The 67,164-nt window shown below is 31.0% G+C and overlaps 1 protein-coding gene, 1 long non-coding RNA gene and 1 pseudogene across 2 annotated transcripts; 2 read left to right on the forward strand and 1 right to left on the reverse strand.

Moving 5' to 3' along the window:
* Positions 1-17,511: 17,511 nt before the first annotated feature.
* LOC142318070 (uncharacterized) lies at positions 17,512-36,397 on the forward strand. Its single transcript, XR_012754806.1, has 3 exons — positions 17,512-17,592; positions 31,690-31,779; positions 36,262-36,397. It is a non-coding gene; the product is annotated as an uncharacterized LOC142318070 (long non-coding RNA).
* LOC142318615 (U6 spliceosomal RNA) lies at positions 23,586-23,656 on the reverse strand (annotated as a pseudogene).
* A 1,978-nt stretch (positions 36,398-38,375) lies between the features above and the next one.
* Positions 38,376-52,605, forward strand: LOC142317457 (serine protease 27-like). Its single transcript, XM_075354024.1, has 6 exons — positions 38,376-38,412; positions 38,609-38,787; positions 41,491-41,716; positions 42,772-42,936; positions 46,820-47,020; positions 52,376-52,605. The coding sequence occupies exons 1-6, from the start codon at positions 38,376-38,378 to the stop codon at positions 52,504-52,506; spliced, it is 939 nt and encodes a 312-aa protein (XP_075210139.1). The 3' UTR covers positions 52,507-52,605.
* The last annotated feature ends 14,559 nt before the right edge of the window (positions 52,606-67,164 follow it).

Raw genomic sequence — 67,164 nt, forward strand, 5'->3', positions numbered from 1 at the left:
CATTCATTCCATTAGCTCATGCTGTCGACATGAAGAAACGTATGAAACTATTGCGTTAATATTAGAAGGAATAAAATACAAAGAGCATATGTGGTAAGTTTGCAGTAATCTGAAAGTTGTTTTGGTACTTCTTAGATTACAAGGGGAGTTTACGAAATACTGTTCTTTTCTTTGCCTTCGGGATAGTCGTGATACGTAAACTCATTACCAATTAAAGAACTGGCCATTGCGGCAGAACTTTGTGACTGGTGGAAAAATGTAAAGCATTTATCATTAATCGAGTGACAAAATCATACTGCCTTCACTTCACATAAAACTCATGAAAAATTTTGTAAAGGCACTAGACAAAGATGTACCAGGATTTAATAATTTAAAGATAAGTTTTCCTAAATTGAATGATGGTAAGCTAAAAAAGGTATATTTTTCGGTCCGTTTATCAAGAAACTGCTTAAGGGCTCTACTTTTGACGACAAACTTAGCAAATGTGAACTAGCTTAAAAAGTCCCCCAAACACTTAGTTAGTTGGTTTTTAAGTAACAGAAAAGATGAAAATTATGGCTTTTTTAAGCTGTTAGAACACTACAAACGTTTAGGATGTAGGATGTCATTAAAAATTCATTTCCTACACTCCCACCTAGACTTTTTTACCGAAAATTTGAGCTCTGTCAGCGATGAGCAAGGAGAGCGTTTCCATCAGGATATTCTGACCATGGAGTATCGGCACCAAGGAAGAGATGGGATCCTGGAATGGGTGACCATTGTTGATTTTTGTTTAGAGAAACAGATCAAATATCGTACAATCGAAAAGATTTGTCAACATATTTTAAAAATTAAACGTAAGGCAATACCTATGATTAAAACATTTAAAAACTGTTATTTTAAAGACATTTCTAATGATTTAGAAGATTAAAAATCACAATAGAAGAATATACACAGGGAACAAACCAAGTGATACTGCAAGGTATCAGATAGATTATATCATGGTAAAGCAAAGATTTAGAAATCAACTCGTCGACTGCAAAACTTACCCTGGAGCAGACATTGATAGCGACCATAATTTGGTGATAATGAAATGTAGATTGGGGGTTTAAAAACCTGAGGAAAAGGTGTCAGATGAATCGGTGGAATTTAGAGAAGCTTGAAGAAGAGGATGTAAAGAAAAGTTTTGAGGAGGACATCACAGGAGGTCTGAGTGAAAAAAATAAGGTAGAAAATGTAGAAGAAGAATGGGAGAATGTTAAAAAGGAGGAAATTCTTAAATCAGCAGAACCGAACTTAGACGGAACAAAGAGAACTGGTAGAAAACCTTGGATTTCAGAAGAATATATTGCAGCTGATGGATGAACGTAGAAAATATAATAATGCTAATGATAAAGAAAGTAAAGGGAACTATCGACAGTTAAGAAATACTATAAACAGGAAGTGCAAATTAGCGAAACAAGATTGGATTAAAGAAAAGTGTTCAGAAGTGGAAAGAGAAATGATCATTGGTAAAATAGACGAAGCGTACAGGAAAACTTTAGGGTACATAAATTAAAATCTAATAATGTGTTAAACAAAGATGGTACACCGACATATAATATGAAAGGCAAAGTCGATAGGTGGGTGAAATACATTGAAGAGTTATACGGAGAAAATGAATTAGAAAATGGTGTTATAGAGGAAGAAGAGGAAGTCGAAGAGAATGAAAGTAAAGAAACAGTAGTGAGATCTGAATTTAAGAGAGCATTAAAAGATTTGAGAGCATTAAAAGTGTTATAGAGGAAGAAGAGGAAGTCGAAGAGAATGAAAGTAAAGAAACAGTAGTGAGATCTGAATTTAAGAGAGCATTAAAAGATTTGAATGGTAGAAACGCTCCTGGAATAGACGGAATACCTTTACAATTACTGCGCAGTGCTGGTGAGGAAGTAATAGGTAGATTATACAAACTGGTATGTAGTATTTACGAAAAAGGGGAAGTTCCGTCAGACTTCAAAAAGAGTGTCATAGTCATTATACCAAAGAAAGCAAGAGCAGATAAATGTGAAGAATACAGATCAATTAGCTGAACTAGTCGTGCATCAAAAATCTTAACCAAAATTCTGTACAGAAGAATTGAGAGTGGAAGAAGTGTTAGGAGAAGACCAATTTGGTTTCAGGGAAACTATAGGGACAAGGGAAGCAATTTTAGCGCTCAGATTAACAGTAAAAGGATGATTAAAGAAAAACAAACCAACACACTTGGCATTTATAGACCTAGAAAAGGCATTCGGCAATGTAGATTGGAATAAAATGTTCAACATTTAAAACAAAAATTAGGGTTCAAATACAGAGATAGAACGATAGCAAACATTTACAGGAGCCAAACAGCAACAGTAATAATTGAAGAACATAAGAAAGAAGCCGTAATAAGAAAGGGAGTCCGACAAGGATGTTCCCTATCCTCGTTACTTTTTTATCTTTACATAGAACTAGCAGTTAATGATGTTAAAGAGCAATTTAGATCCGGAGTAACAGTACAAGGTGAAAAGATAAAGATGCTACGATTTGATGATGATATAGTAATTCTAGCTAAAAGTAAAAAATATTTAGAAGAAACAATGAACGGCATGGATGAAGTTCTAAGCAAGAACTACCGCTTGAAAATAAACAAGAACAAAACGAAAGTAATGAATTGTAGTAGAAATAATATAAATGAACCACTGAATATAAAAATAGGACGAGAAAAGATTACGGAGGTAGAAGAATTTTTTTATTTGGGAAGTAGAATTACTAAAGATGGACGAAGTAGAAGTGATATAGAATGCCGAATAGCACAGGCGAAATGAGATTTCAGTCAGAAATATAATTTGTTTTACATCAAAAATTAATTTAAACGTCAGGAAAAGATTTTTGAAAGTATATGTTTGGGGTGTCGCTTTATATGCTAGTGAAACTAGGACGATCGGAGTACCTGAAAAGAAAAAATTAGAAGCTTTTGAAATGTGGTACTATAGGAGAATGTTAAAAATCAGATGGGTGGATAAAGTGACAAATGAAGAAGTGTTGCGGTAAATTGACGCAGAAAGAAGCATTTGGAAAAATATAGTTAAAAGAAGAGACAGCCTTATAGGACACATACTAAGGCATCCTGGAATAGTCGCTTTAATATTGGAAGGGCAGATAGAAGGGAAAAATTGTGCAGGCAGGCAACGTTCGGAATATGTAAAACAGATTTTTAGGGATGTAGGATGTAGGGGGTATACTGAAATGAAACGACTGGCACTAGATAGGGAATCTTGGAGAGTTGCATCAAACCAGTCAAATGATTGAAGATAAAAAAAAATGATTTAGACTTTCTATGGCAAAATAAATTGTTTATATCGTAAAACAACGTGACGTATTACACAAGTTCTGATAAGTTTTGAATTCAGCACCCAAAAATTAGTTTAAATCACCATATACGATTCCGCATACACGGAAAAAGTTTTTTTTGTTGACTAGTACTTGGAAACAGTTGGATTACATATTATACGCGCTGGTAATAGAACATATAATGAATGCTTGTAAATTTCAACCAAAAAAAAAACTCTTTAAAGTATGATCTACCTTCGGGAAGAATCATAATTAGTACAATAATTTTTTTTATAACCGATCCTAGTTGTAAAATTGTTTTATGAACATCCTGTATTTTCATTAGGAAGTCATTTTCATGCGAAATAAATTGCCAGTAGGAATACAAAATATCACTTTTCCGTAATAGTGGTTGTTTAATTGCCACTTATATTTTTTCTTCATCTCACGAAATACGTATTAGTGTTTTTTTTTAATTTTTATTTTTTTTAAAAGATTATTAATTACTTAAATAGTTATTGCTTGGAAATGGTAATTACCTTATATCCACTGATCCCAAAGTCTAATTGAGTAAGGACGATGAAAAATATAATTTTTATACATTTTATGTTTATTATAATTTTGGGTTTCACAGGAACGTCGAGTTAAGTAAAACACTTATTAACGGGGGATTTTATTAAGTTTTCCCCTAGTTTTAAAACTGCTTAAAAAAAGAGGAGGTTCAAAAGCCGCAAGGTGAATTCATATCGTTTTTTATTTTATAAAAAAAAACTGTATGAAATCGATCGTGATTCCGTAAGTTTACTTACAGTTGAATTTTTTACAGATGACTTAATGGGAATTTTTTTAAATGTAAAATTACATTGTCTACATAGATGACTTGGAATTGCGAGCTGTTCTTAATAACACGAATAGTATATCACTATTATAAAGTAAAGAGAAAGAGTATGTGTTGTGATAAGGAGATAGAAGACTGTAAAATTTTATTGATGAAAGTTGTGACAACTTTAAATAGGATGAAGAGATCATAAAACAAATCATTAATCATTTATTGACAACCAGGCCGAGAAAGTAAGAAACATTGCCGAAGTATTTGCAACAATAAACAGTCAGTGACAGATTTACATATCGTGCTTATTGTATTTTTGTCGCGTGATATATTTAAGAGTACGAACGAAAGTGATATTTATTCTGTAATAAACTTTTCTTAATTTTTTTTAGGTGGAGACACATACGTTGTGATTTTTAAAAATAATACGACGTAAGCGTATAATGAGAAAGAATAATATATGAAATCTAGCGAGGAGTTTTTATTTTATTTAATTTCTTATCTATTTTTTTGTAAACAGAATATCGCATACGTTTCGTTTTCATACAGGTAAGAATAAATAAATAATTACAGTAGAGCGAGCTTATCAAAAGGTATCTTATGTATGGCTGAACCACAAATTATGTATTTGAAGAGTTCGTCACCTCGTTGAGAGAGATGTTATATGAAGTGTCTTAATTTTATAGCAGAAGTTATAAAATTCTCTTTAGAAAAATAAACGGTCTTCCGATAGAGGTAAATTTTAAAAGCTGTCCAATATTTTATCTGAGTATCCTCAACAACGAGACTATATCGTGTTCTTTTTTTTGTTGTTCAAAAAATCCATTTCATAATTTAAAGGCTTCATTACAAGATATCCTCTTAAAATAGAGGTTTTAATGCAAGGTAACGGGAACAAGAAAACGGATTAGTCATTTTGCTTCAATAAGTCATTGAAATATAAATCTTACTGTACCTTTCTGTTGAGGTTTCTTTTTTTAACAGCCACAAAGGTCATTATCCAAGTCTCAAAGAGCAGATCTAATTTGAAATATTCTAATTTATACACTGAATTGAATAACGTCCCCGGTTTTAATATTGTGCATATATGGATAATAGGCTAATATGCCCTTATGCTCTCTTCTCAGTGGTAATTGCAATTGGTTAAGTCGACTTCAAGAGAAAGGTATTGTTAAACTGACTTCTTAGCGCCTCAAAGATTTCCCACCTGAAGCTCCAAACAGAAATTCATCCATTCAGCATGTTATCAAGAATTTACTTAACAATATCTGATTCGGTTTCGCTCTGCTAACAGTTATGAGAGAGTATCTATGTGGGTGTTGACTATATTTTTATTGCTTTGAGATCCACATTGAAATGGTGAATTTTTTTCTCGTCTTATTTTTTATTTTTTTGATATTGTTATTGTTCAAATTAAATCTTTACCATTTTGTTTTTTAATAACTTTACTAAAACCATTAATTAAGAAGAAAACAAAAGTTTCACTCTGGGTTAGGAATTGCTGCCACATATTTTGCGTTTGGGAACGATGCACCCGATGATAATGTTAGACTCGCATTGTAGCGAATTATTGTCTGTTATCAAAATCTGTGCGTTAAGTACAGATTAAGCGTACATTTCATGTCCGTAACGAAAGGCTCGATCTTTTCAATCTACAGGATTGTTTTTCCTTTCTAATTTACAATATTATTAAAATTTTACAGTGGTATTGACGTTTAAACTGATTAATAATAACGTGACTGCCATGCTTTATTATAAAACCCAGTAACAAACCTTTAAAATTGAAAAATGTTCATTTTATACAATGTACGCAGTTGCCAAGGTTATTATGTTTGCCATGAAATAGTAGCCGGGATTATCGCCAATTAATTTTCCAAACTATAACATGCAATTTATTTATGAGTATGCCGTTTTACCGGTTTCATTTTCTGATTATATTTAAGAATTTTCTCGTAACCTCTATTATGCGGGTTGTGAAATGGATTTGTTTTAGTTCGTTTTTCTTTCAGAAAAATAATTTTATTTAGCGATGTTTTTATCCTAAATAAGAGCAGTAGATTCTTGAAGATATTTATTATTTATTACTAAAGATAACACAAATTATTTTTCATGCATTAAAATGCGTACCGACGTTATGCAATATCAATACTTATAATACCTTGAAGGAGCCGCATAGAGAAATTCATCGTTCCTGTTTAATTAGAACCGGCATTCTAATATATGCGTCAGTTGATCATAGTCAACAATATTTTTATTTTTCATAAAGGGTAAATTTTTCTAAAAACTGGTGATAACCTGAAATATTAAGAAAGTTTGAGTCCCCCATTAAAACAACCATAATGAACTGGATGAAGCAACATTTCTGATTAAAAAAGCAATATCGGTTAAAAAGACGAGAATATTGTTAACCGCGTTAAAATTTCAGCTACTACGTGGATAATTTTCTTGCGAGAGTAGGTGTATATCATTCGGTCTAGGGTGATGTATTTAATTTAGCACTAATTTTAAAATACTTTTTGCAAGTAGCATTTTAAACCCGTTTTATTACCTTTTATTACTTCCACATTCCCTTACACAGCTTGTTTGGACAAGCTGTGTAAGGGAGTTTATAGGAGTTATAGGGAGTACTTTCCAGTTTATTTAATTTTTCAACGCCATTCTAAACTGAAATAGATAATTCTTTTTAATTATTGTTAACTGGAAAATTATTGGTTCAAAAATCTCCAATTTGGACAAAAAGAATAATAAAATATTGGCTATAAAACTATTCAAAAAGCATATTTTTCAGTTCTTTTTTGCTTGTTTCATTCGACCTGAAAGACGAATAAAATAAAATAAGATAAAAAAGTATTAAAAAATTCTGTAATTTCGTTTAAGAGTAATTTCACAGTAATGAAATGAAATTAAGTAATTAAATGGAAAAATTATTGGGAGGTACGAGTAAATTAAGATCGCTCTCCACATTTTATTTTTATTATGAAACGAGTTAAGATTCAAGCCAATCGCAAGAAACATTGAGCCAAGTAACATGCGATTTGTTTTGAAAGAGTTTACTATGTATTCTATTTCAGTAGGTATCAGAGTTATGAATGAAAAAAAATAGTTCAAATTATTTATAAAGTTGCATCGGCGAATTGATAATTCAAACAACAATAAGTTGATACAAAAGTCGGCGTCAAGGATATACTGAATAGAGAGAGTACTATTCCCTGCAAAAAATACGGATTCGCGCTTACGTACGTATTCGTCGGTTGAGAGAAGAACTATTTTATTGTATGTATTAGAAAATTTAAGTTGAAAGAGAAAAGAATACTAGTTGTATTGTGTTCAAGAAAGGAGGAAGGGAGAACTGTAGCTGTATAAAGAAATGCAATAAGCCTTCCATGTAATTGAGCAAGTTGTTATCATATGACTGATAACCTCAGACGAAGGTTACAGAAAATATCCTGGTGTATCCATTTCCTGTTTAACTTCCAGAGGAGTAATAAATTGCGACGACAGTCTTGTAGATTTTGTTAACAAAGTATCCCGTGCTAGATCGTTGCAGTTATCGAAAGTTTTCTCTAAGAACGCTACTGTAATTCGAATCATGAGTATTTCCATGTTTGTGAGATATCTATTATTTTCTTAATCTCTGCCAAAAGGGAAAAGTATATTCCCTGAATGAGGATTTTCTCTGATGACTCAAGCGGATAACTAAACTTTTATATTGCAATAGTATTTTTAAAATAAAATTCATTTAATTATTAAGATTTAATATTACTTGAAATGGTTTAGGATTTTTTAAGTTTGGTTTTAGCAAAATGTTTTTAAGTCGGTTTGACTTTCTATCAAATTTGAGTTACTTCATCTAAAAATCCCGACTTCTTAATATCTTCTTAAAAAATTAAATTGTATTTTTAAAGTTTTTATTCGTTTGATTGGTTTAATGCAGGTCTTCGTTAAATTTTCTGATTTGTTAAATTTCAAGGCCTGAGACATACCTATCTCTTTTACGTATTTTCTAATACTACTTCATTTATCTATTAATGCATTATGATGTTTGTTTTATTTAACTGTTTTTAACCAATAATTTTTAATTGTTTTTAACCGATAGACTTCTTTGAACAGCCAAATGAATTAACATTGGGTTCCTATGTGGCCTACAAAATTTGTCCTTTTTACAAGGATTCTACTACAAATTTCTTTTTTCAGCTCATTTCGAAACCTTTTATATTTCGTACTTTATCAATCTACTGCTTGTTTTTCTGGTTCTCCTTTTTCCATTTTTCGCTGCCTTAAGGTATTAAACTCCACACAAATATTTTTTTAAGATTTCTTTTTTAAATTTCTTTAGGATTCCTAAATTTATTTTTGTTAATAGTAGTTCTGTAAACAATTTTTCTTAGCTTGTATCAGTCGCTTTTAATCTCCTTTACTTCATTTATCCTTACAAATTTTCTACCTAAATGTTTCTACCTTACAACCATTTCTACAGATTTTTATATGTTTTTCCAATTTATAAATTTAAATTCTCATTACCTTTGTTTTACTTTTATTTACTTAAATAAAGAAGTTAAATAGAGGTTAAATTTAAATTTGGTAGAAGTTATTAAGTTAGTAGAAGTTAAATTTCTACCCCAACAATGGATTTACACAAAAGGACAGGCTAACTTGTCCTTCTTCCAGAAGTGCAGTTTGCCCTTTCTCATTTCTTTTTTTTAAGCTACCTTCTTCCTGTTCTAATATAGTTTATAAATAAATAACTCTTCTTTATCTAATTTAGTGCCATTTTACTTCAAATCTTTCAGTAATAAAAGTTTCAAAAATTTCATTCTACATTATCAGACGATTTAGAAATGTGATGTAAAAAGTTTTATTTTTCTTTAACTACCTTCTTAAATTAATCTGAAGGCTAAAACTGAATCTCGTGTTCTATGCTTTTAATTATTAGTATATATGAGATTTAAAGCACACCGTGATTGATAATACATTTTAATTATTGAATGAAGTACGTTTTGTAATGAAAATTTCATCAGCTAAAAGTTATGAAACATTGTACTAGTAAGGTTGAATGTTCGTAGTTAAATAAATTCTTGCCTCAGGCAGATTTATAAAAAACAAACACAAACTCTGGAAGAACACGTGTAAAGTGCAGTAAAATGTGTATAGTAGTTTGAATTTATGGGAGCGCATTCTTTTTTCACTTTGGTAAATACGTCTGGTACTGGTTATTCGTATTGCGACAAACTCTGTAAGAATTTTAGTTAAAACGTTTATAAATTTACTACCTAGTAAATCTTACAACTTATTTAATGAAATTACTTTCTTATACAAGTATCTGATTACGTAATAAAAATTTCAGTTCAAGATACCAGTTTTAAGTAAACATTCAATAGGTCATGAGGTCAGAAAAATGCGCATATATGTAAGATTACAGGTAAGTTGAAACAAGTCGTACACGTAATTGAATTGTGGACCACTTGATTTCGATTTATAACATATTTGGTGCAATTATGCGATTTTTTTTGGCTAAAAAATTATAATCTTAACGCGTGTCAGAATTTATGAGAATTATTATATACAATCTGACAATATATTTGGATTTTTATAGTAACGACTGTTATATGATTTTTATAGTAACGACGGCATTTTTCATAATATAATGTTTTCTTCCATAATAAGATTAGATAGCAATTATAAAAATAAATAATAATTTTTTTATGGTAAATATATGCCGAATTTTTTTTTTATAAAAAATATTTTTTAATCTATGAAACAAATAAATAATTTGTATTTATTAATATGATTTTTCTCTTGTTTGATGTTTCATTTTTTAGATTGATAATTCCATAATAATGGAATCTTCATTTCATTTTAATTTATACATTTCTTATCTTTTTTTGGCGAGTAATATTTATATATATATAAAATTTTTTTTTTATTTTTCAGTAAAACAAATTTGTTTTATAATTACAGTAAACAAATTTTATTCCTTTTCTGTATTTGCCAATATTTTAAAACTGTAATTGTGAAAAGTAATATTGTAATAATGTTTAAAATAAATGTTAAGAAAACGTAGAATAAAGCAAACTACATCATATAATAAAGCTGCAATAAAATATATTGCAACTATACTTTGCAACATTAAATTTCATAATTCACAGATTACGATTTTTTAATTTATTTGTTGGTGTCTTAATTTAAATTATTATTAAATACACTTGGGTATTTTGAAATCAATAAATTAGAGTTACTTTCCATTTAAAAGAAGAATATATATATATATCTTACAGTTAACGATTTTGATGTAATTAAAATAGTTATTTTATTATTATCTTTGGTTGACATGAGCGTATTGGTTATTCGGTTGTTTCTTTACTTATCAATTCATTATTAATTTAACTTTAAATGAACAGTGACGGTTATTTTTACTACGAACAACAGACGCACATTCGTATTACGCAGATAACTCTGAGGGAAAGTTTACGAAACATCAATACTAACTGGCTGGAAGTCAAAATTTACTGATTTCCGATGGGAAATCTTTAAATTGTAAGAAGTGGATTGATGTCAGTAATTGATGTAAGAAGTGGATGCACTTCTTAAAGACTGTAAGAATTATTCTAAATTCTAAAAGATTCATAAGCGCAATAGGTTGGAACGAGGAAGTTCATACGACTGTTAAATTTCAGCTATATATCTTTTGCTTGATCAGCACTTGGATTGGCCTTGAGATGGCCCCTGAAAAGACGGAGATTGTACTTGTCACCTCTAAGAAAAGACGTCATACACTGTCGTTGGAACTGGCAGGAAGGAGGGTTGATTCCAGAATGGCCATTAAATAACTTGGTATCTGGATTGATGCCCGATTGAGGTACGGAGTCCATGTTATGGAAAGTTGTGAGAGCGGAGAGGACAATGCGTGCGGTTGCCATCTTACTTCCGAACATCAGGGGACCTGGAGAACTCAGGAGGAGGTTATTAAAAAGTGTGGTGTATTCTTCCCTCTTATATGGGACAGAGATCTGGGCAGATGTTCTGAGGTATAAAAGGTATATGGGAATACTTGGTGCACTGCATAGGAGATGCTGCCTCCGGATTTTGGCAACTTATGGTACAATCTCAAGAGAGGCTGCAGAGGTGCTGGCTGGTGTTATGCCGATTGACCTGTTAATAGCTCACAGAAGGAAGCGTAGAGAATTAAGGATGCTTCTTTCTTCGAAGAAGATGAGATTGATTGTGGCCAATTTACAACAGTTGATGAATACTTGGCAAGAACGGTAGGATGCGGGAGAGAAAGGTCGGTGGACTTACTGTCTGATTGGGAATGTAAGGAGTTGGTACAGTAAGACTCACGGATCATGATTATAGTCTTACGCAATCCTGGCCGGGCATGGTGTTAACAGATCGTATCTGTTTAGGTTCGCTCTTAACCATTCAGACCACTGACCGGCGTGCGATGTGGAGGAAACTCTGTACCATGTCTTTTTCTGTTGTACGAGATTGTACAGGGCATGCTGGATGCCCTGGGTCGAGTAGACATATTCAGACCTGAGGATTTTCAGCAGATAATGCTTCAGGGTGTAAAACAGTGGACTACTATTGCAAATTATAATAGAAAAGTTTTAGAAGAACTTACTAAAACAGAAAAAACTCATAGGAGACGGCGAGCATTGGCGCGGCCTGCAAGGGAATGAGGCATCGGAGGGTGCCGGGTTGGAAAAGTCTACGGCTGAGTGCCTTGACCCTCTTGAGCATGAAGGGGTCTCTTTGGTGCAGTGAGGCTGTGGACACTCCGCTACCGGTGCCTGAGGGCGTTGCTCACGTTCTTAATGATTATGGCTGACGGTCGTGTGGGTAAGTGATAAGTTGGTAAGTAGTTGTGTGTGTGTGTGTGTGTGTGTGTGTGTGTTAGTTGGTGGGTGTGTGTTTTGTGTACTCTGGGTGAGATTGTGGAAATTTAACTAACTTTTTAATGTACTTTGGTGGGTAAGTTATATCTTGTGGCCATGTCTTCTTGATTGTTGTGCGCTTGTATTGTGTTGGCTTGATTGTATGAATGTATAAATGTGTGTGGTACGTCTTAGTACCTGTTAGCTGTACTATTTTTTCAGAATGTTTTCTTCTTTAGGTATTTGTGGTGTGCAGTGTGTGCGTCTAGTGGTCTGGTATGGATGATTTTTGCTTGTGGAGACCGAATGTTGTGTGGACGCTTACCTCCCTCCTGAAGTAATGCTTTATTAGCGGTTTCCCAGGAGGTGGGATCGCCAAGGGTGGAGGTCTAGTCGGTAGTGCGCAGCAATACATACGCATTTTCTATAACAGCTTGTGACTCTTGTTAGCGAGTCCGACACTGCTTCGGCGTCCGTAAACGGGGTTCCTCCACCTCAAAAAAAAAGATCTCTTTTGCTTTAACACATAAAACAACTTTGAGTAATTTAAATAAAAGCAAAACGATTGTCTAAAGTTCTACCTATATTATATTATCAAATATAAAACATTTTAATCTGCACACTAGTTTAAACAATATGAAGTGCTTAGAATACCATAATGAGGACTACACATCTGTATGCATTAATTATAATGTCCGTTTATGTTTGTATGCGCTTGTACGTACCGACGTTCATGTAAAATTCAAGAAGCGCTGGGCCGGCCTAAATGATTATTTTATAAATTTATTTATTGAATTTTAAGGAGGTGGAATTTATCCAGGTGGATGAGAATTAAGGTTTAAATCAACAGCATATTATATTTTAATATTTTTCGTACCGTAACATTTAGTTGACTAAATTATTCTCTTCTTTTAAAAGATAATTCTTGTCCCGTAAATTAAATTTAGGTGTTAGGCTGAACGCCACCGGATCAGTGACGAGTTCACCACAGACTGACCCCACTGGGTCGGTCTGTTTATCACAAATAAACTGATTTCGAAGTTGAGAGTTCTAAGGTTCAAATCCCGGTAAAGACAGTTAGTTTTATACGTATTTGAATACTATATCGTGGATATCAGTGTTCTTTGGTGGGTTTTTTTAATTTTAATACCTTCTCCCCCGGGTCGGATCCTGCAGTTAAGTATTACACAGCCCAGGGGAGTGTCCTTACTCTAACGGACCTCCACGCCTCGGCGCGTCGGTCGGATCTTACTTTGCGCCCGCGTCAAACCCCCAGAGTAGGATCCACCAGGCCCGGCTATGTCGACCGTGGGTTCCCCCACTCCCCACGGGAGCCAGGACTCGGTTTTTATGCCAACGCCTCTAACGGGGACACCCCGAGCGGAGCATCCCCACCGGGACTCGGTCTTCTTTGCTCGGGGGTGCGAAAGTCCCCCTGCGTTCTTTGGTGGTTGGGTTGTTAACCACACATCTCAGGAATGGTCGATCTGAGACTGTACAAGACTACACTTCATTTACATTCATACATATAATCCTCGTTCATCCTCTAAAGTACCATCTTACAGTGTTTCCGGAGGCTAAACAGAAATAAAAGAGGTGTTAGGCTGAACATTATTTTGGTACTTTTCTTTTATCAAAATCATATTTCTTGGCCTTCAGATATCTATGAGTTAATAAAGAATTTTACTGTCTCAGAAATTTTGTAGTAAGCGAAGGCGTAATTTTTCGTAATGAAATTAAGGTATTAAATCAAACAATTTATACCTAATTGTAAAATATATTTCTTAATGTGGAAAGTATATGTTAAATAACAATTTTTTTTTTCAATTATCTCGATGAAAGTTTACAAAATATTTAATTTTTGTGGGTAGGCGAATGACGTAATTTTTGTTAGAAATACTATATTAATATTTCCTGTTATGTATATAATTAAAGTTTCGGCACTAAATAGCTGCACAAACATTTTGACAGACCATTTCATACCATGTTTTGGGTATGAAAAAGCTTACCGTGTTTGTTAACAGAATACCAAAAACTCATTTGAGTTGACCTGAACACTTCTCAAGGGTGTTTAGACTTATTTAAAAATGATGATGAATTTATTCGATGTTTTATAACAATAAATGAAAAATATATTCACTACTACATGCCAGAGGCCAAACAGCAGTCTAAACAGTGGGTGGGTACAGGCGAAATTGTACGAAAGAAAACGAAAACGGTTCCACCTACTGGCTACAGTTTTTCTGGGAATTCTCGCGGTATAGTGCTCATAGAATATCCGGAAATAGGCAGGACCATCACTGGGGAGTAATATGCTTCATTACTGGATCAACTGAAGGGGGGTACTATTCAGGCTAAATGACTATACTGGGCCAAAAAAAAAGCTCTTTTATCACGATAATTTTCCTGCACCGGCGGGTTATTGCTGTAACGTATTTACCGGATTTGGCTCCCAGCGACTACTTTCTCTTTCCAAATCTGAAGAAATGGTTCGCTGGAAGAAGATTCACTTCAAATGATGAGATAAAATCTGAGGCAATCGCTTATTTTGCAGAGTTGAACAAATCACATAATACTGAGGTCAATACAAAGTTGAAAACTTGTTGGTCTAATTAATCGAATTACAAGTTCAAAAAACCTCTAGTAAAAAAAAAACTTCTAATAGTAAACTATCAAACTTCTAGTAGTAAAAAAACTTTCCGAACGACCCACGTAGCTGACAATGAATTTTAGTATAAAATCTTAAACGTTTAAAATTAAAGAAAATAATGTTATACTCTCACACAATCTTTTTTCTTTTTAATTTAAACGCGGTTCCTTCCCTTACCTTGTGAGAGAAAAACAGTTCACGATTTAATGTTTCAATCCTCGTTTGTCTTGGTTTCTCTTAGCCAAGGATATCGAAATTGTAAATTGGCTTAAGAGATTTAGAAAACGAAACTTTTTCTAAGTTTTGAATCTTTTTAAAAAACCCAGTTGTTTAGTTTAATGATGTTCCCTATTCCTTTCTGTTCTGCACTAATCGTTTAACTTCAACACACTTCTTTATCTTACATCCTCAGTTATTCGTTTTATATATTAAAATTTGCTTTCCTAAAGATTTATCTACTACATGTTTTTCCATCACCAAATAAACTAAACTTGGATGCCTTAAAATATCACCCACCTACCCGTTACTTACAAGACTCTATCATTAAATTCTCTCCTTTACTTAACATTCTTCATTCGAATTTTATCTCCCAGCATAATTTTCAGCATCCTCCTGTACATCACATTTCAAAGTCCTCTATTCTTTTAATTTTTCTTTTTTCTATTGTCCGTGTTTCACTGTCATAAGGCGCTACACTACGTATAATTATTTTTAAGAATTATTATTTTTATATTTCTATTTGATGCGAACAGACTTAGTTTTGCATGAAAGTTATTCTTACTTTGGTGCAAATCATTTACCTATTTTTCTTTTTTCTCCTTCAACCTACAGAATGAGGATGACGAGTTTAATATCTTATGAAAATTCTTATTTTTAAAATATTCCAGTCAATTTTTTTTTTCTTCAGTCATTTGACTGGTTTGATGCAGCTCTCCAAGATTCCCTATCTAGTGCTAGTCGTTTCATTTCAGTATACCCTCTACATCCTACATACCTAACAATTTGTTTTACATATTCCAAACGTGGCCTGCCTACACAATTTTTCCCTTCTACCTGTCCTTCTAATATTAAAGCGACTATTCCAGGATGCCTTAGTATGTGGCCTATAAGTCTGTCTCTTCTTTTAACTATATTTTTCCAGATGCTTCTTTCTTCATCTATTTGCCGCAATACCTCTTCATTTGTCACTTTATCCACCCATCTGATTTTTAACATTCTCCTATAGCACCGCATTTCAAAAGCTTCTAATCTTTTCTTCTCAGATACTCCGATTGTCCAAGTTTCACTTCCATATAAAGCGACACTCCAAACATACACTTTCAAAAATCTTTTCCTTACATTTAAATTAATTTTTGATGTAAACAAATTATATTTCTTACTGAAGGCTCGTTTAGCTTGTGCTATTCGGCATTTTATATCGCTCCTGCTTCGTCCATCTTTAGTAATTCTACTTCCCAAATAACAAAATTCTTCTACCTCCATAAAAATATGTCTATAAAACTGTAAGCGACGTTTCCTAATTATGTTTGAAATCTTTTCTATTCTGGAATGTATTTCTTCGTTTGATTTATTTTTTGCTTCAAAGTTCTCATTTAGTTTAGGGAAAACTAAATATATCTTTCAATCAAATCTAGCATATAGATATATATTTTTCAAATATATCTTTCTAGCAATTTTTCATCCTATCTTGTCCAATCTTTCTACTAACCCTGTTTTGTTACAATTAAGTGTTTCTGATGCGTATAAAGCTTCTGGAAGGATCACTGTTTGGTAATATAACTTCTTACTGTTCCAAAATAACGATTTCTTATTATAGGTATTCTTAGTTAGATGGAAGGCTAGATTCATCTTTTCGATTCTTGTGTTATTTGCTTTTTCTTTATTTAGGTTATCAGAGATCAATTCCCCTAGGTATTTACAGTGCTGAAATTTTGCAATTACCTTTTTTATATTTATTTATTATATTATATTTGTATTTATATCATTTTGACTTTTCGAGTTTTAAAGTAAATGGTGTGCATAATTTTTAATTACTATGAACTCAATGTCGCTTGCGGGATTCATACAAATCATTTAAGATATATTTCATGAAAACCGGTAAGGCCATTCTGGACTTAAAAGAACACAAGTATATGGATCTCTCAAACAAATTCTACGTTCCCCTAAAGAATTCGGATAAACTAATAAAATATTAGTGGCCATTTATTTGTTGAAATATTCAAGATATGTTAATATTGTTATTAAGTTATTATTATTTTTTTTTCATTATTATAATTATTATTATTATTAAGTGAAAATAAAATTAATAATTATTATTAGTAATATTACTGAAAAAAACACATTACATTACCTGAAATGTAACGAAAATTTAATTTAAATGAAAAAAATTAACTAACTTTATTACTTTTGTAAATAATATGCATTATAATTTATTATATTATATTTTTCGTGTAGTATTTGTAATATTATACACTAATAATTGTACAGTACATTATTAATAAAGGAGATTTTATGGAACGAAATGTATAATATTTTATGAAAATAGCTTATTTTAGCGCAAATAATTTTTTAGTCCTCGTTACCTTACAAAAAATTAGGGCAAGGCCAAATCTCATGGTTAGGAGGACTCCTGATGATCAACCCCCATATACCGTGTTGGCGTCACCACGCTGATGAAAGATTCAGGGGCAATTACGTGATGAGTAGTGTCGTAATAACTAGCAGGAGGGGAAATGCGCGGGAAGCTACAGGTGGGGTATTGTTTATGTAGGCCAAACAGTGTGGAGCCCAGTATAAAAAGGTTTTACTTTCAGTACCGGTCGGGCAAGGCACGTGCGGTTGTGTTATGTGCGATCATTGGTCCAGTTATTGTGATAAAAGCTGCGACGCTGCCGCTGCCGCTGCTGCCGCCGCTCCTGGAACACGTGGTTAGTAGTTATGAATGAACGTTTTTTGTTTTGAATGATTAGTAATTAATTTGGTACAATTTATTATTATATTTTTTAAAACCTTTTGTTAAATATTTACATAACTGACACTGAACTTGAAACAAGAAGAATTAATCAGCATTATTTCTAAGATTCGTATTTCTAATCGTAAGTGAACAGTGCATCTTTCAAATTACAAAAGGTATCGTTAAAAAATATTATTACATTAAAAGATTATTTATAAAAAATTCGGCTTGCAACTGCAATTATAAAATTCAGTACATTAATTTTCTACTATTCAAAAAAAATTATTTCACTTCTTGTGAACTTCTGTTAATTCTATAAACGGATCAATGTCCATGCTACTATAAATATGACATAATTAAATAAATAGGGGGTTAGATTTTAAATATTTTTTAATACGATCGATAAATAAATGAATGGATAGGAAATTAATCTTAATATTTTAGTTTATTTTCATGGCTGAAAGAAATAATAGATATATGTTATTCATTACAGTGCTGTAAAATTCACTCAATGAAATAGTTTAGAAAATATTCTTTTTTTTATAGATCGGAGTGCTTCTTCGTTTTATTAACACTAATTTAAAGTAGTACTAGTACCGTTAAGTCACCAGGATCCGGTTGTCAGATTTAATTCTAGAGAGTATCTGGAAATAATACGAAGAATGCTAAGTATTATTTGAAATTTAAAGGTGGATTTGAAACTTTTATACAGATTTGAATACTAGATCGTGGATACCGGTGTATTTTGGTGGCTGGGTTTCAATTAACCACATATCTCAGGAATGGTCGACCTGAGACTGTACAAGACTACACTTTATTTACATCCATACATATCATCCTCTGAAGTAATACCTTACGGTATTTCCGGAGGCTAAACAGAAAAAAAATATAATACAAAAAATTGAAATTTGAAATTAATTCATTCATTAAAATTAAGTTCCTCACATTTTGTTCATAAAAATAAAATTTTGGTATTGAAAGAACAAAGATTTTTTTCTCCAGAAAAACTTTACCTTCTGAGGTAGTATAAGATTCTTAAAGGTAAAAAGATAATACGTGTTGAATAATGTTATTATTTTTTTATAAGTTTATCTAATAAAAACGTCAACCGACAAAAAGAAACTAATTTCGTTTTAGTAATTGACCTTATGTAAAGGTAATTTTCAATTCAACCAGTAAATTTTTTATCCGCTTTTACTTTTGTTTACACATAACTCTAAAATAACTGAAGATTTTGAATTTACTGGACCTTTGTAAAATATATTTTTTTCGGGTTGATTGATTCTCAACTTTTACTAAATCGCTGATTATTTTGTTCTAATCTGTCTTTCAACGAAAATTTCCACTGAATTTATAATACATTTAAAGAGAAAACTTGTAAAAATTATTAATGAAATAATAATAATAATAATAAATCTTCCTTTTTATCACGTATTTATGTCATGAAAGTGCGAAAAATTAGGGAGAAACGAGTTTTTGGTAGCCCCCAATTCAGATGATCCAGGTTTGAAGAGTCAACATTTTTGCCTATTTTTTAAAATTAGTTATTTATCTCCCGAATGAGAACTTTTAATTTCTAGTACGAAATACCTCTTATCAGCTTTCATAATATATTATCCTGTGTAGTCCTAACTGTCCGTTTAAATTCGAGTGATTAAAATTTTAAGTAAAACTTAGTTTACGTTATATAATTTTAATTTTTACCGTAATTTTTTTTGTTGTAACAATAACGAAGCAAAAAGCGTTACGAAGCAGAAAGAAAATTAAACATATTCATAATGTAAACTTTACTTTAAAAAAGGATGAAATAAAATAGTGCTGCATGCTTTTGAAAATAAAGACACTGAAACAAATTTCCTGGAAATGAAAATTCATTAGCTACTATACCTAACTAGATAGACAGGCAGTATTAATTTTATTGTGTCTAATAAAGAATGAAACGTGACATACAACACTCGCAAACATTCTTCCTGATAAATCTATCATAATTCTAATTAAGCTTATCTATTAAATTTAAGCATATCTATCAACGGATAAGTTAATACATCTAATCTAAAATGTTTTTTAAGACAGTAAATCAATTTTTTCCTTCAGAATTCAAAATCGTTTTCTGAAATATTAGTTTCCTTCAGTTTGTCAGCACAGTTTTCATTGTTTTAAAAATAATAAACCTTTTGCATTGATTAAAATTGTTAAGTTTCATTATAGAGTTCAGGATAACTGCTGCATTTTCATTTTTTCTGCAATTTTCTTGAAGAAATTGTTTCAATTTATCCTGATGGGATAAAAAAGTTAAACCTTGTCGTAAATATGAAATTTCAATGTGCGATTTTGTTTATATATATTATATTTATATTGGCAATGAATTTAATATTTCGTTTAATTTTTTTCATATTCTCGACAAATTGTTCATAAATATTTTTATCAACCAAATGATCGGTTTAAACCACATTCGTGTGATAATCAGTCTCATCATATTAATTATACAGCCACTTCATTCAATTGAAACTCGACAACCAAAAAGTAAATTTGTTAATTATTAATTAAATTCATTTAGACTCAATCTTGTGCGTAGAGAATATATGTTAAAATGTATAATGTGTTAAAAATATCAATCGCAATCCGGAATCGAACCTAAAAATGTCGGATGAAAGGAAGGATGGGAATTGTTCTTAGAAATCAGTAATAGAGGAATGTTTACTTTATAACCACTTTCATGAGTTTATATGTTAATATGTTAATATTGTACTCGTGTACTATAGGTATAGTATGTGTTCACCATTTTTTAGTTAATTTTTTTTTTTTAATTTCAATACATTTATTTCACTACCGATGTTAATACATAAAATTAAGTGGTGCGATTCATAAATTATTTTTAAAATATCAGATAAGATTTATAAGCAACTTTCAGAAAAAATTGTTCTTACAAAAATTCTATGGGCAATTGTACTCATTTACACTTCGCAATAATTAAAAGATAAATCTGCATCAAATGATAGTTTTAAGCTTAAAATACTTATAATTTAAGAAAAAATTTTAATATATAAAGAGTACAATTTTTAAATACAAATATTACTTTCAATGTTAAGCTCAACTTTAATAATTTTTTTAAAAGTTCATTTTATTTAAATTTTTTTAGATTTTATTAAAAATATTAGATTTTATATTTTTTTTAAAGAAATAAACCTTTATGGAAGAGACAATACTCGAGAAATACAAAAAATGAGAAACTGTTCACGGTAAAAGTAAAATACAATGCATTGAAACCAAGTAAATAGACTTATAGTGAACTTTTTTTGAAATACAAAAATATGTATTTTACTTTTGTAGCTTAAGCTTTCCTACCAGTTATTCTGCTGAAGTTTCTCGTGTAAATATTTTTAATATCAGTTTATTTTTAACGTAATAGAATGTTTTAATATCAGGTTATTAATAATTATATTACAATCCAGTACTACATAACTATGACGAAAAACAAATAAAATATATTATGTACGTAACCATATAATTTTTCAGTTTAAAAAGGTTTCCCGGGGTAGTTTTATAAAACAACTTCAAGACCCAAGACCGCAATAGTAGTTTCTTTTACAAAGTAAGAAAATAATCATCGAAATCGGTGCATTTGAAGGTGTACATGAAATAAAGTACATACGGGTCGAACTGAGAACTTCCTTCTTATGTAAAGTCAGTTAAAAAAAAAATGAAAAAACATGAAATAATTAAATAATTTAGAGCATTACGAAATAAATAACAATTAAAAGCAAATATATTTAAGGCAAACCATTGTTTAGTTTCAATTTCTGCTAAATATTTAATTAATTTGAACTCTATTTGCACTGGAATATCCACGTTATTCATAACAGCGGTGACACTCCAACGATGCTGGACTACTCGATAAAATTGAGGATTGAAGAAATTCCGGTATTCTAATCAGGAAATTTCTGGAAAAAGATTATTTTAATGTCAAATTATTTTTTGGAAGATAGGCAAACAAAAATATAGCCACCTCAATAGTATTTGTAAATCTATTTCAAACTTTAAGGAATTCGGATGGATTAGTTGAGAAAGAAGTTATAATTGATGTTAAAACCCGCTTGATAAAATTAATGTAAAATACTATAAAAGGTCCTCTTCAACGCAGAAAGAATTGAAACAAAGCTCTGTTGCTTATCAATTTATATACAAAGGAAGAAATAGAGAAACTGAAAGAATTTGAAAGCGAAGTAAAAACCTTTGCAAAGAAAGTAACGACGTAGATTTACCAATTACATCTACTTTTTAGCACAAAATAAAAATGTATTACGTTAAGTGAAAGGTGAGATTCGTTGCTACAATTAATTTCTAATTAAAAAAATAAAGAAGAATAAAATAAAGTAAATGAAATATGGTAGTAGGAGAACATAACGTAGTCGAAGAATTTTTTTGGATGGCATTAAAATGACAAAGGATGGATAACGTCGGGAAGACATCGAAAGGAAATCAGCACAAACGATTAACATTTTTATGCAGAAAAATGTTTTACAGTATCAAATATATATCTAAGAACAAAATAAGAGATTTAAAAATATTTTCGCGAGTTTATCGCTTTACGGTAGCAAATCGGGGACAATAGGATTGTTGAAATTAGGTAGATCGATTCTGAAAGCCTTCATAGAAGAAAAACTGGTCGGCAGCTCAAATAATAGTTTTAACTAATTCAGAGTCGGTTAATTTTACGCAGTAATTTAGAAGACAACTAAGATACAATGCATAAACCAGATAGTTAAGATGTAGGAGGCAGCGAGTATGTCGAGGTGAAAAAAGCAGAAAAGAATAATGAAATGCATTAAATTAGTATTGTTAGTATTACATGTACATATAATATTTTTTTTAAATATTCCTCTAGCAAAGTCTTAAGATTTTAAAGTATTTTTTCTGTTCTTAAGCAGTAATTTCTTTAAATAAGATAATTCTACAAGATATTCTGTTGGCAAGATCATTTTACCTCATCAGTACGAGAATTTCTAGACCTTGTTTTCCAAACCTATACTTACGAGTATTTATACGTGTGGGTTTTATAGAATTTTATTATCTTAGCTTATTTAATTTTTTTTTTGATTTCGTTACGTATCTTATATCTTAGAAACCTTAACAAAAAGATAAACAATTTTCTAGGTAAAATCTAAAAAGTGACGCAATCTTATGGGAAAATGAGAAAATTAGAATTGTTGACAGTGGCCTCCATTATGCGATTCACACACATAATTGAATATGACGTTGCACGCTCTTAAACACATGTTGTAACGTTTGTTGAGGAATTGTGGCGATACATCGTTCAATTTCGGTCTGCAATTCGCGAATGGTGTGAGGATGAGTTCTGTATGTAGCATCCTTAAGGTATTCCCACAAGAAAAAGTCAGGAAGGATAAATCAAGAGATCGAGGGGGTCACAACCCCTTCGAAATCACTTGTCCATGAAAATACTGATCCAAGAAAGTCATAGTGTCGATGGCTGTATAACCCGTAGCACTGCCCTGCTCAAACCTCGTGTAATCTAGCCGGTCTACAGGTATAGTGTTTGCAAATTGTTGCATCATCTGCATGTAGCGCTCACTGCTCATTGTGCCATGAAACATGACATGAAGATTCATGTCATGAAATTGCACACCAAACACCCATTTTTTGTCCGTGCAGAGGAGACTCGTGCAGCTGATGTGGATTTTCCGTTCACCAAATGCGTGAATTCTGGCATTCACGTATCCATCAAGGTGAAAACCATGCCTCTTCAGACCAAAACCAACCATCGCCAGATGAGTTCTTTCTCATCTGGCGTTACAGATGACATGAACCACTGACAGAAAGCTACACGTCTTCCAATATCTGCAGGTGACAACTCATGCGTAACACGAATTCTGTTCGGATGCATCTTTAAGCACTTGCGCAATGCCGTGCGGACACCAACAACTGAGAGACAGACTGGCTGGATAACTTGCGCAGGAGCCATGCTAATTTTCTCTGTATCGTTCCAATTTTAGTATATGTACTGCCGAAGCAAGTACAAAAGAGTTCTTGGAATTAATAGAATATGAAGCTTACAGGTCGATCAACCTTTCTGGTGTTAGTACTTTCGGTCGACCACTTCTGACTGCATCTACCACATTCGCCGTCTCTTTGAACTTGTCGTACAGCGCTTAATGGAGGACTTGATTGGTGCATCCACACTACACTTTTCTGCGAAGGTATTCCGGGTCTGGGCATAACTGGCACGTCTAATGTATTGGGAGACTATGTATATTCTCTGCTGAATTGTGTAATCCATTTTTCCTCAGTTAAACAACAAAATAAGGAAACATTCTTCCATAAGGTTGCACCGCTTTTTGAATACTCTGTATTTATCGTAGTGGAAACGTATTTTTTGACTTCATTAGTAAACCGTTTAGGCTGGTTATAGATAGATCCCTGTATTACTGTAAATTTTATTGATTTATTTGTATATTTTGATTTATCTGTTTACCGTAATCTAATCTTTGGTTCTGTATCCTGAAATTCCTCAGTGAATTTAGTAATTAATTCGCTTCTGAAGTTAATTTTTTGCCAGCCAAAAGTTTGGTTGACATTGTAATTTATTGGCATAACAAATTAATAATTAAATTTTTTATTTTTTTTAAATTGCCATCTATGCATTTTCTCATTACTTTTCTTAAATAATCGTTTTTGAGCTGAAAAATATATGAATATTATTATTTTATTATTTCTAAACTTATTTGTTTAATATACTGTAACTGGTTATTAGAATACATAGTGATAATTGATAATCGTGTTAATCGTAATTTTAATTAATCCATTTTTTTAATATACTATTTCAAGATTCTCAGACAGATTTTCCTGCGTTATTCAAATGATTAAGATGTTACTTCATCAACCTGTGAACGAACGAATTTACACATCAATCTTCGCATAAGATTATAATCTTCCCTTGGATTCACATCTGGCCTCATTAATCTAAACCATTCAAAAGCGGTGTTTTGATAAATACGACTATTACATTTTCTGTAGTGTTACTTTTATTGCACATTGTTATTCCCTGTTATAACAAAATTAGGTGAGAACTATCTTTTCCATATTAAAATCAGGCGAACGCCAGTTCCGTACGATCTCTTTATTGCCGTCTCAGTTTTGTTTTGTTAATTGTTTCTCTCTCTCTTTTTCCTGTTTAGCCTGCGGTAACTACCGTTTAGATAATACTTCAGAGGATGAATGAGGATGATATGTATGAGTGTAAATGAAGTGTAGTCTTGTACATTCTCAGTTCGACTATTCCTGAGATGTGTGGTTAATTGAAACCCAACCACCAAAGAACACCGGTATCCATGATATAGTATTCAAATCCGTGTAAAAATAACTGGCTTTACTAGGACTTGAACGCTGGAACTCTCGGCTTCCAAATCAGCTGATTTGGGAAGACGCGTTCACCACTAGACCAACTCGGTGGGTCTTGTTAATTGTTTCTGGAATCGTTTGATCCGTTCTATCCCATCGCTTTATATTTTTGTCTGTCTGCTTTTTTTACTTATTAATAAATTTTTTAAAGTAGAAAAATGATATATTAGAACGTCAGAACCTGCTCAAAAAACAGTATACAGCTAAAAACCTGGAAGTAACAGTCTTAGAAAACTGTGTTATTGCTCTGGTAATTCAACAATTTTAATTTTCAAAAAAGGCTGTTTTTCTTTTGTTTCTTTTTAATTTTTCACGCTACATAACTTTATGATGATCGTCTGCGTATTAAGGGACTCAGAGTGAGAATGACAGTAAAAGTACAACTCGATGAAATATTCTTTTGAATTTAACAGATGAGAGTAATTTTTCAAACCCCTAGAACGCAACTGATAGTAATTTTTTTTTTTAATTTTGGAACGCAATTGATGCGAATTCCTATAGTAAACACAATGATAGGGACAGGATTAACAAAACCCCTTTTAATGTAGGGGGTGAAAAATGGTTTAACTTCCAATAACCAATACATTAAATTCAATTTAAAAAAATATAAAAATTATAGTTCTCGATCATTATTATACTGAAGAAGAAAAATTTTTAAATCTGATTTTTTATTTTTTTATTTGTTTTTTAAGAAGTGTTTGTCAGTTCAGTACAAATTTTTTGCATCTCATCTTTTCATAGAAGCGAGTGGTCATTTAAGAGGGCAGTAGTGGACTAACTGATTCAGTATTCACGTTTATACATTGAGCTGGAGACGTGACTTTCTGCTGGGTCAAATAGGTACTTTGGTTTTTCAAGATAAAATATGATATAAAAAATTTTTTCATTCGATAACAAACTAAATGTAAACTTAATATGAGAACAAATATTACATTTCTAGTCCACATTCTTAAGATTCAGTTCGATAGGCGGAAAATACGAATCAATGTCGTTTAGATATGTTAAAAACAGTATATATTATGCCTATATGATACATTAACTGTGTTCTGGAAACTCGTAATCCATAGAGAAAGAAATGCTTGATACTTCTCCAAATTCCATAACTACACGTGTTGATTTCCCGAGTACAATTTACAATGCAGTTATCGCTGGCTCTCCTATCTTTAAACGTTATCGCGATTATCTATTTGGCTAATCTTATTACGGCTTCACCCTGCTAGCTATCAGCCCCCAGCCGCTTGTTTCATTATAATAATAACAATAATAATATTAGTGAATGTAAGAAGAGTGAAAGTGCGTTTGAAGGCCACGTGCTGTCCCAGTTATGAAACTCGTACTTGTACATGTCACCTCCCACCCCTGTGCACTACAGCTTGCATTTCCACCGATGCAATACTGGTGTGTTATGGGTCAGTAGAATCTTTCGCCTTCTTTCCGGTCGATTGGCCTTTACCGATATTCAGCAACAGTGTTGACAAAAAAAATTAACCGTTCGCACTTTTAATTCCACGCACGGTTTCTAATAGGATGTACACTTTACTTATCATCTTATCAAAAAAATCCACAGGAATATAAGATTACTTTTGAATAAATGTTATTTATATTCTTCCTTTAATTACTTTTGAATTCAATAAAAAATTAACATAAAATAAAAAGGTCTGGAGAAATTCAAAATAATATGTTAACATAATCGATAAAAGGTTAGTTCCTATTATTTTTACAGTTGTTAATACCTTAAGTTTAGTATCCGAAACTATTTACAATAATACTTTCTTTAATTAGTTATTGATTTAATATAAGCTATTTAATTTAGACCACATATTGATTAAATTCAGTACTTATAATAAGAACTGAATTTAAAATGGAATAGAATAATGTTCTGTGTATGTTATACCAAAGTGGCGTAAACACGGAGTGAAAATGACGAGTTAATTTTTAAACATTTATTATAAACTGGTACGTATAATGCACTTTGATCTACTGTACAGTTTTTAAATAAAATTCTAATTTTTCTAACTTCTGTTCCTTAATTAACGTCCTAAAAATTTCAGTACGACCTCATTTCATCGGGGTAGCTGAAATCCGAGCGAAATCTTTCACTAGCCGTAACTGGTAAACGAAGCACTTTAGGACATATGGTTTTACATGAACTTTTTTTTATTATTTTCACGAGTAGGCTATGAAAATCCTGGAAGAACTATATGATACTCTCTCTCTCTCTCTATCTCTCTCTCTCCTCCCTCTCTCTCTCTCTCTCTCTCTCTCTCTCTCTCTCTCTCTCTCTCTCTCTGTGTGTGTGTGTGTGTGTGTGTGTGTGTGTGTGTGTGTGTGTGTGTGTGTGTTTATATATATATATATATATATAAGAAAAAATATAAGAAATATAATATATAATATATATAAGAAAAAATGGAATAAGAAAATAACAACTGAATGATCTTTCAGAGTTACAATCAAAAATAAGCTGAGGTTTAACCATTTAAGATCTTATTTTCAGAAAAAATGAGTATAGCAATCAGTTATTATTAGGTGAGAAGCTGAAAGAAACATATTAAAATTTAATACGCTAGCTACTAGATTGTTTGATGTGGAAGTCCCTTTCACGACTTCCACCTTGAAAAATTTTATATGGCTATTGCGTGCCATTCTATATAGAAGTATGATATAAAAGAAAAATAAATTTAACTAATCCGTATTACTGAGAGAACCAGGTCAGGTGTGTGTGTGTTTTTTTTACTTATTTTGTCTTCTTTTTTCCAACAAATATTTTTTGTAAGTTAATGAATTTCTTTAATTAATTAAATTTGTAGATTGTTCTCTAAATTAAGTAGAATCTAATTTAATGTATAATAATAAAATAGGTTAATCACATAATATTTTTATGCAGCTCTATGTTGTTGCTTTTATTAGTTTTATTGGTTGAGAGAACATTCTCTACAAACGTTTTGAATTACCTATACTTTTATCGCATTACCCATTACAAATTCTTATTTATCCATTCTACTCTTTCTGTGGTGGTATTTTAATAAACTTAGTGATTTTCGCTACTTATCTTCCTTATCAGTGAACCGATTTTAACCAAACTTAACAGGTAACAGATTTTCAGTATTTTTAGAGAATGCAAAAAGTTAAGAACAAAACGTTTTTCTGTTCAAGAAACATCTCTTTTAAATGATCGGAGCACTGATATAAAAAAACGCATGTATCAAAATAAAACATCTCTTTACATCAGATTAATCAACACTTATTTCACGGTTAGTTCTTAATTTTCCGTTTGATCATAATCGTTTCCTTCTCAGCATGAAATTACGATAGAGAGTTGTTTTTGGAAATAAACATGTAAATTAAAGAGTTAAATAATAGATTTTATTTGTAATTCGCTAAAACGGTACGTTGTATACATCTCGATACAAGTACCAGCCACAAAAAAAAAATATTCTTCTAAGTCCAAAATTCGAATCTCTAGATTGTCTTTTTAGAAGATGAACAAACAAAATAGTGGAAAATCAAACATTGAATTAATATATACATATATTTATATGTAATGTAACATTCAAAAGGATTATGTAATATTGGCCATCAGGTTATTGATGATGAACCCACCAGGTTGGTCTAGTGGTGAACGCGTCTCCGCAAATCAGCTGACTTCGAAGTCGAGAATTCTAAAGTTCAAATGCTAGTAAAGGCAGTTACTTTTATACTGATTTGAATACTAGATCGTGGATACCGGTGTTCTTTGGTGGTTGGGTTTCAATTAACTACACATCTCAGAAATGGTCGACCTGAGACTGTACAAGACTACACTTCATTTACACTCATACATATCATCCTCATTCATCCTCTGAAGTATTATCTAAACGGTGGTTCCGGAGGCTACACACAAACAGAAATAAAGGTTATTGATGACGAAAAATCCCTTAAAACGTGCTGAAAACAGGCTTATACTACTTCATTCACTGCTTATAGAAGCATTAATAACTTATCACTGAAACATACAAGAAGCCTCCATCAAGATTTTCTCATTGAAAAATAAATACACGATAGGAGTCATAGATAATGTTTGGTTTGCTTATTCAGATCTTATTTATAAATTCTTATTAATTTAAAACGTAACATTTATGAATATTACAAGAAAAATTATAAATATTAATTAATAATCCTCTAATTAAAAATTATTAAAAAATTAACAGTTCATTATTTTATTAAAAGTGCACTGGTGAAAATAAACAATATCGGATTCCGTTTTTGTCATTTAATCAAACAAACAATGTTATTTATTGAGGTCGATTTGTTTAATTTCATTTAGTATTATGAAATTCTGATTCTCCTAATTATGATTTGTATAAAAGGTTGATCGGTTGCATTTATCTTCGTCGATGAATATTAACAAGAATTACTAAATACTAATGGAGGCCCCTACTTTAACCCATCGGTTTATCTGATATTCGTGTTTACATGAGTCGGTGAAAGTTGAGATTTAGAATGTAGCTGTACACGAAATTTCTAATAGAATAATAAATGTAGATTTTATATACTAGCATCAACGGAACGCGGTCAGTACTACAAACTGCGTAAATAAAATCAGTGAAATTTGCTACCGGTTGAGGACAGCTAGCGGAGATGGTTTGTAGCGGGTCGTAGTTTTGTATATGTTAAATGCGACACCCGTCTGAGGAGGAACACCGATAGATGCAGCCGTTCGTTTTCCACTGCATATTTCATTAGAAATCGATCATCAATAAATACTACATACAGATGATGAGTCAGTCTCATAAATGATCGGTTCACGAGTCTGATTTTGTAAACGTTTGATATAGGTCGCCTGTGTACAAATGTAATATACTTATGTAATCTGCATTAAAACGATATGAAATAGATAAAAATCGTAGTATCAATAAACAACGTTTAATTTAACCAATAATACAAAGAAAAACCTACATTTAATACCAGAAATGTGTAATATAATAACATTCAAATATACCTTTGTCATGGAAACAAATCATACATCATGCTGCATCTTAAAATTAAACCTCTTGTACAAAAATCACAGAAAGCTAAATATTACCATCCAGTACTTAGTTTTGGAAAACTTAGTTAACACAATAATCATCCTTCCAATTCTGCAGTTCATAATGAAAAAGATTTGTTTGTATGACACATAAAAATGAAAAAAAAATTTTTCAAAAGTTTTACAAAAGCATTGTATTATCCATAAAAATATTCTTATTATCGTATTTACATGTAAGCAATTAAGATTTTAGAAAAGAAAACGTTTGCTTGAACTAAACTATATTATATGTATTATAATTTTAATTGGATTTAAACTGTGATCCTGTGCTGGCTGGCAACAAATGATTCACTTAATACACTACCTGATTAATAAGAATATTTATTCTTAGAAAACTATCTCAATACACAGTTAATTTGCACTTAAAAAACAAAACCCTACAACTCTTAAAAAAAATTGTTTAATAAATAATTAGAATTAGATATATCTGCCTAAATACATGAATGACAGTTCACAAACATCATCAGTTCATGTACTATGATTTTATTGTAACTTATTAATCGGAATTATAAGTTGTATTTGTAAATTAGGTTAAAAATGCAGGTATATTATGAGATAAGTAGAATATTTTGTTCATTAATAATAAATAAAAGATGTGTTTATATATTTTATATCTCTGCTGATTTACACCATCATATTTTTTGTAATATGTCTAATATCCATATTAATAATTTGTTGTTAAAAAATCATCGGCAATGATAGAATCTCAACAAAAAAAATCTATTACTTTTTGAACAAAATGTAAACAATGTGTTCATCATTTCAAGCTTATAAGAATTTGAGTTTAATGATTGGCTTAGTTTTTATATAAAGCAAATTTGTAGGAAATTTTTCTTTATAAACTCCTCATAAGATTGTTGATCATTGTAATCATGATCCAGATTTACTGTTTGCTTCATGTTGAACCTAAAATGGAATAGATTAGGTGTTTTTCAAACACAAAAATATCCATTTCTTATAATACAAAAAAAAAAAAAAACTGTGGCAGTTGTAATCAGATGATAACAAGTAAAAAGAAAGAAAGCTTACTGGTTTCAAAGAGAATAAATAATAACAAAACAAGTTACACAAACATAGAAATAGTATAGTTTAACGTGATGTGAAATATTTAAATGCATAAAACATATCATTAAAATATAATCTCACTGTAAAGATGATTTCAGTACTTAACAAAAAATATTGTTATCAGTCTGAGGATTATAGGATTAAGCAAGTCAGTGCCAGGATCCCAGTTTAAATGCTATTAAATTTGAATGACCTAGTTTGTTCAAATTCTTTTTATGATACCGTCTCAGGAATGTAAATGAAATGGAAAAGAAAAAACTGTGTCTGAGCTTATGGAATGTTTTGAAGCAGTATAATCATTAAAAAACATATTTTTTCAGCTGTTAATGAGAATGTCTTAAAATGAAAGATGACATCTCACATGCACTAATGAAATTTGGCCAGACAACTATTATTTATAATTAAATAATGTTTATTTTTTATTTATCATTATACTATTTATAATTTTTTTATATATTATAGGTGTATTATTTAAAATACATTAATTTCTCTTAGTTCTACCTTTTTTTTTTCTTTCAGAGCTAAAAAATGTTATAGTACATAGAGGCATGTGTCTTCTTCATCCATTCTGTTACCACACAGAAAGCCCCACATAGACTGCTTCATAATGTAAGTATAAATGCTGATACATTACATTTAACAGATAGATTAGATATTCATACATAGAACAATTAAAATAAGATTTATGGAGAATTTCATTGTCCAGATTATCATTAGCAAAATAGTTTTATCAAAATTATTTGGTTTAATAGGCTAGATTAAAAAAATTGTGAATATCATGAATTGCTGTTAGTTTAATTTTGTTTAATGATATAATTGGAAAAAATGTTCCTATCATCAGTTGTAATTAAACTAGTTCATTACTGAATATTGTAACATAAAATGAAATAATAAAAAAAAAATTTACACATAATACATAAATTACACAAAAAACACTTGTAGCAAAAACTCAGAAACCAGTAAAAGTAAAAAAAATAATTGTACAGTAAGTATTGCAATACGAATTAAATCTTAAAATGAATCTTAATAAGAATGTTAGTCAGATTAAAATTTTTCTATGAACAAGTATTCAACGATTTTTCTGTCTCAATAAGTGATCAATAAAACTACATCCTGACTCCATACCAAATGTGCCACCACATACCCCCATCCCTTCCTAGCCCAAATGGGCTTTACCGGAGGTCATATTTTAGATCCTCTAAACCTCATAACAGATCACAGTCATCAGTTTGGCCTCTGTTAGGATGCCGCTGATGCAAATGCCTCACCAGACATTTCCATCAGTGTATTTACACAACTTACTATCGCCTTCATGTGGCCTTTTCCAACCATGACCACCTGCCATAACTTAAAACCCTCAACTATCAAATTAATCGATTCGTGGAAGCCATGATCATGGAAGCTTTCCTCTAATACCAAAGGTTTCACACAAAAACTTAAAAAAACTACAATAGAATTACACAGAAAAATACTAAAATATAGACAAATTGAATTACAATTGTAAGGAAATGTTTTTTATATTTTTTACTTATTTTAAAACAATTTAAGCAGTATCAGTTTTGTTGCTAGACTACTTTTATCTTACCAAAGTAACATTTCCTGATTTTTTTCATACTAGGTGACATATGACTATAAAGTGATTGAAAAGTGTGCTAGATCTGATTACTATTCGTTTATATACATTTTCCTTTTATTTACTTGTAAGATAACCAAATAAATACATAAATACAGTCATAACATAAATTAATCAACAAAAATTACATACAAATTAAAATAAATATTCCTATACTATACATACAAAAATAAATTACACTTATAGCCTTGAATCTTATTTCAATTTTTTTTAACTGATACTTAAAACCACATAGCCAAAGTTAAGGTTTACTATGTTTCTGTAGATTTGATATAAACGTAAAAGATAAATCTCTTTAAATAAAGGTATCTCTTTTTAAAAATATTAAATTAAAACTTAAATTGTTACACTTAATAATGTTCCAGTTATCAATGTTATAATATGATTTTATATCAGAGTAATTAATGATGTTTTACTGGTTTAGTTATATTTACCAGTCAATTTTTCATTTTTTTAGTCCAGCATGAGTAAGTTTCCACGTTAGATTTAAAATATTTTTGTGGATATCTCAAACACACTGCAAAATACAAATACAGTGGGAGTTGACTTTACTAATTTACTATGACAATCCTCATAAAAATTTTTCCTTCAAAGGAAATCTAACAGCTCTAATCTAAGCTTTAAATGTCAGTTATCATGAGAAGAGTAAGCCCTAATCAACACTGCATTGTATCTATTCTTCTTTTAGGATTAAGTTTTTGTTAGAAGTGTAAGATAAGGTGCAAATGAATTCTAAAATTAAGATTTATAACAAAGAATGCTGCATTTTTTCTATTAATAGAAAAAATGCAGCATTATTTGTTATAATTGTAATATACAACATTTTCTCACACTGAAATGATGAACATACCTTTTAACATGAAAGGCTTCATGAAAGGGGTTGGCACCGAGGATTGCATCTTAAATGCTCTTGCCGAGGTGGAAAGCGCCGACTGCAAATATGTTTTGGCTATTTTTATTGATATAGAGGCAGCATTTCCTTCCTTGTGTTGGAGTTCTGTCCTCTATGCTTTGGAACGCCGCAATGTTCCCGAAGCCACACAGGCCGTGGTAAGAGACTATTTGTCTAACCGAACAGCTCTGTTTAAAGATTCGCACCTAGTTGTGGAAAAATCCGTCACCAGGGGAAGCCCGCAGGGTTCCGTTCTCGGTCCCCTGCTGTGGAACCTGGTGTTTGACGGATTTCTGGGATTGACTTTCCCAGAAGGAGTCACGGCCCAGGCTTTCGCCGATGACTGTCTCCTTTTAGTTCGTGGAGATTCACGACCACAGCTGGAAAGCAGAGCGCAGGCGGCCTTGTCAACCGCCGAAGGCTGGATGGACATTCAAAATTTAAAAATTTCTGTGCCCAAAACGAAGTTTATGCTTCTAAAGGGCGCAGACAAATTATCATGCAGTCGAAACCCCCACATTAAATATAAAGGCTGTGTAATCAGCCGAGTAAGGGTTCATAAGTACCTAGGTGTTTTGTTTGATGATAAGTTGCTGTTTAGTAACCATATTACGCAAGTTGCGGCGGACGCTGTCTCTGTGATGCACAAGCTTAGAAGGATTGCTCGGAAAGACTACGGGCTGTCGGGCCGCCAAATGTACTTGGTGTACCGAGGCGTCTTCGAAAGTATGATCGCATACGCGGCGCCGGTTTGGGCGCATAGGTTGGAAAGGAATAGAGCACTACTTCAAAATTTAAGGAGTGCCCCGCGCAGAGCCATGATAGTATGCACTGGTGTATTTAAAACAACCTCCTACGAGGCTACTACTGTATTGGGAAAGGCTCTCCCAATCGATTTAGTGGTGAAAATTCGGGCAGTCATGTGGAAGTTGCGAAGAGGTCGGGAGGCCGAGGCATTTGGGATGCGGTTTCGAGCCGGGCCAGAACCGGATCGGAACGGTGATCACAATGCACCGGAGCTAAATTTCGTCCAGTTGCCCATCTCCCGTCTGCGGAAAAGGCTACAAAGCCTCTAATCTAAACCAATATCTGTTTCGGTTTCGCCTGGTGGCTGATGAGTTGTGTGTCTGCGGGGAGGTCCAGTCTAATGTACATATGATGTACGACTGCCCGGCCCTTGGGGGGGCCAGAGACCGTGCCACCCTGGGACTTAGAGGTCAGGGGGAAACCTGGCCGCTCACAAGCGGCGAGGCAGTGTGGCGAGAGCCGCACTGTCGGACCGTGTGGGAGTTCCTCGATGAGGTTGCTATGTTCAACCGTCATCGGTAAATTTAAGGGATTCTTAAATGTAATTGCATTTGGATTCCTAAAGCTTTGCTGCTGGAAACCAACCTTGGTAATAGGGCTGGCCATCAGCCAAATCAGCTCCAAGCGCTGGTAAATGGTGGACAGGTACTAGCTGGCATACAGCGACCGAGGCGTGGCAGCCAAAATTGCTGTCTTTTTAATTAATCGACGTTTAGTAATAAGTTGTACAAGGGGTGCGCCTCCCCGATCTAGTTTTATGTTTGACAATTGAGCGATTGGGACACTTCAGTGGGTGCTGTATGGCGCCCTGCTTGATTCGCTCACGCACGTTAGGTAGCTCACTAGGAGCTTTTAGGATTTGGGTCGCTAAACCGTTCTGAGGCACAGTAGCCGTTCTTGGCACGGAACATTTGGTCTATGCTCTAGGGCGACCGAATGGGGTGGTGGTGGGAGAAATGCCAGTTAACCAAATACCTTTTAACAAGAATTTATAAAAATACATGTCTTCCTAAGTTCAGAATTTCAATTGCCAACTTGAGCTGCTAATGTTCTTATTTAATGGTTATTTTCATTTATACCTTTTTTATTTGACTAACATCAGTTTTTTTACATTTTTTAATTTTTATTCGTTAATTTTTTTTTCACTGACGCCACTTTTTAAAATCAATTTTTTATTTAACATTTTTTATTTTAATATTTTATTATTTATATGACGAATTACTTAGTGTAAATATACTACTTTTACAATTCTATATAATTAAGGCACATTCTTATACGAATAAATTCACTGAGAAGGAATAATTTACGTATTATTTTATCAAAAAGATTAGAATTATTGTTCATTGTCACTGCATAAATTCACCAGAAGGAAATGACTATTGTCAAAATGTTCCCATTGCACTGAATTACATAAAATCTTAATAAAAAAAATTATCTGAAGAGTAGAACAAAAAATTAATTTATACTAAACTAGGGAAAGAAATGTTAAAAGTCCTCATGATGTTTGATTGAACTGGCATATTTGCAATTTTTATGAAGTTTTAGAAGTGCTGCCTGTTAACTGAAAAGATTTGCAGTTATATTCCTCCAGTCGGTTTTAGAAGTTTTTGATAAAGTTAATATTACTTCATGGTAGAATTTCAGAATTTTTTATTTATTCTATCTACCCGATATATATTCACACTATATTCTAATGATAGTGATATACAGGGAGTAATAATTGATATTTTGGATTACATTTATTTTATTTTTGTTCCAGAATAATTAATTACTTGAATAAAAGAACATCTCATTAGATATTCTTCCAGATCGTGATGATTGTTGCTACAGCATTTATTATAACTGTGACTTCTTCAGCTTTGAGTGTAAATGCTTCCCCTCAGTTTAACACAGGTATATTATATCAAAAAATTTATTGTTTTTATTTTACTATATTCTGCAAGAGATCCTTGACTTTTATAGAATCAACTACAATAACATTTTCAAAGAACTTATATACAAAGGAGATTTATGGACACTACTTCCCTCTAAACAACACTGATTCTAAGATATAAATGTGCAATTCATACAGTCAGCAATGGCAATTACTGATTGAGAAACATACTGTTTGGCTTTAAGTGGCAGGTTCCTTACCGGTGGAGTAAGGTGGGGTATCATTATGACCTGTTGTCCTCTTCATATGAGTGTTTTGAAAATCTTTTCTGTAATTTACATTTTATGCAGAGAGCCATCTTTTTTACTTTCTAATATAGACACTTGACATTGATTTTCAATGATTCACTCAAATACTGAAACAATTTCTTCAAGAAAATCATATAAAACCATAATTGAATTTTCTCTGCTGGAGCATAAAATCCTTAAATTATCTGTCATTCCATTATTTTAGGTTTATTTTTACAGAAATGAAATTTATATTAATAAAAATATAACTAAAGCACAAGTTCCAAATGTTGTTTTCTCCATGCATTAAATATTAAATGCTGTATCATTTTGTTTGTTCATAATTTTTAACTGTTATTTTATATTTTAGAGTAAAATCTTATAAAATTTGTTATACTACTGTACTCTGCAATTGAGAATATTTTCCATTTTGTGCATGTAATTTAACACAAATCTAAATTTAGGGATAATAAAGAGAAAAAAATTCTGTTTGTTCCATTTACTGGTGGATTATTTTTTAACATTTCAAATAATTCCCCTTATTCTGCTACAAACATGGAACAGGTAGACGTATTACATTTAATTTTTGTAAAAATCTACTGCAGCAATTTATATACAAAAGTTCCCGACAAACAAGTACTGTAGTCAACTATAATTTTATAAATATGTGTATTATATATTATTCAAAGATTACAGTAATCAGTACTGTAGACTGGTAATTTTCATAACACTGGGTCAATTTAATTACAAGATCACTGTATGAAAGAGCCAATCCAATCTTATATTTGTTGTTTATTTTTAAATTCAATATTCACTTTCCTACTTTTAAATAAGAACCATACTGTTCTGATTCAGTTTATTTTATAACGATTTCACGCACAAGTCCCAAGTAAAAATTGCTAGGAGCTGCAGAAAAACCAATCAATTTATCAGCACTTAAAATTTATATATTAATATAAATACCACTGATGCTGACCTCCGTGGCGTGAGTGGTAGCATCTCAGCCTTTCATCCGAAGGTCCTGGATTCTAATCCCGGTCAGGGATGCCATTTTTATATGCTACATTTCCATATCCCATGCACAAGCTTCAAGCTTATGTGGCGATATCATCAAGCAAAAAAAAAAAATTAATATTAATATAAATTTTATATATATATATATAATTGATCTAAATATAAATAAATCAATAATATATTTATCACTGTTTGTTTAGCCTGCGAAAACCTACAAATAAAAATTCTACAGAACTCTTACAAATCATTGTCTAATTCCACTTTTGGTTGGAATATTTACTTTCTAAAGATAATTTTCAGTCTATTCTAATTCATGCATCATGCAAATATTATTCTCTTTTAATAATCAGTAACTGCTTTAATAATGCAGTTTTCTGGTTACATATTTTCTGTTACCACTGTACCAGTCTATATTTTCTCTCTGTAGCCTACATGTTACCAGACGTTCTCTCAAGATACTCTTTACTGTGTTGGTTAGGTTTACCATTATTTATGTGAGCCTGGTATGCAACACAAATGCATATTAGTTCGTATTACCATGACAAAAAAAGATTTTCCCTATTATTTCATGCCTGTATATTTACACCTGACTTAATATTTGCACCAATCCCAGTTTTTACACATCAGGATCACTACAACAGAAAAGTGATTGACAGAGAGTGTCAAAGTATTGATAATATTAAACGTAGCCATTTTGGCATGACCTTGACTCAACTTTTTATGCAGAAAGGCAAGCGTTAGTACTCCATGCCACCTTGACACCCTCTTAGATTCTTAACTGTACACCATGATTCCATAGTTAAATAAAATTAAGAAAATTTTTCTTGGATGAATGATTGTGCTAAATTAAATTAAATTAGAATCATCATACTGTTATGTTTTGGTTTGTTGCACGCTTTTGTGGAACAAAATATAGTTACATCTTTGTACAGGTTGGAATCTTCGAAATGGTGGAAATCCAAAATTTCCTATAAAAACTTGGAATACACACAGTGCTCATAATTCACAGTGTGGAACACGAGTGATTAACCACCAACCACTGCGGGCTGGAGGTGCAACTGCTAAAATAATTGGTGGTTCTGCAGCAACCTATGGTGCTTATCCATGGCAGGTAATAATTTTTTCATTTTATATTTCTTGATTTAAAAGATAAAAAATAAATTGGCTGGAAGAGTAATTATAAAAGGAGGATGATAATGAAAACATAAAATAACTTTTCTAATTTTTTTACTTGTGATTTAAGAAATTCTTTAACTTTTAAGAAAACTAATTTATATAACAAAGAAAACCACATACTTTCTCAAGGAAAATGTAATACAGCAGACGTTTTTGCATTATGAATGAAAGAATAAAATCTTTACACAAATTATTCCAAAAGTGAATGTTTTTCTACTTTTTTTAGCTAAAGATGAATAAAAAATTCCTACTTCTCAAGTGTTTTATCCATCAAGTTAAAATCCTTGGGTGCAGTAAAATGTTATAAATTTATACAATGAAAATTAAAATTATCTATTTGACAAGCTTAAATGGTACTTATTTCCTTCTTACATAAATTTTAAATTATACTAGTATTTAATCTACTTGTTTGTAAAATTACACTTTTAATGTTTATGCAGTTTTAATGAACCTACAAAAATGTATTTATTCTTTTCTTTATTTCATTTCTTGTTAAAATATGTCAAAATGACTCATCAAAATTATTTCCTGAATGTGTAAATACAGATTATAATTTTACTGATCTTAAGTTCAATTCTCACCAATGGTCTGACATTTTTAACCTACCATTTCATCCATCTCACTTCTCTTGTTTAAAGAGAGAGAGTGAGTGTGTAACACCTCTGAGGTTATAATAATAACATTTTTAAAAATGGTTCAGTTAAATGGGAAATAGCACATTCTTAATTTATACGATCTGCTTGTATATTTATGTACATATGAGAAGGAAATTGAAGACCCTGGTCTATCTGATGAGCATCTCAGCTCCTGCTCACTTAATTGTATAGGAAATAAAAGACCCAGGGATAAGCTTTATGATACATAACCCAAAAGGCCACATATCCAATAAAAATTATTAGTAAGAAAGGAAACAAGGATAAGTGGATGAAATGAATAATGAGGAAGGGACATTCCATCTGCTGTGGAGTCACAAAGCAAGACAATAAATACCATCTGAAATAAGAGGCTTCCTCTAGGGAATGGAAATATATTTTAGCCACAATTCCTCAGATAATCAGAATATTTTTACACACATTATGATCAACAATTTTACACTGGTTGGTTCAAACTGACAGTACAACAAATTGCTTTTCCTTCAGATATTAAAGAGTCATAGAGAATATACTCAGGTTTCTTTTTTAAAGTAATCCCTTGATCATCCTCAAAGTAGGATGTGTAGAATCATCTGATTGAACAATAAACTGTTCAACTAGACTTCTGCTGGGGATGGTACTTTTTCCCAACTACAACAAAACTTACATATTTTAATTGTAATATTTATTTACTTCTAAACTCTTTTTATATGAATATATGTAATATTTATTCATCTATCTTTTAAGATCTGAATTTTATGTGTAATGAATACTACTTCATTATATACTTCAAACAAACTCTCAAACTTATTCTTACCTTTTACAATTATCATAGTTAATATCTTTTTTCTTTTTCATATGTTTCATAACCATAAAGAGTTCTAGGTCATAATTATTACAGTAGACTGAAAAATCCTTTACCTGTCACTTTGAGTCTACTTAAAATAATACTAGCATAATATTACTTGAATCAAAATACTTTTATTTTTCAAGGATTTGGTTGAAAATCTATCAATATAGTTCAAGAGAAACAGCAGATGAGAGAAAAGAGTACTGCTGACCATTATACTGCTCTTGCGTTACATTTTCTCTTATAGACATCATCATCAGATATGAGCTATTTTAAAAAACATATTTATATCATTACATTTGTTCTTTAATTTATAAACACTTCGATATCTTTTAAATATAACAGATATTATGATAGAACAACTAGAATTTTTCTTTGTGTGGATAGGAAATATATCCCAGGTGGGATCTACAAACAGATGTTAAAAACTGTCGGCCACCACTTTCAACTAAAACCAAGTTTGTTATATAAAAAAACATCCATTCAATATATATTTTTTACTTTTCATATTGCATTAACAAAGTTAAAATGCAGACAACACAGTAGTCGGACTTTCCGATCACGTGGATTACACATGCATACATCATAATTTAGTACATAAGTGCTACACTAGTACTCCTAGTGATCATACGGGGTACTATTGATGCAGTAACCCACTTAGCAACTAGTTTAGAGAATTTTTTTAGGATGGGAGTGCGATTTTGCAAAAATTTGTTTTTGGAAATATTATTATTTTTTAATTGTTAACAAATGTGCCTAAGAAAAATAAGACCTTAATTAGGTGAAATTTCAAGATACTAAGGGTGACCTTGCTCTACAGCCTCATTCACTTGACCTTTTAAGTTGAAAATGTAATGGCATCAATGCCCCATGTATAGAAGTAATCTGATCAAGTTTGGTCAAAATTGGTTCAGTAGTTATGAGATATAAGGTGAGTTAGATTGTGACACCAAACACACACACGTACATATGAACATCCAGAAAATTTTCATCCAGTTTTTTGGGGTTCCTTAGGTCGCAAAACGTCAAGATCCAGTAAAAACTGCATATGCCCAAATTGGATCAATTACAATACTTTCCCTTCTAAAGCTATAGCTCTGCTGCAGTGCTAGATGGGAAAGTAAAAAATCAATAAAAACTCTTTATGATTTTTCAGGTTGAAATTCAAAATTACAAACCAGAGAAAAAAAGGTTTGAACATCACTGTGGAGGAGCTGTTGTCGGTGAACGTGTTATTTTAACAGCAGCGCATTGTATTACAAATCTTGAACATACCGACAGAATTCGACTCATAGTAGGCAAGCACGACTTAAATCAGAGAGATCCTCATGAGTCTTCTTTCAAAGCAGAAAAAACAATTATTCATCCAGACTTCAGGAAAAGTAAGTAATAAAATTTTAGTAATATTAATAAATAAATAATTAATCAATAATATCATTTTCATTAATTATTTTATAAAATTCTTCAGCTTTCATATTCTTTTAAAGTAAATGTTGTAGTGTACTGTAATTATATTATACATTTATTATAAACACCTGCATGCAATTTTAGTATACAAAACCATACTTAATTGCATTACATGGAATCAATAGATTTGCAGTTTCGGTGATTTTTAAGGGGTTCATTATCAAAAGAAAACCTATCAAGTAACTAAGGCTGAAAATGTTTAATTTATAAAATCATTTATTTTTTGAATAATATTTTTCTTTTTTATATTTTATTTATTTATTGTTATTACAAATACGGTAAATGGATTATACTCATTTATTTAATTATATTACTACAACATTTTGTATGGTTGTACCTTTCTTATCTTTTCAGGACAACTTTATCATATATGTAATTTGCAAAAAGATTTAATTATGTAATTCTTCTATGTTTAATATATTTACAGCTTCTTTTAAACAAACAACCTTGAAAATTTATATCCACCAACTCTTTTAAATGCTGTATAAAGTGGAAAATGTTTAGTTTAAATATCAAAATATGTGATTATTTGGTTTATATTATATGTCCTCATTCACACAATTATTAAAGCATAATTTAAAAAATATCCTCTTCTATTAAAATTACTCTTCACACATTAAAAACTATACTCTTATTATACAGAAAAATATTAAGGATACTTGATATCAGAGCAAAACATACCCTCTTAACGATTTTTTTTTTTACGTAAGTGTACTTCACATTTGTGGAATAATAAAGCCTATTATACTTAAATGGACAATTTGTATGAGAATCATAAAATATTAAGGAGCAATAATTTAAAATCCCTTTAAAGATATTTAATCCCAAAATATTTTTTTTTTAACGAATGCTAACAATTTGGTATACACTAAGTAATAAATAGTAGTATAAACTTGGATAAGGAATATTTTTTTAGATATTATCTATCTCACTAATAAATCCTATTCTATAACTTTTTATTTTTATGCAGTGGGGCCACACAGTAATGATATAGCTTTAATAAAGGTGAAAGCAGTGAGTGAAGGTGGTATTCACTTTAATTCTCATGTCCAACCCATTTGCTTGCCTGATGAAGATTCACAGAGTGCTGGAGTTGGTGAATGGTGTACTGTTACAGGTTGGGGTGCTCAAAAAGGTATTTTATTTTCAGAATTTTTCTGATAGAATTAGATATTAAATATTGTATACAATGTTATATTTAATCATGAATGAAGTGAATTAAAAATTAGGCAAACTTTATTATGTACTATGAACAGATATTACTAGTAACTAAAACAAGACAAAATTAAATAATGGTTATTTTAATAACATAAATCTTATTTATAGTTGTTTAAATTAATTTCTTTTCATTTAAATGGATATGAACAAGAGATATAAACAAAAACTTGATTGATATTTTATTGCTCATAAACTAGGTAAGTCACAGAAAAATTCATCATAAAATTATGACTAAGTAGCAGAGCATTTTTAATTTTTAATTTTTAATTACATGATTATCGATCTAAACAAATAAACAAAATTACACAAAATCTTGTGACCAGGAATTATGTGGTGTATGATAAAATAAATTTGTACGTTGACATTATAGAGAAAAAACAATATTCAACAAAATCAAAACAACACACAATTTAAATAATTAATTAAATATATGCCATTTCAATTAATCTTATTCTCATAAAAGAAATAAATCAAACATATTTACATAATATAGTCTTATAAAAACAGCCATTATCTCTCAATAATTAGAAGTACAGAGGCCTTAAGGTAAATCAAAATTTATACATTATTATTATTACAAAATAAAATAATATTCAACTAAAAAAACTACTTTGTACTACTCACCAAAGTTTAGAAAGTGAAAATCTATGGATGCTCAATTCTATTTGGGCCATATGAAGTAATGTTGGCACTGTTTATAGTACAGTGGACAGGGTACTGCAATGAGATGTCGTAGGTAGCAAAAAGCCTACCTACGACACTCATATTGTTAATTTTGGTTCTTCGTTTCCATGATTTATAGATAAGATTTTTAATTCTAATTCTTTGTTCCAAGTATTATAAAAAGTAGTTCTCAATATTTATCACCAACATATTTTTATATTAGTTTCTTAATCATGCTTACCTTGAAGTAACTTAGTAAAAGATCTAACTACAGAAAAAGACAAGAAATGGCTTTAAAAAATCAAAGAAAATGTAAAATAATGAAAATGTTGACAAGAAAAAACTGAAGAAAATCCAGAAATTGAATTTGAATTCACAAATTGAAATTTATATGCCTGACCTTTGAGCATGTCTGTCTACATGGGGTATAAAGTTATAACAGAATCAAATGAACTGGGAGAAAATGAAATTTCACTACGCCATGAAAATCTGAAAGATGAAAGAGAAAGTTAATATTGATAACTTTCAAAGATGTACATTAAAAAATACTGTATTCAGTTTTCATATAAGTCATAAAACATTATTAGTGATTTTAAAGTCACAATAGGATCTGCAGAAAAATTTCATGCCCAAAACTTTACTGAAAATTCTAAGCAGTTTTAGGTGGAAGAAGACTGGAAATAATAGGAAGATTTAGGTATAAAAACATAATACGTGTTTCAAATGAATGAATTATTTAAAACAAATGAAAATTTACAGTGGGAAGAGAGACCAATTATTTTTTTTCAGCTAAGTCATATATTCATTCAACATGAGTAAAATGACTATAAAAAAGTGAATCAAAAGATCAAAGCTGATATTTGTCCATGTCAGAAATGCTGCAGGAGAAACTCTGAATGCAATCTTGATTTTTAAATCAGACCAGAAGCATGGAGAATGAGTGCTGAGAACTACAAAAAGTGGCTGGAAACAATGTTAATAAAAAAACCTTCCATCTAATTCAGTTTTGTTGAGACATTCCCTATCAAATATCCCATAAGGCATAGGAATCAAATTTCAGAAAACAAAACCTGTTAGAATGATTACAAACCAAAAATATTCAGCTAAGTTAAAAACTGAACTATACAAATTAGTATGAATAAATAAGCTTTGATATAAACAAAATACTGGAAGATTAGTTACAACATATTACGAAACTGCCAGTATAGCATCCTGAACTCAGACTGATTGAGCTGATATGAGTGAAAATAAACTCAGGTTTGAGGAAGAAAATGTGCCATATCAGCACAGTATATAATAACAAGTATAATAAAAGAGATGGCTCAGAAAATATTTTCTGAATTGCCGGCTGAATATTGGAAGCATGTAAAGCAGTGTTGTGAAAACTCCTTTCAATTAGAACAAGATTATTATGAAATAGGTAGAATTTTCAACAAACAAAACCAAACTTTTACAACAGCTAACAATGATAGCAAAAGCAGTGACTATAGGACTATGAATCTCAAATCACTAGACTGTGACGATGCACATGATATGGATGGGATAGGGCTTTTTTACTTTCTTGTACGAAATAAAGGAAGTACTGTGATCGCAAAAAATTTTAGTTTTCAGATTTCAATGCAAATATCCATTTTGACAATCCCTGAACCCACTTTGACTAGTTTCGGCGTGATGTCTTTACGTATCTCACATAACTCAAACACAATTAGCCACAGGATGTTGAAATTTTGGATTTAGGATTGTTTTAACACCTAGTTGTGCACCTCCCCTTTAGATTGCAATCGACTAAACCAAAAGTGTCCAAAAAAGCCCAAAATCCAAAATAATTGATTTTGGACTTTTTCTTAACTGCAATAATAAGCCCTTATTGAGAGATTTTCAATGATATATCATAAGTGGTACTTATTTACATTGGTTCCAGAGTTATAGCAAAATAAAATTATAATTAATAAAATATTTGGATCTTACAACAGAAGGCACATTGGTTCAAATCAGACTTCATCTCCTTTTTTTTACTTTCTTTTTTTTATTTAAATTTATTGATTTATTAATAATTATTGACCTGTAATTGTAAAGAAATTCTTACCATAATTAATAATTCAATAATAACAATAAAAAAAATAAATATGAAAAAAAAATCAGAACATATTAGTGAAATAAAACTTTATGTACTTTTAAAAATGTATGTATGTAATTTAATAGGCATTATTACATATGTGTATATGTAATAGATTTGGTGAAATATGTGGATTATGTTATACTAACTGAAAATTATAATTTAGAATTGTATTATTTTTGGATTCTCTAGTTTAATTTTATCTACGTTAACTAAAGAGTAACTGAAAAATAGACGCTTGCAAGAACAACATATACACTGAGGCATACATGTCTGATCTATAATAAATTGCAAAAAATGTTCATTAATAAATCTTTTAGTTCATTACTTCTCTGATATTGTCAGACAAAATTCTCCCTAAGTCAGAGTTGATCATCATTTTGTTTATTTATTTTATTTATTAATCTTTTTATTTTTCCTTGGTCTTAACATTTTCTTCCTCTTTACATTTATCATCTTCTCTTAATGTTTTTATTCTTTCTTTGTTTGCAACATCTTCTTCCTGTTTATTTATTTATTTTTTTTTGGATTGCAACATTTTCTTTTTTTGGTTTTAACATTTTCTGATCTAGTAATTCGAGTAATAAAGGTACTTTTACTCTATCCTAATATTTCATGTAAGACTGTTGAATTAATAATTGTAAGGATATTTGATAATAATAAAAACTAATATTTCAGCAATTGTGTAACTGTTCACTTTATTAAAGAATTGGAGGAATGTATCTCACTTTCAAATAAAATAACTTTAAATGAAGTGCAACAAAAAATGTGTATATGTAATTTAACAGGCATACAAGGAAATCATGTGGTATCCATATCAGATTTTTTTGAATGCTAATACTGCATTAAATTTCATTATGATTATACATTCTTGTAATCATAAGTTTTTTTCCATTTTTCACATTTTAATATGCTAGTCATTCATTTAAATAAAACTTATATTTTTTTAGCTTTCATAAATATATTACTTCACATAAGCTTTGTTAATCTCAAATATTTCTATCGCTTTTCTTTATTTCAGCTGAAGACTTTGAAAGTCTTTCAGGAGTGCTAAAAGCAGCTTCAGTTCCTCTTCTGGATCAGTCTACTTGTCGTCAGTCTGGAATCTATGGAGGAAGAGTACAAACAATATTAGACAGCATGATCTGTGCTGGTCCACTTGAAGGAGGAGTTGATGCATGTGGTGGGGATTCAGGAGGTCCTCTTGCATGCCAGGTAAATGGTAAGTATCATTAATTGCATTTAATAAAAACATAATAGATGTCAGATTATTGGAAGAATGATTACAGAATGAACACAGCACGAATAAAACTTTAAAAAATTAAATTATTGGGAATTTTTTATAAATTATACTTGGAAAATTTGCAAGAAGGGACAAGGTCATTCAGTGGTTTTAACAAATAACTCCTCTAACCTACTTTTTAGTAACTTATTGTGACAAGGCATAATACACAAGATTATATCTGAATCATATGAATTTTACTGTTCTACTTCCTTCAAATTTCTTTTGTCATCTATTCTGATTTATAGAAGAAATAAATTTCATTTGCAGTTGTACTGATGCAGCTAATATTATTCTAATTCTTGCAGAATAATTTTTATTTTCTTGCAATGTTAGTGACCAAATGATGAAAATTTTCCCTTCTTTTGTAATTTACAGGATTGTCAGGTTTTGCATAAAAAATGCATTTTATATAAATTTAACTTTATTTTGAGATTATACTGTTTCATAAAAAAAAAATTAAATTCAATTAATTATTACAATTCAGAAACTGGTCTTATTCAAAAAATTTATATTAATTTTAATTTCATTATTCTACATATTTAGAGTCTGCAACACAGGAATTAAAATTACCCCAATTAGAAAATATAAACTTGATGAAAGGTATAAAGAATGTACCTGAAATCCTGTAGGAATTATAACTTGACATTATGTTATCAAGTACAGAACACTAAATGACTTAAGGAAACAAGTATTAAAGGAAAGCACACTAATTATTTAAATTTATTAATTTTTTGATGCTTCTTGTTTCTGTAGTCACATGCATAAGTTCACAGTAAGTGTTTGCGCTCATACGTCACTCAAGTAGTGGGGGTATACACGCAGACTGCTGGACAGTCAGTTCTCGCGCATTATCAGCCGTCTAAGCAACTTGCCCGTTTAGCGGCATCATTAACAATTTTGTATCTCATTTGTTTTATTTTATGTAACTTATTATTTCACTCAAGTCTTTTTATGACATGTATAAATTCGTATTCTAATGTATTTACAGTCCACTCATTGTTTTATTAAATATCATTCTTGACTGAATTATGAGCATTGTTTCTTTGTTTATATCACGATACTCAAATTATGAAACATCCATATTTAGTCAAACAGTAAGCAGCATGTATTTAGTTAAAAAATAATGTTTTTTTGGCTAAGACTATGGAAACTTCTTAATAAATAAATTTTACTAGAATTAGAAAAAGTTAAAACTGGTTTTCATTGTGAACAAAATGAAATTATGCAAATTTAGACAAAATATTGCATCAGTACCTCACCCCACTTGAAGGGCAACATAGGCAACATGATTGAATTACATTAAAAGTTTGTCCCCACTAATACCAATATCAACATGTATGAAGGCAATGTTCTACAAAATGTGTCATGAAGTTCTCCTGGGACTTTCATAAGCTATTCTACATGTAAAAATAATGGAAGACGTTCATATAAGCACATGTCCTAAAATGCTTCGTTTGCGAGTTATGGCTAGTGAAAGATTTCGCTCGGAATTCAGCTGTCCCTGTGAAATGAGGTCATATTGAAATTTTTGGGATGTTAATTAAGGAACAGAGTTAGTGATTTCTTGTGGTTTTTGACCTGAAATATCAAATAAAATTGGTCCCAGAACCGTATCTGCAGTAGTTTTGAGAAATCTGGGGTGAAACCAATAAAATGGTGAAATAAAAACCTGTTTTATTTATTTATTTTTTTTTTATGTTTGACATCGATAACTTTGTAAAATATGTATTAAATACATAAAACCTTTAAATAAAACTTGTAGGGAATTTAATTTTGAAGAAGGAGGTGTAAGATAAGTTGAATAAAATAAAGAAAAGTTAGGAAAATTGGAATTTTATTTAGAAACGGTACATTACTACATTTGTCGTAAAAGTATCTATTTAATCAAACAAAAACCTAATTATTTTTTTTGGTGATGCCAAAAATTTGTAAAACAAGATTTACTATTAAAAATTCCTGTTAAAAGATTTAAAAACCTGGAAAGTACACAACAATTTTAAAATAAAAATTACTTAGATAATTTTTTTTTATTAATAACAGAAATAAAATAAATTATCTGAAAAATTATTATTTCAACGTTGGCAATAAAATAACAACAATCCGCAATACTGTATTAGCGTTTAAATAGGGTACATTAAGTACAGAGTGGCGGACGAAATGATCCAACATTTGGTTTTGTTAAATATTTATTTGAATCTTAATATAGAAAAGTAAAATACAACGTGTTTACTATATACCTGGAGATTACGTTTTGCTTATCACATGTTCAATATCACCTCCATCACGTCTAGCAACTTCTTCAACACGAACTCCTACGTTTTTAATAACTCGATGACACGTATCCTCAGTTATCTCGTTGCACGCCCCAAAGATCAATTCCATCACTGTACGAGGATGTTTAAGGAAAATCATTTCCCTTAGAAATCCCCAAAAAAATAGTCTCACGGATTCAAATCAGGACTGTTCGGAGGCCAGTTCAATTTACACACAAAACGATTAGGAAATCGGTTGAAATGACATTTTCGTTAAAAGTTTCATGCAGAAAGTCTAAAACAACATTAGCTGTGTCTGGTCGGGCTCCATCCTGCATTAACCGCTCGTTTTCTAATTGAAACCCTTTTGCAAGAAGCTGAGAAACAAAATTATTACGAAGCATGTTTAGATAACGTTCACTGTCTGTTCAGGAAAGAATGGTCCTATTACCCCATGACTTGAGACAGCCGTACCGTAATTCTTGAAGTGTGATGTATGCATGATGGATTTTTGGAAGCCCAAAAACGCACATTTTGTTTATTAACAGCCCCGTCTAGGTAAAAATGTGCCTCATCTGAAAACCAAACTTTGTTCAACAGTACATCTTGGTTCACAGCCCGTTCTGCGAATGTCATTCTTTGTTGTTAACCGTTAATTTAAGCAACACTGTTATTTTGTATGGATACAAATGCAAATCGGTTTTTAAAATTCGCTGTATAGATCGTCTAGAAATCCCAAGTTGTGCTGCGCTTTTCTTGTTGATTTGTCCGGACTCCTCAGCAACGCTGCTCTGACAGCTTCGACATTCTGTGGAGAACGAACATCGGTAGGCCGATCGCACTTACTCTCATATACTGAACCGTTACTATTAAATTGTTTGTAAAAATTAGACGTATTGTTTTAAATTAGGGCGACCACCGAGTTTGAAAATGTGCACGAAACCGCCTTTATGTAACCACCACACCTTTCGTTTCATTGAAAAACAACAATCTTAACGCGCTGTTCAAAAGTCTTCCTTTTGTCAAACATCATGGAACGATAAAAAACAGCACACTCGGAAAGAGAAGAAAGTAATATTCAGGAACTGCTGTCACTTCTACCAACATAAAACACATCAATATTAACCTAAACAATTATTGCCAAAACAAATGTTGGATCATTTCGTGCGCGACTCTGTATATTTGGTACTGTGAACTGTGAGTCTTTAGCGTTGGTTTTCTGTGAATTTTTCTTTGATCGTAAATTGGTTTGCTATTTAAGTAACGCCGTACTTTTTTACAACAGTTCGTACCAGCTGTCGTAACGATCTGTTCAACACGAGGCTGTTATTAATATGAGATTATTATCGATGCAATTCAGTGCAGTCCGGCGTCAGTACACGATGTCTTTCTAAGCGGATCGTTGTTTCGCAATCGATAATTTGGAGAACATTTAAACAAAATAAGTTTTATCCTTATCATAAAAAGCCAGTTCAACATCTACACCCAGGAGACAGTCCGCTTGGCTTGGAGTTTTGCAAATAATGGAATTTTAATCAACAACTCTACAAGTATGTTTTGTTTACCGGCGAAGCAAATTCCACTCGTTATAGCATCAACAACTCACGCAATGAGCATCCATGGGCAGAAGTAAATCTCATGAAAAGATGGAAAGCAATTTTCAACACCAATTTAGCATCAATATATGGTACAGCCTTTTTCACAATCGGCTGTTTGAACCATTCATTATACCTGGCTGCTTAAATTCTGAGGTCTACTTGCACTTTCTTCAAGAAATGTCCACAGCTGCTTGAAATGTCCCTCTAGCGTTGAGATGCAAAGTATACTTCCAACACGATGGCATGACTTCCTGCTTCTCTTGTGCCTTTTCCTCTCACTTATTAAATCATCATTTCCCTGAGCAATTGATCAGCTGTGGAGGTCCACATTTCTGGCCACCAAAATTTCCTGATTTTAACACCTTTAGATTTTTATGTTTGGGGAAGAATAAAAAGTATTGTATACATTACAAAACTACTTTCTCATGAGGCATTAATTGTCTGCCCGCATTATGGATGTGGCTGAGCAACTTAAGGACAGCTCTAAAGATCTAAAAGGAGCAACAAAAGCAGTACAGAAGTGTGCTAAGAAATTTGTTGAAAATGGCGGACTTATTTTTGAATATTTGTTATAAACTAGTTTGTATAGTATAACCATAATAGTTTGTATAACCAGTATACTTTAGTGTACTGTTTCTAAATAAGATTCTAATTTTTCTAAATTTTCTTTTTATTATTCAACTTATCTTACACCATTTTTTCAAAATTAAATTCTCTATAAAATTTGTTTAAAAGTTTTATTTGTTTAATACCTATTTAACCAAGTTATTATATGTCAAACATAAAAAAAACAGGGATTTATTTCCCCATTTTATTCGTTTTCACCCCAGATTTCTCAAAAACTACTGACATTACAGTTCTGGAAACTATTTTATTTGATTTTTCAAGGCTAAAACCCACAAGAATTCTGCTCCTTAATTAATGCCCTAAAACTTTCAGCACAACCACATTTCACCAGGGTAGCTGAAATCTGAGCAAAATCTTTCAGTAGCTATAACTTGCAAATGAAGCATTTTAGGACATATGTTTATATGAACTTTTTCAATTGTTTTCATGAGTAAAATAGGTTATGAAAGTTCTGGAAGACTTAGTGATGCACTCTGTATACCGAACAGTGCAACTGAATTTTACTTTTTTAGAGCCCCAAAATTGTTTAATTTTGAAGTGTTTCATCTTACTGTTCAACAATTTACATGTACAGTAATACAATAACATGAATAATTTCATAAATGTAGTACCAAGTTATTGCAATTTATTTAAAAGAATTTTGTGATAAATATTTTTATGTATAAAACTTAAGTTTGTAAAAATTTCTGTTAATTAACCAAAGCAATAACAAACAAATTAACATTTAACACATCTTAAATGCAGTTTACGTACATTAAATATTAAACAAATTCTCTGTCAGTTATTCAAAATCTTTACAAATGGAACTCTTTCAGGGCGTTTCATGCTGGTTGGTGTTGTATCATGGGGTGATGGCTGTGCAAAAAGAAACAGACCAGGAGTGTACACAAGAGTAGCACACTTCAACTCATGGATACAAGATACTCTAGAAAAACTGGGAACATGATCTCTATTTTAATATAGTGGAACCTCAGTCATGATGCATCTGTTAACAAGGATCCTGTTATCAGAGCTGGACAACAGTTGATATCTAAGTCATTTGTGTTAGTTACAAAGCATACTCTTAAGATCTGATAAGATAAGTTTGAAAGCAAATAAGTAAATTAAAACTATTGCTGATGAACTAGTATGATTGTGATACTACAAAATATAGTTACCAATAACAACTTTTGCAAAAAAGTTATCAAACATGTAAAATTAATAATAATCTCAGTAAAGGATTTGTTGTACATAACTTTATATTAGGAAACACTTGAAGTATTGGAATTAATTTTTATTGCATGGTTCTTCAGGGAATAAAAATAATTGTTATGCTATTTATAATTAACAAACAAAAAGTGTAATATAATAACCAAAATTCTTGGAAATTAAAAGAGTGATATCCTTTTGTATAAAAATCCAATAATTTTTGGCCAGCAAATGATTACTAAACCAGTGCACAATCTAAACAAAACCAGTATAACTATGTGACTTAGGGTGAAGATGAATTTTTCTGGGAATGAACATAATCCCAAAACTTTATTTAGATAAAAATTCATTTTAAATATACTGGAACAACAGTGGATTTAATCCGTTAGCTTTTTATTAAGGACAGTAAAATATACTTCAGTAGTTAAGTAGAAATCTAACAATAAATTTTATATGTATGGTAAAAGAAAATTCTGAATGATGGTTCATGCACACAAGAAAGTGAACACATCGTAAAGGAATGCTGATCTTTCTTTTTCTTTTCTTTTTGCTTGATGATATCGTCATACAAGCATGAACCTTGGGCATGGGATATGGAAATTGAGTTCTGTAGCATATGAAAAATGCCTTGCCTGATTGGAATTCAAACCCAGGACCTCTGAATGAACGGGCAAGACACTACCACTGCCATGGAAATATGATCTGAAAACATATTACTGTAATTCATTCAAAATATTTTTGTTTGTTATTGATGTAATACATTCATGATTTATTCATGGTTTTAGTTGTTAAGTAAAGAACCTTAACTGTGTTTTGTAATGAACAAGGAAAAGAAATGAATAGCAAAAGAATAGTAGTATACAAGGTCTGTAAATAAAGTAATGAGACTGTCTCAGAAAAACTTCTTATTTACAATCCAATTATACATAGACTCTTTTCCCACTCTTCATAACAATGTTGGAACTCAGAAACTGGAATATCCTTCAGATGATCAGTTACATTTTTAAAAATGTTTTTTGCTGTTAGAAAATGGTGTTTTTTGAGGTGTTTTTTTTTAAAGGCAGGAACATGAAAAAGTCACAGGGACTCAAGCTGGGGAACTACAGCAATGTTTTTCTTTGCCAAAAACTTTTTAATTGAGGGTGCAGTGTGACAAGGTGCATTGTCATGATGCAGCATCCAGTTGTCTTTGATGGCTGGTCTCACGAGGGCAACTCTTTTCCAGTCTTTCAAGAATTTTTCGGTAAACATATAGATTTAAAGTCTACCCTGTAAGCAAAAACTCCTTATGGATAACACCATTACTATTTAAGAAACAAATTAGCATGGTTTTGATTTGATCATTTTTGCTTTTTTCAGACGTGGTGAATTTGAAATGTGCCACTGCTTGCTCCGGCATTTTGTTTCTGGGTCGTACTCAAATATCTAAGATTCATTAGCAGTAATAAGATTTTTAGAAAATCATGATCAGTTTTCAATTCGTCTTAGAAGATCACGACACACTTCCACCTTGTTGTTTTTCTGTTCAACAGTGAGGTTTTTGGGACCAATTTTGCACAAATTTTTTCATGTCTGATTCATTTGTCAAAATTTGATGGACTGTGAAATAGTTCAAATTCAATTGTTCTGCAATCATTCTGACAGTTAATCGCCAGTCGTACCAATCAAGTCTCTGATTTGCTCAAGATTGTTGTCGCTTTCCGACGTTAACAGTCTTCCAGAGCATGGATCGTCTGTAACTGATTCCTGGCTGTCTGAAAATGCTTTAAACCACCAAAAAACTTGGGCTCGTGACAGAGCATCATCTACATATGTCCTTTTCAATTTTGAAAAAGTTTCAGAAGCATTCTCACAGAGTTTAACACAAAACTTGATTGCACAACATTGCCCATAATTAGTATAACTCATATTTGTAACACATATCAAAAATTCTTTTCATGAAAAGTTTGTTTACGTCTCACATGACAACAATAGACTAGAAATATATGTTTACTAGTAACTTTACAGTGTTGCCACTTTGGCTGCCAAAACAACTAGTCTCATTACTTTATTTACAGATCTCGTACAGTATGAATTAGGTTGTCTTATGTTAACAGAAAGATTATGATTACTGGTAGGTAACAAATCAAATTGATTTAGGAAGACATGCCTCACATAATATTCAACTTGTCCAGTCCATAATTGACTCTCTCTATCTCTCTCTTCTTTCTAGTGCATGCACATTCTAAAAATAATTCATCTGTACAAACTTTGCCCTTTACCAAACAACTCATTTTATGAAATACATTTTCAAATAACAATATTTGTAAAAAAACCATTGAATAATTTTATTAATTTATTTTTCAAAAAACCAGCTGTTCTTCAGAATTGTGTCATATACACTTAGTGCAATAACTAAGTGTAACTTTGTTTTTTAGCAACTAATTACAATAAATTATATAATAAAAATTTATAAAACTAGAAATAGTAGTTAACAGTCATAGGGAGTGGTCATCTTCTAGCTGGCTCTTTAAGTATTGGGTGTTTTGTTTGTTAGTTGATGTTTGCCAAACGGTTTTTCTATTGTATTTATTATTAAAGCAGATGGTGATAAGTGATGTGTGGTTAGACAAGATTAAGTAAAATGAATATTAAAAAGTTATTCACAGTATTAGGGATATTTGCAATAGGAGAGGTTAAATGAGAAGTCATAGGAGAGGTAACCCACCGGCTTGGTCTAGTGGTGAACAAGTCTTCCCAAATCAGCTGATTTGGAAATCGAGAGTTCCAGCGTTCAAGTCCTAGTAAAGTCTCTTATTTTTACATGGATTTAAATACTAGATTGTGGATACCGGGGTTCTTTGGTGGTTCGGTTTCAATTAACCACACATTTCAGGAATGGTTAAACTGAGACTGTAAAAGACTACACTTCATTTACATTCATACATATCATCCTCATTCATCTTCTTAAGTATTATCTGAAAGGGTAATTACCGGAGGCTAAACAGGAAAAAAAAGTCACAGAAGAGGTACATGTTGGAGTAGTTGAAGTGGTGGAGTTGGTATTAGCAAAGAAAGAGAAAAAAATGGAGACAATGTTCACACACGTAATCTATTGGGCAAAAAATACAATAAGCAGATAAGTTGATTCTCAAATTGTTTATCTGTTTTTATCTAAAGGTTTAATTACTATGTTGATAAGAATATATTAAATAATGTTATTTTTTTATATTAAAAGCAGGACGATTAATTTAATGTAATTAAATTAAAAATTAATAGATCAGTGATTAAAAATGTTCTATTTTTGATTTTTAATAATCAACAAATTTTAAGAGAGAAAACATATCAATTACGAACAGGCATTTATATTATAATAAATAGTCAATCCAAGCAGAACACTAGTAATAGAAATTAAAATAGAATAATCCAAGAAGAAGGAACAATAAGATTTTATTTATACAATTGTAAAACCTTAAGAAGTAGTAACATGCACTGGCGGCTGGTAGATAAAATTAGTAGGGGTGCTGCTCCAGAAAATTTTTTTCTGCACTTTTCAAAGCCATGGTTAAAGTTTTCTGTAAAATAAAAGAACCCCCAAAAAAAATGAATCAGAGTAGTTGGAAGCTGGATAATAATCTAATTCTACACTTTATCACATTCAAGAATATGGTACATGGTTTTTAAGCACATTGTGCTTAAAATAAAAAGAACTGAAATAGATAGAAGAAAGGTTATCAGGTTATGTTAATTATTTTACTTCTTAAAATATATTATTATTATTTAACCTAGCAAGGTTACCATGGCTTTAGCCGAATTGCTATGTAAAATCTTATTTATTTAGTTTGAAAAATACTGTATAATAGTGTAAGATTGAATAAGCAATAAATGGTCTATTTATTTATTTATTTATTTATACACTTAAGACTAACCCCAGTAGTAGGTATAAGAAAAATTTCCCTAGAGTATAATCCTACTTGTAAAATAATAGCTCTAATTAAGAAAAAATGAGAAATTAAATAACTTGCTGCAAATTTTTGTACCATTTTTATTATGTTGGCAATACAACCAAAATATGTATTACTAATATTAAAATTACTTTTAAAATCAATACAATTTGACATTGAGACATTTGATAATTTCTACATAATATCATTTTTTCTAAAAGATGGTACATTAATTTAATATTTATATTTTTGTGAGTAGGATGCTTTCCGCACACCTTCATCCAACCGTACTAATGGTAGTAAGTTTTATAAATTGTCCCAGCTACCTTTTTCAATTTTCCAGAGTTTCAATCGCACCATATAAATACCAGACTAGTCCTGCTACATATATCTACCAAATAGGATCATATTTGTAGGCATGGCTACAACTAGGAACTAATTAATTTTGTCCACATAATATAGACCGAGAGAAAGATACATAAATCATAATTTAGAAGATACATCTACAACCATACAAATGGTACATTAAATGATGGAAATAAGAATCTGAACATAAGATTTATGATTCTTAATCAGATTGGTTTCAGATAATTATTATTTGGATGTGAATAAGTCATTCACATCAGAAAATGCAAATATGTAATTGATAATTTATTGACTTTAGAACTGATAATTCAATGATGAATATGAGTATTACCATTGAATCTACAATTAATTCAGTATTTTACTACAAATATAAAAATATTTGATTCTTCTAAGCACAAACTTAATTTTTTTAATTTAAACATCATGGTAGATTGTGTCAGGAATTAACTGCACTGACATATAATTAACATGAAATTTCAGAGCAATGCATCATGTTTCCTTAAGATAATAAACTATTCATTCTCGTGTTGTAAGAGACACTTGGTACAAATCAATTTTAAAAAAAGGCAGAATGTAAACAACAATATTTAAAAATAAAAAAGTTGAATAGTTTAAAAAGTGTTGAGGAAAGGAATGAATAGAAGGATTGAAAATATTATAAACATATATTTATATAAGATTATATATATATAAATGGTATGAAAATTTACAACTTGTGGAAATGCTAAACCTGACATCATGCAGATGACATCAAGCTGTGGAAAATAAAATGATACCAAGTTTGAACTCAGTGAGATCATACAAAAAAAAAAAGAAATTTGTGAACTAATTTCACATTTGACACTCTTGTCTTTAAATTTAAATCCGTTTTTCTTCTTGCTTAAGTTGGTCTGAAACCACTAAAAATACAGGTAGTATTCTTTCTTCTATTCTAAATCTTTAGTTATATTTATTTCCATGTACATGAAGTCCCTTTATAAAGTTTATATGAAATATAGAATTCATACCACTACAAATTAAAAGAAAAACAATAGTATTCTACTGAAAAGATCAGTACTATCTTAATCACCTCGTTTCTGAAACCATGCTGGTCATTCATTACCATATTATGTTTATTTAAAAAATACAGAAATCTGTCAACATTATTGTATGATTGCTCTACAAATACTGACTCCAGAGTTATTCCCTTCTTGTGAAGTGGTTTAATTTTTTATAAACTTAGTTTATCAGAAAATTTATCCTCACCAAAGGAAAATGATAGATTGGATTCAGTAAGTTGATATCTTGTAAAATTTATTTTTACCAAAATTTACCTGCAAGATCAAGGAACCCATAGTTTTTTGATAACAAATTCCCTTACTTTATATTAGAAGTAAATTCTCTTTGCATACTGAGTTTTTAGTATAGTGGTCAGCAACTACACCAGCTGGCTGATAATGGTTAGCATGCTAACTTCTAGGTCAGCTGCACTCATGTTTAATTACAGTAAAGGGTGGCATTTTTTCACATATCAATTTCATGTATTTGTCTTCCTTGTTAGAATACATGCAAAAACAAAATCCAACATTAAATAAAACATAAAAGCATCCAATTTATATTTGCCCTTCCTTATGATAGAAAAACTTATGAAATAAGTATATAAATATAGAATCAGAGAAATTGTTTGCAAGTGGTTAAAAATTATCATACTGACCACAAACAGACCATAGAAAATTCTTCTTTCAATAAGAAAATCGTAAAAAATATAGGTCTTCCCTTGCAAGGTCATCTCTTGTGATTCTTAATATCTATAAATGATCTTCCTCAAAATATCAGTCTGTTCATTGTTACTCTCATTGCATAGGCTATTACTGTACTTCATAAAAACAATTTTCTTGTAACTGAAGGAGTCAACAGTATAAGTTACACAATATTTGACCGTACTTCTTGTATTATTAATAAACCAAAAGCTTGGTTTTAACTAGCTGGAAAACTAATTTTATTATAAATACATCTTCACAATTTGTTTATAAACAACTGTACTTACATATTAGCCCGTCGACCGAAACCATAATGATCCTGTAACTGAAAATACTTCAAAGTTACGGCAGGATCATTAACATATTTTACATATTAAAAATATAAGCATTATTACTTTAACCAAACTTAACCTATGCTCACTAACCTCGACTAATCAACAGTAATGCTTTGATTATTTAAATAATAAATTATTGATTGGAATAATTACCTAATTTATTAATAAATACTCAAAACATTACTATGTTAATTTGTCAAGGTTAGCGAGCGTAGGTTAAATTTGCTTAAATTTATTTATTTATTTTATAAATATTATGTTTATAAAATGATAATATAATGGTTGTATCAGGTGATATTGACAATAACCAAAAAGTTTGAATTTATTGGTTGATGGGCTAATACATAAGTACCATAACAACAATAGCACAAATAAGCTAAAAGTTAAGGTCAATAAAAATTTGTTTTTTGTTTCAAAAATTAAAGGTTAAAAGAGAGCTTAAACATAATTTATGTTTAAATAAATTTGACAAAATGGTATCATACAATAAATTAGATAGATTGAACCATCAAATAAATAATTTAGATAATTCAGTAGCTAAAAACTCATTTTTAACTCAGCATTAGTAACTGCAGTAACAATAGTGACTGATGAACACTCCACTCACTCTTAGGTTTTATCCAGTTTTAAGCTATATTACAGATACTCGTAGTTACCATAATATTAGTATAGAAGATTACTTTTAAGATTTCTTATTTCTTAGATCACTATTTTCCTGAAAAAATAATAGTATTTCAAGTTAATTACATCAATGAAATATTTATGAAGTAATAACTAATAACTACCTAAATGTTTTTAGTAGTTTACATACAACCTTCAAATTATGATTTATATTTATACTGCACTTATAAATGGAACTTGTACCATAACAGATAACAATTGATTCTAAAGATAATTAAAAGATACAGTCTGAGATAATGTAATACAATTTTGATAAGCTACAATCTAGCAAAATTAAATCAAATAAGGTTGAATGAGGTTTAATAAAGTAGCTGTTGGTATTTTTGAAATGTAATAAATTATAAAAAGTCACTTGGATAAAAGAAATTTGAGAAAAGCAAATTAAAAATTTTAATAATCCTCAAAAAATGAACTGATATCCCAAGATATACAAATTTTTCTAATGTTATTGTCTGTGATGGTCACAAATAATATTTATTTGAAGTGAAAATTTCTGTAAAAATAAATGTTTTTAGTCATCTTTGCCTACAAAGCAATTGAAATATTTTGAAGCTTTTAAAAGCATTTTATTGTACAACTTGGTTTGAGTGTCATTACAAAGGTTTATATCTTAAATTAATGGTGGATTTAAGAGAAAAAGTTAAGAAAAATAATATTTTATGCAAAGAAACAAAAACTATTCATGATAAATAAAATAAACAATAAAAACATATGAAAGGAGATACAAAAAACGAAAAGGTAGAATATTGCTAAATATTTAAACCTGAATTTTGCAGTACTGTAAATAATAATACAAATCAATCTTTACGCCCAATAAAGCATTTCAGTTATTTGGTATTGTCAAATGTAAAAAATTTCTGATTACAAATAATTTTATAATTTACACATTGTACTGGGGCGTTTCATAATGTTCTTCGGAGTTTCGAAAATTCATTAACAAAAAACTATTTCACAAGAATAAAACAAGTACTGTACGAAAGAGTACTACAAATAGTTTTTCCACATATACTAGGCAGTTAGTAAACCATTTGCTTGCTAGGCATCGACAGTAGAGAAAATGGCTGCCACGGGAAGCGAGAAGTCGTTTTGTGTGTTAGAATTTCACTTATCAAAGTCAATAATTTCTGTGCAACGTGCGTTTCGGTTGAAATTTCATAAGGAGCCACCAAGCGACAATTCAATTCGTATAAACAATTCAGTGAAACTGGTTGTTTGTGCAAGCGAAAATCAACTGGTTGTCCATCAACCTCAGAAGTCAATGTCGAACGTGTGCGTGCAAGTTTTATACGCAGCCCGTCAAAATCGACTGCGGCTGCAGGCAGAGAAATAGGAATTCCGAAAACAACAGTGTGGAGAGTTCTCCGTAAACGTCTATTATGAAAACCATACAATCATCAATTATTCCAGCGTCTTTCTGATGGAGATAGAACACGTAGGCTCGATTTTTGTTTACAGTTACAGGAAAAGACGTTGTTAGATGAAGGTTTTCCAAACAAGATAATTTTCAGCGATGAAGCTACTTTCCATATTAGCAGCAAAGTAAACTGTCATAACGTGCGAGTTTGGGAACTGAAAACCCACACACTTTTGTGGAAAGTAAACGTTTTTTGTGCGATCTCTCGTGAGGAAATGTATGGGCCGTTCTTTTTTATGGAAACGACAGTAACCGGCATGATATACCGGGATATGTAACAATTGTGGCTTATGCCTCAGCTACTGAACGACTTCATTTTCCAGCAAGATGGTTGTCCTGCCCATTTTCATAACGAGGTTCGACAGTACCTTAACATAACATTACCTCGGCGCTGGATAGGACGTGCGTCTGAAGAAGACCAACACATTATGCTGTGGCCACCAAGATCACCAGACCTCACGCCATGTGATTTCTTTCTCTGGGGTTACGTGAAAGATAGGTGTTTATCCCACCAATGCTGCACGATATCGCTAAGCTAAAGGATCACATAATCAATGCAATCAACTCTATCGAAAATGACATGTTAGAACGAGTTTGGCAAGAGCTAGACTTTCGTGTTGATGTGTGCCGTGTCATCAGAGGAGCACATATTGAACATTTATAGATTTTAACAAAACCTGTTTGAGTCCCTGCATCACCTCGTACAACTTTCATTTAGGTAAGTGAAATACTTTTTTTGTACTGAATTTTTGTAACTCCTAAGAATATTATGAAACGCCCTTAATTTACAGCATATAATCCTACATTGTCAATTTCACCTTTCACTTCAAAAATACTCAAATTAAATATAATATTACCATTCACTAATACATTTGCTACTTAATATTAATATTTAGTAACTTAATATGAACAATACACAAATTATTGAAAACTTATTTAAAATTAATAACTTCTGTGAAATTTATATTATTGTAATTAAATATTGTAAAAAAAGGTTATTTTTAGTTCTTGTTTATTAAGTATATCATCTATTGGTCTAGATAAAATTTACACATATTGGTTCATCCATAACATATTTTATATTTATTTTCAGGGATAAAAATATTCCAGTTTTTAACATCTATTTTTTTTTACTACTATCCAAAATAATTTTATTATAGCTACTGTTCCAAAAATTCAGTAATAGAGAATAAGGTCTTATCAACTAGAAGTTTATAGCTTATCCAAGCCGAATTGGCACCGATCTTATCTATGCGATGGTTGCCTAGCTAGCTCGGGGCTACAATATGCTACTCGTGGAAGACAGTATACATACAGTATAATAAATTTTACGGTATATATATATATATATATATATATATATATATACGGTATAACGTTTTCTTTTTTTTTTACTATTTTTTATACTAATGTTTATTCCAATCAATAAACAAATTCACATCATAAATCTTTAAATTATTCTTAGTCTTATATTTATATTAAAAAAATAAATAAATTCATAACCGAATAAAACAATACACAAATATTTAGCTAACTTATTTTTTCAGAGCGATCGTTTTCGAAAACGGAAGTTTTAATATAAGAACAATTATACTAACTCGCTCTTTGACTATGTATGTGAGATTCATGGTACGAACCTTACCTTTCAGTCGAATTTTGAAGCACTTGCGCTTATCCATTCGCTCTGAAATTTTGCATACAGGTTTGCTCCTGATGACATTTTAGCAACATTTTCAAGTCGCTAAGATGCCCTTAAGTTGCTAAGTAAAAAAAATGCCCCTTGAACTTATACAACCTAGTTTACATGCATATTTTCTTAATGAAAGAAATTTCAAGTAAAAAATATACTATGGTATATAGTTGCTACTAGAAATTCTGTGCAGTAGTAAACGAAGTTGCGGGAAATTTAGTACTTTTTAACCGGATCAGAATTTTCGACGAAAATCGCAAATATCTCGAAAACGGTCGGTCCTAGCGCTCTGAAAAAATTTTTCGAACCCTCGTACGTATGCCCTATCTTAAACCAGTGGTACCCGACAGATGATGATATTTTCAAGTGCTCCGGGGCACCGTTCGGAAATTAGGAAGGGGATACGATAGGGTGCCTCCGTAATATCTTGGCAACCGCTCGTCCGATTTTCGTGATTCAAACGGCATATTTATCAGTAGGTTGAGCGCTAACTATCTAACGCATCTGTTACACTCTTGGTCGGCCGGATCTTGGCTATCCGGAAAATAAATAGCTTAGCCCTACGTTTTGATTGCACTCATCCACCGTAAAACGTACTGATCCAATCTTTCGCTAAATACGCTGAAACCTGTGCGCTAGCGCAGTTGTAAAGTATAAACGTATGAAGACCAAAAAGTAGAAAATAAAAAAAATATATAAAGAAAACTTCTGAAAAACCACTCATATTAAATGCACCAAAAAGTAGACATTGAAAGAAATATGTAAAAAAAAAACTTTTTACTCTTAAATTAAACGCACTAAAAAATAATTTTAAGACGGTATCTCAGAATGGATTTGACAACTTTGATGGTGGTATGTAAGATAATCTGAAAGTCAAAACTTTAAATGAAAAATTTGGTGTTTTTGCCAATTTTTTCATATGCGTGATGGATGACCTAGAGAGTGGGGTGCAAACATGAACACCCCATTCATTTACAAGGAGAAATGAATTTTTTTCTGAACCTATTTCACCAGTAATTTGTTAAACTGTTCTTTTTGAGACTCCTGTGGCGAACGCAACACATTAACACATTATACAACTTTTTTTGGGGATCACTAACAAACATTCCAACTGCAGCTTCTCCTGCCATGTAATTAAAAACGTTGTGTATAATTTATTTTCCTTGGTGGTGAATGCCTTTTCCACATAAATTAGACTTCACATGCAAAATAATAAAATCTATTCACTACCATAAGAATACAGTCTATAAAAATTAAGTAATTTAACGCCAATAAATTACTTTTAAAATTTCACTTAAGACTTCAACTACTTTCAAGAATTGAAACTCAGAGAACGCTGTTATCAAACGATAACCTTGTATTCCTTGGATACACACAATTAAGTGGACAAGTTTTAACTGCAAATACAGTATAAATTAGAACGAAATCATTTACAGAAACAAGTTAATCTGATTGAATCAGGAATGGTTTGTATAAATATAGATTTAATGTTTCATTTGAATGTTTAGAATGACATATAGTTCAGGTATTGTTTACGCAAACCTGAATAAAGAGATTTTTCTTACATATGACTCATAGCCTGGGCTAACATATGTTGTTCACTACTCCCAGAATAAATGGTGAAGAGCATAGCATAAATAGTAGACACCAGTCTTGTTGTGTGTTTGGCTTGGATATTTTGAACAATTATAAAACTATAAATAAATACATTTAGGCCTAAATACTAATCAGTAACAGCCAATTAGTCTGCATAATTTGCATAACATATCTATTTCAGTATCTAATAAAGAAATAAATTATTAATTTAATAATATATAAACTCGGGATTAAATAAGTAACTAATAAATATATGACATGAATTTGTTCATTGATTGGATAAACAATAGTCATACTCTATACGTAAGTCTTTAATTGAGTAGTATTATAAACCCGTGCTCATTAGGCAGGAAGATATACAGCTATGCTGTTCATCAGAGCTGTGCCAATTCAGCTTGGACAAGCTATACTTAGGCTATGTTTGAACACTCAAAATGCATATCTTTCATATTAGATAGAAAGGTATAAAATTTGATCCTTCTGCAATGAATGTAATCTAACTGCTGACATTTACTCATTCTCTCTAGTATAGACTATTTCTATTTCTGTAGTGGTAGTAAATATTTATAAAGTATAAATTTTTTCTGAAGTGTGAAAATGTGTTTATATATATATATATATGTCATATTCAACTAAATTCTAAATACATAACTACCTAAATTAGAAATATAAAATAAAACATCAGCCCATGCCAGAGTAAGAACAGTAGAACCAGTCACTGAAGATGGTTTCTTTTCAGTTACCCTTATGACCATAAGGGTAACTGAAAATATTTTGAAGTTATCAAAAGAAAAGTTTGTTTATAAAATTAATTTGATTTGTTTCAAAAGTTTTGATTTTTAAATAATAATGGAAGTGCCATGAATTAATGTCAAGAAACATTCTATATAGTGATTTCTTCCTACTTTCCCACTAATCTAAAGACCCTTCTTACGAATTTCGGTAAAATTTCAACAGCTTGACTAATGCCTCTCCCCCCAATAAAATATTTACAACTAATATAGGAATATGTGTGGCAAAATAGTGTTGTTTTTTTTTTAATAGAATTTTCATACACACCTTTGATAGTACAACTTGACCAAAAACCAAAGAACTTTACCCTCTTGAAATAGAATCATCATGCAGATTCTATTTCTCTCTGTTGTCAGTAATTAAGCCTAAGAACTCGCTACTGTTTATATTAGGCACTGGCTAGTTACTTACCTTAATATCTGAGATAACTAGGGTTGATCTAGTGGTAAATTGTCAAACCAGCTGTTTAATAGCTGATTTTTGAAGACGAAAGTTATGAGGTTAAAATCCAAGTAAAGGTAAGTTACTTTTATACAGATTTGAATACTAGACAGTGGACACTGAAATAATTTGGTGGATTGAGTTCAATTAACCACATATATCAGGCCTGTGTCATGACTACACCTCATTTATATGTCATCATCTCACTTCACCATAGGATTGTTTATTGTTCACAAGTTGAACAGATTGCCCTGAAAAACATCAGGAACAGTAAAATAAAGTATAGCTAAAATATCTGAGGTGTTTGAGGTTTACCATTGGGTTGGTTTAGTGGTGAACTGGTGGTTCCATAGACTAAACAGGAAAAGAGAGGTGTAAACAAAAAGAGAGAGGTTGGGTTGAATTGTATGCTGTTATTATTATTGTTTATTTTCTGTATCTATAACAAGTTAATTGTTAATAAACCCCTTCACAAGTCACCACCATCAATATATCTTTATAATAAAATAAAAGATTTATTGGACATAACAATACAGTTAAATCATCAGTAAATAGTATGGTGTCTGCTGGTGAGATGTATGCTGGTAAACCATTAATATATACTATTAAAAACCAAAAGTGGTTCTTAAGTGATCTGTATGCCAAAATTTATTATTCTTAGAGTAGATGGATAACTTATTATAATCTCCTTCAATACAATGAGCATTAGTGATTTCTACAATTTGATCCCATCCTTCGAGTACAACCACCTGGTGACTAGACCTCTGAGACCTGTTTTCTTTAACTTATCCAGTAAAACGATATATTACACTGTGTCAATGACTTTTAAGCATCTAAGAATAATGTTGCAGAAAGTTTATTTAAATCTATTACTGATTTAGAAAATATATATCTAGAGAATGCTGACTGAGATTTTGCCTTTGTGGAATATTGAGACTTGTAAAAGAGTCTATTTTTCAATGGATTTACTACTCTTCTTTCAGTAAGGACTCAAAAACCTTTGATAAGGAGCTAAGGATGGAAATAGACCTGTAGTTTTCAAGAATTTGAGCTTTACTTGATTTGAATAACAGTTTAATCTTTAATGGATTTAAATATTCTATAAAATGATCTTCCAGAAAAAGTGAGGAAACAAATTATTGAGATAATGAGGAAATAAAATAAAAAAAATAAGTAATAGAAAAAAAGGAAGAAATAAAGTAGGAAAATTAGGAACTTGCATAATAAAAATTTTCAGACAGCAGCCATAAAATTATGAAAAATAAGGGTTTATTTACAAAAAAAAGATTCAAATTCTCTTACAAGGTTTCCCAAACTATTTTGCCACCTCTCTCTTACAATAAGTAACAAGATTCATAACTCAGGTCTTTAAAAATATATCTTGTAGTATATATGAAACTAGCTCCCCATCGCAGCTTCGCCCGTGCTATATGGTTACT

This window comes from Lycorma delicatula, chromosome 1 (genome assembly GCF_047948215.1).
Source record: "Lycorma delicatula isolate Av1 chromosome 1, ASM4794821v1, whole genome shotgun sequence".
In the NCBI taxonomy this organism is placed as follows: domain Eukaryota; kingdom Metazoa; phylum Arthropoda; class Insecta; order Hemiptera; family Fulgoridae; genus Lycorma; species Lycorma delicatula.

Excerpts from the sequence above, each read along its gene's own strand:
- LOC142317457 (XM_075354024.1), top strand. The coding sequence starts at position 38,376 with ATGACCTTGACTCAACTTTTTATGCAGAAAGGCAAGC. Across the intron at positions 38,788-41,490 it reads ATGGTGCTTATCCATGGCAG|GTTGAAATTCAAAATTACAA; the intron begins GTAATAATTTTT and ends ATGATTTTTCAG. Across the intron at positions 47,021-52,375 it reads TCTTGCATGCCAGGTAAATG|GGCGTTTCATGCTGGTTGGT; the intron begins GTAAGTATCATT and ends GAACTCTTTCAG.